Below are 72089 nucleotides of genomic sequence, written 5' to 3' on the forward strand. Positions count from 1 at the left end.
GGGTAGGGGTACTCGGGAGGACATAAAGAAAATGCCTCTCATGCAGCCGACTGCATTTGGTTGGGAATGTGAATGGGGGAAGTACGGGCGCTGCAGAAGTGGTGGGTTCCCAATTAGGATTGGCGAATGCAGCAGGAAGGGCATTATGGGCACGATGGGCCTGTGTTTGTCTTTTTGGTGGCAGCGGGACACTACTTGTGCTTGCCACCTCACCAGCTTGAACTGCACTTATGGGACTCGCCACGTCACCAAGTGTTACTGCAGTGCTGGTTTGACTACGACCGGGGTGTACTAGGCCGCTGGTGCTTGCCAGTTCACCAAAACGCTAAAAAAAAAACTGTTAGCGATCGCAGGGATCAGGCCTGACTCTGCGAACGCTGCAGTTATGCGTTTAGTGTTTTGTAAGTGTCAGTGATCGATCGATACTGCACTTGGGTGGGCTTGGCTGGGCCGGGCGGAGGGGCAAAACGCAGGTGCTAGCAGGTATCTGGGCTGATCCCGCTAACACTGCGTTTGTGGGAACCCTAAACTGCTGGGGACGCTAGTATAGATCTGATCAGATCAGATATTGATCCGTTCAGATACTATACCACTAAGGGAGGTGTACGGTGCGTGCGTGGGTGTTAGCGGTACTGGCACTAACCTGACGCTGCCTGGGGCTGGTGCTTGCCAGTTCACCAAAACGCTACCAAAAAAACTGTCAGCGATCACAGGGATCAGGCCTGACTCTGCGAACGCTGCAGTTATGCGTTTAGTGTTCTGTAAGTGTCAGTGATCGATTGATACTGCACTTGGGTGGGCCGCGCCGGGCGGAGGGGCAAAACGCAGGTGCTAGCAGGTATCTGGGCTGATCCCGCTAACACTGCGTTTGTGGGAACCCTAAACTGCTGGAGACACTAGTATAGATCTGATCGGATCAGATATTGATCCGTTCAGATACTATACCACTAAGGGAGGCGTATGCTGCGTGCGTGGGTGTTAGCGGTACTGGCGCTAATCTGACGCTGCCTGGGGCGACGCATATCACCGCCGGGCGATCAGGGGGCTAAACCTTTATTCGGTAATAAACGGCGGGTGGCCTGACACTATAAAAAATAAACGAACTAACCAGCGTCACCCGTAACGGTTATACGGTGATCAGTGGTGAAAGGGTTAACTAGGGGGCAAGCAAGGGGTTAAAACATTTATTAGATAGTATATGGGGGTCCCTGTCGCTATAAAACGCTGACGGCGAACCTAAATATTTACGTCCCTAACTAGCGTCACCAGCGACACTAATACAGCGATCAGAAAAATGATCGCTTAGTGACACTGGTGACAGGGGGTGATCAGGGGGTGATCAAGGGGTACAGGGACTGTAGGTTTGAATCTCTTTGTAATTTTGAACGGGTACATTTTTAACGTGTTTAGCTCCAGCCAAAAAATCTTTTTTAAGCTTTTTGGGAAACATAGGGAAGGGTTATCACCCCTGTGACATTTGTTTTGCTGTCTGTCCTCCTCTTCAGTTTTTGTCCCAATGACAAATGTTTTTTGAAAATTTGGGGTTTTTTGTGGAACAAGGATTGGAAAGCATCAGTGGAAAGGAGAAATGTTTTTCCCATATTAACTCTTACAGGAGAGAATTTCCCTTCCTAGGGGTAGATTTCACCTCACTTCCTGTTGTCTCCTTCCGTTTGCAAGTAGGAGTCGTTTGTAAGTTAGATGTTTGAAAGTAGGGGCCTGCCCTATATACTCAGCAGAAATTTGGGCCTTAGGTGTTTTGGCCACAACACTGTAAGCCCTCACAGGGCCCTGCTGTGAAATATTAGATCAAGAATTGTAATTACATGCCCCTGTTGAACAAGGGCAGAAAAATTGGGCCTTTGGTGGTGGTGGTGCTGGTGCCACAACACTGTAAGTCCTCACTCGCTCTTGGTGGGTGCAGAAATGGGCCCTGCTGTGAAATATCAGATCAAGAATTGTAATTACATGCCCCTGTTGAACAAGGTCAGAAAAATTGGGCCTTTGGTGGTGTTGGTGCTGGTGCCACAACACTGTAAGTCCTCACTCGCTCTTGGTGGGTGCAGAAATGGGCCCTGCTATGAAATATTAGATCAAGAATTGTAATTACATGCCCCTGTTGAACAAGTGCAGAAAAATTGGGCCTTTGGTGGTGGTGGTGGTGCCACAACACTGCAACCCCTCACAGATACTCTAGTTGGAATGCAGAAATGAGCCCTGCTGCAAAGTATTGCATCAAAAATTGTAATTACACGCCCCTGTTAAACAGGGGCTGAAAAATTGGGCCTTAGGCACTGGTGGTGGCGCCCAGAACCAAAAATGTTCTTACAAGCTATCAGCGTGATGATTGAGGAGGAAGAGGATAATTACTCAGGGATAGTCAATCAGCATCAGCATAGGCAGTCTTTGAAGGGATCTGAGATTTCAAAAAAAATTATTCGGTTACATCAGCATCAGGTGCTTGGTAGCTGGTGGTGATCCAAGACTGATTCATTTTTATGAAGGTCAGTCGATCGACCGAGTCGGTGGACAGACGCACCCTGTGATCGGTTACAAAGCCTCCAGCAGCACTGAATGTGCGTTCCGAAAGAACGCTGGATGCAGGACAGGCCAGTAGCTCAATTGCATACTGTGCAAGCTCTGGCCAGTGATCCATCCTCAAGACCCAGTAACCCAGAGGATTTTCGGTGGGAAAGGTGTCCAAGTCAGATCTTGCCCCTAGGTATTCCTGCACCATGTAAAACAGACGCTGGTGATCGTTGCTGGAACCGATCATACCTTGGGGCTGCGGACCAAAAAATTGTCTGAACACATCGGTCAGACAGCCACCTTCTCCACCGCTCCTTCTTTGACTGACCGAAGCCTCAGCAACGCGTTGTCCAGAAACAGGAGTTTGTAACCTCCCAGTCTCTGGGAACGCGTTGCACAGACCTTTCTGCAAGGCCTCCCGAAGATGTTTCATCCTCTGCACCCTCTGCGATGGCAAGATAAGGTTCGCAACCTTACCCTTGTAGAGTGGATCAAGGAGGTTTGCCAGCCAGTATTGGTCCTTCTCCTTGATACCACGAATACGAGGATCCTTACGCAGGCTTTGCAGGATCAGGGAGGCCATGCAGCGTAGGTTTGCTGAGGCATTCGGTCCGGAGTCCTCTGGGTCACTAAGGACGACATGGTCCGCAGCCACCTCCTCCCAGCCACGTACAAGTCCATGTGTTTCTTGGGACTGATCCCTTAAAGACTGCTGCTGATGCTGAGTGCCAGGCTCCACCTCCATACTGACACAATCTTCCTCCTCCTCCTCGTCCTCTTCCTGTGTGATCGGCGGGCACGCAGGAACACTGTCTGGATAAAGGGGGCCTTGAGAGCTAAGGAAGTCCTCCTCTTCCTGCCTCTGTTCTGCCTCAAGTGCCCTGTCCATTATTCCACGCAGCGTGTGCTCCAACAGGTGGACAAGGGGGACAGTGTCACTGATGCATGCACTGTCACTGCTCACCATCCTCGTGGCCTCCTCAAGTGGTGACAGGACAGTACATGCATCCCTGATCATGGCCCACTGGCGTGGGGAAAAAAAAACAAGCTCCCCTGACCCTGTCCTGGTGCCATAGTCGCACAGGTACTCATTGATGGCCCTCTGTTGCGTGTGCAGCCGCTGCAGCATGGCCAACATTGAGTTCCACCTGGTGGGCATGTCACAGATTAGGCGGTTCTTGGGCAGGTTAAACTCCTTTTGGAGGTCCGTCAGCCGAGCACTGGCATTATATGACCAGCGGAAATGCACACAGACTTTCCTGGCCTGCCTCAGGACATCCTGTAAGCCCGGGTACCTGCCCAAGAACCGCTGCACCACCAAGTTAAGGACGTGAGCCAAACAGGGCACATGGGTCATTTGTCCCTGTCGGAGGGCAGAGAGTAGGTTGGTGCCATTGTCGCAAACTACCATTCCTGCCTTAAGTTGGCGTGGCGTCAACCACCTCTGAACCTGCCCCTGCAGAGCTGACAGAACCTCTGCCCCAGTGTGGCTCCTGTCCCCCAAGCACACCAGCTCAAGCACCGCATGGCATCTTTTGGCCTGCGTACTTGCGTAGCCCCTTGAACGGCTACGGAGCACCGCTGGTTCCGAGGACAGAGCACAGGAAGAGGCCATGGAGGAAGAAGAAGAGGAGGGGGTGGAGGTGAGAGGTGTGTCACAATCATTAGCATTATGGAGGCGTGGTGGCGGAACAACCTAAAACACTACTGCACCTTGTCCTGCATCCTTCCCAGCTGCCAGCAGAGTCACCCAATGCGCCGTGAAACTTAGGTAATGTCCCTGTCCATGCCTGCTGGACCATGAGTCAGCGGTAATATGCACCTTACCGCTGACTGCCCTGTCCAGCGAGGCATGGACATTGCCTTCCACATGTAGAGAGCCGGAATCGACTTCCGTGAGAAAAAGTGGCGTTTGGGTACCTGCCACTGAGGAACCGCACATTCCACAAACTCACGGAAGGGGGCAGAGTCTACCAACTGAAAAGGCAGCAGTTGAAGTGCTAGCAATTTTGCCAAGCTAGCATTCAACCGCTGGGCATGTGGATGGCTGGGAGAAAACTTCTTTTGGCGGTGCAGCAGCTGGGGCAGGGAAATTTGCCTGGTACAATCTGACGTCGGTGTACCAAAAGCAGATTGCCCACAAGTACTTGGCTGTGACACACCTAATTCTACACCTTCATTCCTCTCAGTGCAGGTCTCAGAGAGGACTAAAGGTATAGTGGGGTTGGAGATCTCAGCTGATGAGGAGCAAGGAGAGGTCCTCTTTGTTCTTTGGTGTGGGTCTTTTAGATACACTTGCCAATGAACTGCATGGCAGGTCAACATATGTCTGGTCAAGCATGTGGTACCCAAGCGGGAGATGTTTTGGCCACGCGAGATACGCCTGAGACATATGTTGCAAATAGCAGCTGTGCGATCTGATGCACTCGTCTCAAAAATGGCCCGCACCAAAGAACTTTTTGAATAACGCGCAGAGACTGCAGCGCCCTGCATATGTAGAGCTTTGGGGTGTGATGCAGTCAATGTGCTGCCCTTAGGCTGGCCCCTGGAGGGCATCCTGCCTCGTTGGTGTTGTGCCATCTCCTCCTTCTCCTCTCTCCTATCAGGCACCCACGTTGAGTCGGTGACCTCATCATTCCCTCCCTCCTCATCACTGGAGCAAACCTGGAAGTATGCTGCAGCAGGGGGAGCATGACTGCCAGATTGCTGTCCTTCTTGGGCACCCCCTCTGTCCGTGCTCAAGTTACTGCCTTCATTGAGCTCAGTATCATCATCAGAGCCTTCCAAACGCTGGGCATCCTCCTGCAGCATGTACCCAACACTGTGGTCAAACAGTTCGAGGGACTCCTCAGGAGGACATGGTGGGGCTAGGGAAGGAGTCACTGATGACATTGAGCCAAGGGAAGAGGCCACTGCTTTGCCAGACAAAGTACCCTGGGCATGGGTGAGAGAGGATGAGGACGGCTTGGTCATCCACTTGACCAAGTCTTCCGCATGTTGCGGCTCAACACGGCCAGCTGCCGAAAAAAAGGCCAAGCGTGTCCCATGGCCACGTGCTGATGAGGATGCACCATCTCCACGAACAGCACTAGACACAGAGCCTGCTTGCCCTCTCTTATTGGCTTGTGACTGTCTGCCTCTCCTTCTTGGCCTTCCAGACATACTAATGGCCTGTAGCTGCACTAAGCTGGGATATATATATATATATATATATATATATATATATATATATATACTGATACTGCAGCTAGCAAAATCAACTGCCTGCCTGTAGTATGGGAACACCACCAACCTTCTACAGGTAGCTTTAGCTGAACACTGTGCAGAGCTCGCAAAAAACTAACTTGTAGCATTTTTAGCTGCCTGCGGTAGTGATAGGATCAGGAAAACACCACCAACCTTCTACAGGTAGCTTTAGCTGAACACTGTGCAGAGCACGCAAAAAAAAAACTTGTAGGTTTAGCTGGACACTGCGAGGAGGATGCACCACACTAACTTGTAGTTTTAGCTGAACACTGTGAGCAGGACGCACAGCACTAACTTGTAGTTTTAGCTGAACACTGTGAGCAGGACGCACCGCACTAACTTGTAGGTCTAGCTGAAGACTGTGAGGTGGACGCACCACACTAACTTGTAGTTTTAGCTGAACACTGTGAGCAGGACGCACCCCACTAACTTGTAGCTTTAGATGAACACTGTGCTGAGGTCTCACTACACTAACTTGTAGGTTTAGCTGAACACTGTGAGGTGGACGCACCACACTAACTTGTAGTTTTAGCTGAACACTGTGAGCAAGACGCACAGCACTAACTTGTAGTTTTAGCTGAACACTGTGAGCAGGACGCACCGCACTAACATGTAGGTTTATCTGAACACTGTGAGGTGGACGCACCGCACTAACTTGTAGTTTTAGCTGAACACTGTGAGCAGGACGCACAGCACTAACTTGTAGGTTTAGCTGAACACTGTGAGGTGGACGCACCGCACTAACTTGTAGGTTTAGCTGAACACTGTGAGCAGGACGCACCCCACTAATTTGTAGTTTTAGCTGAACACTGTGAGCAGGACGCACTGCACTAACTTGTAGCTTTAGATGAACACTGTGCAGAGGTCTCACTACACTAACTTGTAGGTTTAGCTGAACACTGTGAGGTGGATGCACCGCACTAACTTGTAGTTTTAGCTGAACACTGTGAGCAGGACGCACTGCACTAACTTGTAGCTTTGGATGAACACTGTGCAGAGGTCTCACTACACTAACTTGTAGGTTTAGCTGAACACTGTGAGGTGGACGCACCACACTAACTTGTAGTTTTAGCTGAACACTGTGAGCAGGACGCACTGCACTAACTTGTAGGTTTAGCTGAACACTGTGAGGTGGACGCACCGCACTAACTTGTAGTTTTAGCTGAACACTGTGAGCAGGACGCACCGCACTAACTTGTAGCTTTAGATGAACACTGTGCAGAGGTCTCACCACACTAACTTGTAGTTTTAGCTGAACACTGTGAGCAGGACGTACCGCACTAACTTGTAGGTTTAGCTGAACACTGTGAGGTGGACGCACCACACTAACTTGTAGTTTTAGCTGAATACTGTGAGCAGGACGCACAGCACTAACTTGTAGTTTTAGCTAAACACTGTGAGCAGGACGCACCGCACTAACTTGTAGGTTTAGCTGAACACTGTGAGGTGGACGCACCGCACTAAATTGTAGTTTTAGCTGAACACTGTGAGCAGGATGCACAGCACTAACTTTTAGTTTTAACTCTACACTAAGAGCAGGACGCAACGCACTAACGTGTAGGTTTAGCTGAACACTGTGAGGTGGATGCACCGCACTAACTTGTAGTTTTAGCTGAACACTGTGAGCAGGACGCACAGCACTAACTTGTAGTTTTAGCTGAACACTGTGAGCAGGACGCACAGCACTAACTTGTAGTTTTAGCTGAACACTGTGAGCAGGACGCACCGCACTAACTTGTAGGTTTAGCTGAACACTGTGAGGTGGATGCACCACACTAACTTGTAGGGTTAGCTGAACACTGTGAGCAGGACGCACCACACTAACTTGTAGTTTTAGCTGAACACTGTGAGCAGGATGCACTGCACTAACTTGTAGCTTTAGATGAACACTGTGCAGAGGTCTCACTACACTAACTTGTAGGTTTAGCTAAACACTGTGAGGTGGACGCACCACACTAACTTGTAGTTTTAGCTGAACACTGTGAGCAGGACGCACCCCACTAACTTGTAGGTTTAGCTGAACACTGTGAGCAGGACGCACCCCACTAACTTGTAGTTTTAGCTGAACACTGTGAGCAGGACGCACAGCAATAATTTGTAGTTTTAGCTGAACACTGTGAGCAGGACGCACCGCACTAACCTATAGGTTTAGCTGAACACTGTGAGGTGGACAAACCGCACTAACTTGTAGTTTTAGCTGAACACTGTGAGCAGGACGCACAACACTAACTTGTAGTTTTAGCTGAACACTGTGAGCAGGACGCACCGCACTAACTTGTAGGTTTAGCTGAACACTGTGAGCAGGACGCACCCCACTAACTTGTAGTTTTAGCTGAACACTGTGAGCAGACTGCACCCCACTAACTTGTAGTTTTAGCTGAACACTGTGAGCAGGACGCACCGCACTAACTTGTAGCTTTAGATGAACACTGTGCAGAGGTCACACTACACTAACTTGTAGTTTTAGCTGAACACTGTGAGCAGGACGCACCGCACTAACTTGTATGTTTAGCTGAACACTGTGAGGTGGACGCACCGCACTAACTTGTAGTTTTAGCTGAATACTGTGAGCAGGACGCACAGCACTAACTTGTAGTTTTAGCTGAACACTGTGAGCAGGACGCACCACACTAACTTGTAGGTTTAGCTGAACACTGTGAGGTGGATGCACCGCACTAACTTGTAGTTTTAGCTGAACACTGTGAGCAGGACGCACAGCACTAACTTTTAGTTTTAGCTCTACACTAAGAGCAGGACGCACCGCACTAACTTGTAGGTTTAGCTGAACACTGTGAGGTGGATGCACCGCACTAACTTGTAGTTTTAGCTGAACACTGTGAGCAGGACGCACAGCACTAACTTGTAGTTTTAGCTGAACAGTGTGAGCAGGACGCACAGCACTAACTTGTAGTTTTAGCTGAACACTGTGAGCAGGACGCACCGCACTAACTTGTAGGTTTAGCTGAACACTGTGAGGTGGATGCACCACACTAACTTGTAGGTTTAGCTGAACACTGTGAGTAGGACGCACCCCACTAACTTGTAGTTTTAGCTGAACACTGTGAGCAGGATGCACTGCACTAACTTGTAGCTTTAGATGAACACTGTGCAAAGGTCTCACTACACTAACTTGTAGTTTTAGCTGAACACTGTGAGCAGGACGCACCACACTAACTTGTAGGTTTAGCTGAACACTGTGAGGTGGATGCACCGCACTAACTTGTAGTTTTAGCTGAACACTGTGAGCAGGACGCACAGCACTAACTTTTAGTTTTAGCTCTACACTAAGAGCAGGACGCACCGCACTAACTTGTAGGTTTAGCTGAACACTGTGAGGTGGATGCACCGCACTAACTTGTAGTTTTAGCTGAACACTGTGAGCAGGACGCACAGCACTAACTTGTAGTTTTAGCTGAACAGTGTGAGCAGGACGCACAGCACTAACTTGTAGTTTTAGCTGAACACTGTGAGCAGGACGCACCGCACTAACTTGTAGGTTTAGCTGAACACTGTGAGGTGGATGCACCACACTAACTTGTAGGTTTAGCTGAACACTGTGAGTAGGACGCACCCCACTAACTTGTAGTTTTAGCTGAACACTGTGAGCAGGATGCACTGCACTAACTTGTAGCTTTAGATGAACACTGTGCAAAGGTCTCACTACACTAACTTGTAGGTTTAGCTAAACACTGTGAGGTGGACGCACCACACTAACTTGTAGTTTTAGCTGAACACTGTGAGCAGGACGCACCCCACTAACTTGTAGGTTTAGCTGAACACTGTGAGCAGGACGCACCCCACTAACTTGTAGTTTTAGCTGAACACTGTGAGCAGGACGCACAGCAATAACTTGTAGTTTTAGCTGAACACTGTGAGCAGGACGCACCGCACTAACCTATAGGTTTAGCTGAACACTGTGAAGTGGACAAACCGCACTAACTTGTAGTTTTAGCTGAACACTGTGAGCAGGACGCACAGCACTAACTTGTAGTTTTAGCTGAACACTGTGAGCAGGACGCACCGCACTAACTTGTAGGTTTAGCTGAACACTGTGAGCAGGACGCACCACACTAACTTGTAGGTTTAGCTGAACGCTGTGAGCAGGACGCACCGCACTAACTTGTAGCTTTAGATGAACACTGTTAGCAGGATGCACTGCACTAACTTGTAGCTTTAGATGAACACTGTGCAGAGGTCTTACTACACTAACTTGAAGGTTTAGCTGAACACTGTGAGGTGGACGCACCACACTAACTTGTAGTTTTAACTGAACACTGTGAGCAGGACGCACCCCACTAACTTGTAGGTTTAGCTGAACACTGTGAGCAGGACGCACCCCACTAACTTGTAGTTTTAGCTGAACACTGTGAGCAGAACGCACCCCACTAACTTGTAGTTTTAGCTGAACACTGTGAGCAGGACGCACCGCACTAACTTGTAGCTTTAGATGAACACTGTGCAGAGGTCTCACTACACTAACTTGTAGTTTTAGCTGAACACTGTGAGCAGGACGCACCGCACTAACTTGTAGGTTTAGCTGAACACTGTGAGGTGGACGCACCGCACTAACTTGTAGTTTTAGCTGAATACTGTGAGCAGGACGCACAGCACTAACTTGTAGTTTTAGCTGAACACTGTGAGCAGGACGCACCGCACTAACTTGTAGGTTTAGCTGAACACTGTGAGGTGGACGCACCGCACTAACTTGTAGGTTTAGCTGAACACTGTGAGCAGGACGCACCGCACTAACTTTTAGTTTTAGCTCTACACTAAGAGCAGGACGCACCGCACTAACTTGTAGGTTTAGCTGAACACTGTGAGGTGGATGCACCACACTAACTTGTAGTTTTAGCTGAACACTGTGAGCAGGACGCACCGCACTAACCTATTGGTTTAGCTGAACACTGTGAGGTGGACAAACCGCACTAACTTGTAGTTTTAGCTGAACACTGTGAGCAGGACACACAGCACTAACTTGTAGTTTTAGCTGAACACTGTGAGCAGGACGCACTGCACTAACTTGTAGGTTTAGTTGAACACTGTGAGCAGGACGCACCACACTAACTTGTAGGTTTAGCTGAACACTGTGAGCAGGACGCACCCCACTAACTTGTAGTTTTAGCTGAACACTGTGAGCAGGATGCACTGCACTAACTTGTAGCTTTAGATGAACACTGTGCAGAGGTCTCACTACACTAACTTGAAGGTTTAGCTGAACACTGTGAGGTGGACGCACCACACTAACTTGTAGTTTTAACTGAACACTGTGAGCAGGACGCACCCCACTAACGTGTAGGTTTAGCTGAACACTGTGAGCAGGACGCACCCCACTAACTTGTAGTTTTAGCTGAACACTGTGAGCAGAACGCACCCCACTAACTTGTAGTTTTAGCAGAACACTGTGAGCAGGACGCACTGCACTAACTGTAAATAGTCTAGCTGCCTGACTGTGGTACTAATAGGATCAAAAGAACACAAGCAATTTTCTTCAGGTAGCTGTAAATACTGTAACAAGACAAGCCTGGCTGTCAGTAAGAAGATAACAGGAACGGATCTAGCTAAACTGGATACAGTGTATATACATATATATATGCACCACCTGGGATGCATATATATACACAATACACTGTAAGTGCAGCTAACTGACTGAGTGTTCTGCCTAATCTATCTAACTCAAATCAAATGACACTGTCTGTCTCTCTCTCTCTCTATCTATGAACGCCGGAACACACACTACACAGGGCCCCCGTGCAGGCGGCCTTATATAGTGTGGGGCGTGTACTAAATCCCCTGAGCCATAATTGGCCAAAGCCTCCTTGGCTTTGGCCAATTACGGCTCTCTGTTCAGACGGCGCTGTGATTGGCCAAGCATGCGGGTCATAGTGCATGCTTGGCCAATCATCAGCCAGCAATGCACTGCGATGCCGCAGTGAATTATGGGCCGTTACACGCCACACGAATTTGGCGCGAATGGCCCATATCGTTCGCAATTCGGCGAACGGCGAACAGACGATGTTCGAGTCGAACATGGGTTCGACTCGAACACGAAGCTCATCCCTAGTTAACACTCGTTTTGGTGTTCGATATCCTTAGACCAACTTTATAGGGGCTTGATCATACACATAAGTATCCGTGTCCAATCATAAGAGGAAAAACAGAAACAGCGTGCTGGAGTGTAGTGTTAATCGTTGCTGAAACACAACCTTATGCCGCGTACACACGGGCGGACTTTTCGACCGGACTGGTCCGACGGCCTTTCCGACTGACTTTTGATGGACTTCCGACGCACTTCCTTCGAATCAGACTTGCCTACACACGATCACACCAAAGTCCGATGGATTCGTAAGTGATGACGAACAACCGGACTAAAATAAGGAAGTTGATAGCCAGTAGCCAATAGCTGCCCTAGTGTCGGCTTTAGTCCGTCGGACCAGCATACAGACGAGCGTATTTTTCGACCGGCTCGAGTCTGTCGGAAAGATTTGAAACATGTTTCATATCTAAAGTCTGTCAGATTTTCGACAGAAAAAGTTTGCTGAAGGTCCGGCGAAACCCACACACGGTCGGATTGTCTGACGGACTCGGTCCGTCGGACCAGTCCGGTCGAAAGGTCCGCCCGTGTGTATGCAGCATTAGGGTGTGTTTCAGCAACGATCAACACTACACTCCAGCACGCTGTTCGGAGACACGGGTCTCACCATTACCGCAGAGAGAGCTGATTGCGGTAGGAGATACCCTGATATTTTTGTTTCATGCCTGGCTGGTCTTAGCGTTTTTACTGCTTCACATGATTCGATGCTTATTGGCTTTTTGCTTGTTGTAAGTGCAATTCTTTTAAAGAGGGGCTTATTTTATGAGGAAATAAACACACTTTTTATACAGAATCACACTATGGAATTGTTTCTGTTTTTCCTCTTATGATTGGACACGGATACTTATGTGTATGATCAAGCCCCCATAAAGTTGGTCTACGGATATCGAACACCAAAACGAGTGTTAACCAGGGTCATGTACCTACTAACTACCTTACTAATTCTGGTAAGAGTTTTATCCAGAGGGGTATGTGAGTACTCCCCTTATCTCACATGTGTGGTGGTGTCGGTGAAAATTTAGCCATCTTTCTCTTAAAGAAACTTCACTTTGGATATCATATGGACTGCTTATAATCCTATTATGGACTTTGTTTTATTTGCATTCTTATGACATGCATTTTTTATGACATGTATTTACTCTTTGTATCACATGATTATTTATGTTTGATATAAAGAAGTATTTAGTTTTACACCATTTTTGGTGTTTTTGATAGCGCTGCCTACATTTCATGTGTGTGTTTTTTACTATCTGTCTGAGCCTTGGTAGGCCATAAGGTAGCAGTTGTTTGCCTTAATTGGCTATTTTATTTCTGTGTTTTTCATCTCACCCATGAGCGCTTGTTTATATAGGAACTAGGCGTTGACTTCTATATATTTTTAGTATAAAGATACAACTATGTTGTGTCCCTTGTCAATTTTACATTGTATTTTTTTAAATGTAACTGCCTATTTCCAAACTGTCATTTGAAGTATAACACACAGCCAAGTATTATTCTCCACAATTTTTTTTTATTGTGCATTAAAAAAGAAAACAAATAAAATTAGACATGCTATCTGCCAATAGAACTTAACCAAAAAGTGCATTCTATGCATCCAAAAATATAGAAAATATACCAAATCAAATCATTATTCAACCAAAAAAATAATGTCAAAGCAATAATTCCACGGCCAATAATAAATAACACGTTATCTCATACGATTCCGAAACATGGCTGGTTGACGAACGGCCATTCAGAAACTAAATGAAAAGCGCGAAATGAAAAACGCGAAAAGAAAAACATGAAAAGAATCAACACTCACCAAACTTCTACTAACATGAAATTAGCAGAAGGAGCCCAAAGGGTGATGCTAAAGAGCTGAAAAACCACGTAGTACATCACTACGTTTGTAATTGTTGGCCAACAATTGTGTGACTGTGTGTATGCAAGTTTGGGCCAACGCCCTTTGGACAAAATTCCACGGTTTTGTTGGCCAACAAACGAGGCTTTAGGCTTCATGTACACGGGACGTTTTTTTCAACCTCCCCTGAACGATTTAACTTGCCGTGTTTACATGCCGTTCATAGCGGCATTTTGCCGCGTTTGCGTTTAGAAGCGCTTAAAAAAATTAGCCAAAAATTTAAAACGCCTGTAAACTAAATGTGGCTAAACGCGAGTTACCGTGTTTAGAAGTGTTTGGCGCTTGAAATGCCTGTAAACTCAGCTTCTGAACGCATTTTTTTTTTGCGTTACAAAAAATGCCTCTAAACTCAACTTCCTAGAAACGACTATAAATGACCCTGTGTACATGGACAGATAAGATAACATAGAGGAGAGTTCAGGGGCAGTTGACAAAAACTGCCAACTGCTCCTAAACATCCGTCTACCAGCAGCAGTGTACATGAGGCCTTAACTTGACAGCTAGAAACCGGCGTCTAAAAACAGCGGTTTGGCTGCGTTTGCATCTAGAACCGTTTGAATTTTTAATTTTTTTTCAAAATAGGCAAAAATGAAAAACGCCTGTAAACGAAACGCTGCTAAACACGAGTTGCCGCGTTTAGCGCTTGAAATGCCTCTAAACTCAGCTTCTGAACGCTTTTTTTGGGTTCCAAAAAATCCTCTAAACACAACTGCCTATAAACGACTATAAACGACTCTGTGTACATGTACTGATAAAATAACATAGAGGAGGGTTCAGAAGCAGTTGAAAAAAATGCCCAACTGTTCCTAAACTTCCGTTTACCAGCAGCAGTGTACATGAGGCCGAAAGTAGTTGTAAACCCTAAAAAAAAAAAAAAACTTGCAAGACAAAGGCATAATGAACTGCAGTAGGTGACCATGATATTGTGTCAATCTCGCCGCTGTTATCGGCAAGATTTGACATCTGCGAGCCCCGTCGCGGGAGCCAGCGCCGAGCTGGTTTGCTCATCGGGAAAGGAAAAATGTGTTTTTTCCTTTCCCGATGAGCGACAAGCAATACTGACAGGTGATTGGTATGAAAAATGAGGGGGAACTCCACGCCAAATTTTAAATAAAAAACCGGCATGGGTTCCCCTCCAAGGGCATACCAAGCCCTTAGGTCTGGTATGGATTTTAAGGGGAACCCCCTACGCTGAAAAAATGGCGTGGGGGTCCCCGCCAAAATCCATACCAGACCCTTATCCGTGCAGCCGGTCAGGAAAGAGGGTGGGGACGAGCGAGTGCCCCCGCCTCCTTAACCATACCAGGCCGCATGCCCTCAACATGGTGGGGTGGGTGCTTTGGGGAAGGGGGCGCCCTGCGGCCCCCCCACCCCAAAGCACCCATGTTGATGAGGACAAGGGCCTCTTCCTGACAACCCTGGCTATTGGTTGTTGGGGTCTGCGGGTGGAGGGCTTATCAGAATCCGGGAACCCCCTTTAATAAGGGGGCCCCCAGATCCCGGCCCCCCACCCTATGTGTATGAGTATGGGGTACATCGTACCCCTACCCATTCACCTGGGGAAAAAGTGTCAATCAAAAAAACACACAAGACAGGTTTTGAAAGTAATTTATTAGGCAGCTCCGGGGGGTCTTCTTACGACTTTGGGGGTCTCTTACGACTTCTCCGCTCTCTCCGGCCTCTTCTCCCGGTGTCTGGTTCTTCTCCTGCTCTCCGTCCTCTTCTCTCAGTGTCCGGTTGTTCTCCCGCTCTCTGGCCTCTTCTCCCGGTCTCCGGCCTCTTCTCCAGGTCTCCAGTTCTTCTCCCGCTTTCCGGTTCTGCTGCTGGGCTCCTCCGCTATCTTCTGCTCTTTTTCCGCTCTTTTGCTAGCGGTGCCCTAAACTTCTCCATCGTCTTGTTCCCTCTTCTCTTCTTCCGATGTTGACACAACGCTCTCTCCCGCTGTAATGCCATGTGTGAGGTGCGCAATGACTTATATAGGCATGGGATGTGGTCACCGGGTTATGGCATCCGGTGGTCCCGCTCCTTATGACGCAACAATCCCATCATGCCCCGGGACGGTGGCGTTATAAGGGGCAGGCTCACCTGATGACATCACCCGGTGACCACGCCCCATGCCTATATAAGTCGTTGCACTCCTCGCACATGGCTTTACAGCGGGTGGGAGCGTCGTGTCAACATCAGAAGAGGAGAAGCACGAGGAGATCGCGCTGGAAACACAATTTTGTGGGAAGGTACTGTAATATGCATAGATACATACCTGAGATTGAAGCCCCCCGCAGCTGTACCTCGTTCACTGCTCCGGCGGCCGACATTGCTCCCGGGGGTTACTTCCGGCTACGGTGCTGAGATTGGCTGAAGCCGCGATGACATCACTCCCGCGCATCCGCACTGGAGCAGCCGGTAACAGCACAGTCTAACTGAAGCAATCGCATGTACGTGCTGTTGCTTCAATTTGCTTAAGTGCGCATGTGCCGATGACGTCAGCATATGCAAATACAGGGATATCTCCTAAACCGTGCAGGTTTAGGAGATATCCAGTGTAGCTACAGGTAAGCCTTATTATAGGCTTGCCTGTAGTAAAAAGTAGTTGTAAAGGGTTTACAACCACTTTAATAATACTGATCTGGATCAGCCTCACCCTGTGTAGGAGGATGTGACCCTCCCAACTGCATTCTTCCCCGGTGTCAGAGACTTTCATTTCTCTCTTCTTCTGTCAGCGATGGCGTCTGCTAACCTGAGAGCTGAGCTGGAATGTTCCGTCTGTTTGAACATTTATACAGATCCTGTAAACCTGAGATGTGGACACAACTTCTGCCGGGTCTGTATTGATCGTGTGCTGGATACACAAGAGGGGTCTGGAGGATATTCCTGTCCTGAATGTAGACAGATGTTCCAGGATCGGCCTGCACTGCAGAGGAACATAACACTACGTAACATAGTGGAAAATTTGATGTCTGCTCAGCCAGATCAAGAGGAGTCCAGGGTCTTCTGTACTTACTGTGTGGATTCTCCTGTACCTGCTGTTAGATCCTGTCTGCTCTGTGAGGTTTCTCTTTGTGATAAACACCTGAGAGTCCACAAAAAGTCACCAGAACACGTCTTATGTGACCCCACCTTGTCCATGGAGAGCAAGAAATGCTCCGTCCATAAGAAGATCCTGGAGTATTACTGCACTGAGGATGAGACCTGTATCTGTGTGTCTTGTAGTTTGGCTGGAGAACATCGAGGACACCAGGTGGAGATGCTGGGTGAGGCTTCTGGGAAGAAGAAGGAGACACTGAGGAATGTTCTGCAGAACCTTCTGATAAAGAGAGAGGAGACGGAGGAAAGAGTCCAGAGTCTGCAGGAACGCAGGAGGAAAGTAGAAGAAAAAGCATCTGGTGACACCAAGAGAGTCACTGCCTTGTTTAGAGATCTCAGGAGACGTCTGGAAGACCTGGAGAAGAGAGTCCTGAGGGAAATCTCCGGGAGGGCAGAGCGGATCTCCATCTCCATCCGGGATCTGGAAATAAAGAAGGAGGAGCTGTCCAGGAAGATACGTCACATTGAGGAGCTGTGTAACATGATGGATCCACTGACTGTCTTACAGGAATCAGACACAGGTGACTTGTGTGATACTGAGGATGGAGATAATGAGGACAGAGAGAGACATGAGAAGCTCCTCCATGATGGAGGGGGTCTGGATGTGGATGGGATATCACACACATTACACACATTATCTGATATAATAACAGAGGTAAATGTATCCTTCTATATACAGGGAGCTGCAGACATATTACTGGATGTAAACTCAGCTTATAATAAACTCCATATATCAGATGACAGGAAAACTGTATCCAGGTCAGATAGAAATCAGAATCGTCCAGAAACACCAGAGAGATTTCAGTATTGTCCTCAGGTGTTGAGCAGTCGGAGTTTCTCCTCAGGGAGACATTACTGGGATGTGGATGTCGGGGGATCAGATTACTGGATAGTCGGGATGTGTTACCCCAGTATAGAGAGGAGAGGAGGGCAGTCAGTGATTGGATACAATAAGAAGTCCTGGGGTTTGTACAGGAAAGAAAATAAGTATTGGGTGAGACATGACAGTAAAGTGATCCTCTCACCCTTCAATATCCCCAGTAACAGAGTCAGGATATATCTGGATTATGAGGTCGGACGGATCTCCTTTTATGATCTGTGTGACCGGATCCGACATCTCCACACCTTCACCACCACCTTCACTGAGCCCCTTCATGCTGGGATATGTGTAGGGAGAGGTTGTATAAAGATCTGTGGGGGGAATAGGGAATAATAGTAATAGTGAGAACTCCGCCCAGAGACTGGTGATGTCACAGGGATGGGTAGTGGGATTGGTAGAATATTCAGCCAATAGGATAAAGCAGTGGGAGGGACTTCAGTTAGTGCCCAGCAGGTTTTTGTTAAATGTGAGATTTCTCCCTCTGTCACTCCCTGTGATTGGGTAGGAGATCTCTCCAGTTACTGGAGTAACAGTGAATGACATGTTCCTATTTGTCAGTAAAGAGGGGTGTGGCCTATCTATATAATCTATCTATCTATCTATCTATCTATCTATCTATCTATCTATCTAAAGACAATTAATTTCATTGTAATCATTAAACAGAAAGTTATCACAGTGTGTGACATCAGCAATCTCCTCCTGTGGCCCCTCCACCTACTCTCTGCCCCTCCCCCACATGCAGTCACTCTGATTGGATAGGATGGGGTCACCTCTCCTCTCTTTCCTCCTCCTATTCCATACAATCTATACTAAATAGAGATGAAAAGAAATGTAACAATCTCAGAGGAAATATATGAAGAGGGGATCTAGAGATTTACTGCTAAGACAATAAAATGTGATGTATCATTAAAGTGTATGTCCACCCATAATGTTTTCTTTTCTTAGTTTTGGATGCAGTGGGGGAGAATTAGAACCCCTGTCAGGTTTTTACTAGACTATCCAGATCATCCATTAGATTTCTCCTCACTTCCTGTCCTGGTGACAAGATTTTACCAAGCAGGAAATGAGGGGAGCTCTCCACAATTATAATAAAATCTGACTGGGGCTCTAGCCTTCCCCTATTCTACTAAATATGTATGTCTGGGTCCCCTTTGCTGATTTCCTCTCACTTCCTGTCCGGTACAATGTTGTCAGCTGGACAGGAAGTGAGGGGAATCCCCAGATAGCAGTAAAAACCCAACAGGGGTTCTAATCCTCCCTCACTCCATCCAAAACTATAAAGAAAAGTTCATAGCTTGGCATAGACTTTAATAGAATGTATCAGTAATATAATTGTGTTGGTGTCACTGTTATCAGCACTGAGATGTATATTGCTGTGCAGCATGTTCTCCGGTCTCACCCTCATCTTCCCCACCAGAGAGGACAATACCTTACAGAGACACGGCATACATTAGGCTGGTAATATGTAGAATATACGGGAAGCCAAAGAGGGTGAGACCCAATCAGGGATGCTGTTAGAAATCATGGGGCCCCGTACATTACCTGACAGGGACCCCCCAGCCTGGATGGGTGTGTGGGGTCAGGTGTATGGCCCTGAACACGGCTTCAGCTGCAGGAACAAATTACTCATTTATGCGGCCAGAGTACCTGTGGGAAAGAACCCTTAATTACTTTTTTTACAATTACATTTTTTTATTTTTTATTTTTTAACAGCCCTGTAAGGGGGGGGGGGGGGTTGGTGAAATATCAGGGGTCTAAACAAACTCCTGATGATTCACTCTTGTGACAGAGGAGGAGATTGAGGACAGAGATCCCCAATCCTTTCTCTGCAGAGAATGAATGAACAGGAGGTGCTCTGTACAGAGGCTTTCTGTTCATTCACAAACTGAAGCATAGTAAACACACTTCAATTATGGATGAACACAGAAGTGATCTGTATCAATCACTCACTGTGTTCATTCAGGAAAGGAAGGGGCTGATAAATTTGACACATTTACTGGTCCTCCTCTGTGCTCGCAGCAGCTGACAGCCAGCGGGAGGGAGAAGAAAAGAAGCTGGAAGAGCTAAGGGGCACAGGGGGATCAGAGCTGAATGGAATGGGGATTGTGGACAGGAGAAGGGTGATCAGAGGAGTGGTTGGACAGTCACTGAAACCGATCCCCCTGGAGCAACCACCAGGAAGGAGAAGTCATCTGTACTGTGGGGGAGATGGTAGGGGCTCTGAGCTGTGATCAGCAGATTTTCGAACTGCCTGCACCATAAAGCTGCCCAGACCCCATACAGGAGGGCCGGTTCTACCCCCTCTGTGGCCCTGAACACACTGAACACCAATATACATCACAGTGCTGCTCACAGTCACACCATCTGATTGGTTGCTCTGGGTCTCATGCTCTAGGGTTCCCCAAATATGCCCCAGTCCCTGGGGGCCCAAATATGTCCCATTTTGTGGAAGCCTAAAAAATCGAATATTGTCTGGGGGCCCCAAACATTCTGGTCTGGTGGCAGGGCCGAGCCAAAGAGTTACAGAAGAGACGACGAACTTGGGTACTTCAGTGGGAGCACAAAAATGTCAGAACCTGCAACCTATACTGCTATAGCTCACAGCTCATGGGGGGAGGACACTTTGACTTTTTGCCTTGGTTGCGAAAGGAGTCTGTCTGGGGCCCCAAGTGTGTCTTAATACCTAGGAATCCTATATGAGGCTTTATCTTTTTTTTTGAGACCCAAGTATATAACATTGTTTTGGGACCCCAAATGGTGTTACTTGTCCACTCAGGGCCCATCCCAATCCCTTTATATTCCCCAATATTGCTCTCTTCTGCTGCTCCATCCCCCCATGTAGGTTCCATGTTGGAATATGTCAGAGCTTACACAGGATTGATGATGTCACCCCTCCCCCTCCCTCATGTGACAGTATTCAAGCCTGGTGATTGGCTTCTTAGCCCTGAGCATGCTGGGAGAAAATCACATGATCCCTCATACCCGGGAAATTGGGAACCTAGCAAGGGCTTTGATGGAGCAACAACATATTGGGGAACAGCAAAGGAGAATATATAGGGGGGTTGGACGGTTTTCAAGAGAACCTCCCACTTTACCCGGAAAGGACAAAGTGGGTGGAGTCTCTTTATCCCGCCTCTGGGCCAGCCAAACGTTCCTTAGTCAGTATGACTATGTTCAGTGGTAAGAGGTGATGGGGTGCACTGATCTGGGGGTGCAGTGTTTACCTGGAGAGATGTACTTACTGTTATTTATAGACTGCAATATAACAGTGTACACTTCTCCGGCTCTGAGTGTGGATGTACATGGAGACTCTATAGGGGTGTACGGCTGCTGCATTACTTACAGAAGTAGGCGGGGCATTATTTCCTATGGCTCCTCCCAGTACATGATCATTATGTATAGTGAGATGGGACATTGTATAGAGTGCTGGACCTGAGACAGAGCGCAGAGTGTAACATGACTTATGGGAGGCACAGATGGAGGTGTACTGGCCCTTTAAGACCAAATCAATCTATCCTATCTATCTATCCTTCTATCTATCCTTCTATCTATCTATCAAGATTACAATATGTAGTAAAATTAGAATATAATAAGTTTGAAGATTGTGTCATTCTTTTCATCATATATCGCTGTCATCATGTATGATTGATAAGTGTATCTACATTATTATATCATATATTCTATCACTTTTATAATGGATCCTAATATAATGTGTCCCCATAGAATGGATCACCAATAGAATTCTATGGGATCACTTTTATAACTAATGATTTAATATTGTATCACTTATACTGATTTTTAGGTTTTTGATTTATTCGATTTTTAGAATTAAGTCGCATAATTGTGCAAATGTTTATCAAAATAATATTTTTGCTGATAATACAGGAAAATCATTATTAGCTCATTCAAATACAACATAACTTACAAAATTCCTTCTAATTCTAGAACATGAACCCGTATTGAGCTAATAAATAACAAATATTTGTAAATTTTAAATTGTGTTTTTTTTTGTAAACCAGTGAGAATTGAAGGAACACAGAACTGTAAATAGGCGACTTACACTGACCAATGGCGGAAGCCAGTTGGGATTGAGAAAAATTTTACAACACACCCCACTAAGGACTTTCATGGTATCATTGAACTCACAACACTAAATACAGTGTAAAATCATTATGTTTATTACAAAAGTTATACAAAATCATTAATAAATACATCACACACCAGCGACAAAATGTAATAATAATAAAAAAAAGTAAAGGGAACCAAACCCCTTCAAAGACTGGATGTCTTCATATAGTCCCCCACAAATGTAAGAAAGCTATAATATACCGTATGTCCAGCCTTCCTGCCGACATGTTTCGCGGGGTAACCGCTTCCTCAGGAGTTTTAGAAGGAGTAATAATCTGCAGAGCACAAGACATAAATCATAGCACACCAACAAAACATGTATAGACAAACAATATGTGCCAATGTATACATCTATGATAAAACACACATACACATGTCCACACAAGATACACACACATAATAAATTCACTATATGTAATGCATCACCACATGCACTGTGAAAGAAACTCATATTACCAATGAAAACAGGAGAAGGGGGGGCAACACTCACCCAAAAATTCAAACGGACCCATCCAGGAAGGGAACGCCACACATGTTGGTCTCCCCGGTCAGTGTGGAAGCCAGGTAAGGTGAGGGCTGATAAACTCTATTTGATATAAGTATTTCTTAATATTATAGCATTGTAAGGGTAGCCAACCAGACGTTGTACATAGTGTACAGAGTACTCTATATACACACCAAGGAAATGTAAGGATCCTAAAATGTAAAATGTGTGATCAAAGAAATAGGAATTCTTCAAAAGTACTAGCTGGTCAAAACCAAACCTATATAGATAAGTAGAGAGAAATCATTAGAGATGGGCCAAACACCCCTGGGTTCAGTTCACAGCAGAACTCCTGAACAGGGGAAAAGTCTATTGAAGTCTATGGGAGCCGAACAGGAAAAAATCAGGTCCCTATTTTAAAGGCTTATATGCTAGTAATTGGCCATAAAAGGGATATGGGGGCCGGGTACTGCCCTGGGGGATATGTATCTGTAGCACCCTCTACCTAAAGGTAGTTGCTAGAGTAGTATTTTCTTTAGCTCAGGGCCCAAGTGCAGGTAAATTTAGCCAGGCCTGTGCTTTAAGCTGGGCCTGGTTGTTGTGATTTGGGACTGGGAGTGTTCAGTGCAGTGGTGGGTGTGGCCACCTGTGCTCTGACTCAGTGGTGCCTCCCCTGCTTTCAGAAGTATTGTTCTGGAAGAGGGGTTGGAGCTGATGTTTGAGTGGCACGCAGCTCATGTGAGGAGCCCTTACCAATTATCTCTGGGTATTGGCAGGGGGCAGGCCTCCCATATAAGCTGGGGTCACATGCCGCTAGGGGGAGTTCGAGAAAGGGAGAACAGAAAGAATGGAGTTTAAAGTTGCTGTTCTGGGCGTCCCCACGCGGGGATGCGACAAGCGCGGAGGAAGGATGGAGGAACCGCTAGGAGGGAGTCCTAGATAAAGATCTTCATCCTTAAAGAAGTACCAAGCTGCTGTGAATGAGGAACGCAGGTCTTGCATGCTGGAGGAGATCTGGAAGGAAGAATTAGCAGTCAAGTGGAGGAGAGTAGAGCAGAGTTCTGTGACCGGGGACACAGAACTATTATCCTCCTAGAGAAAGTTCAGTGCAGAATGCTGTGGCTGGGGAACGCAGCATTGATAGTCCTGGACTGGCTGAAAGCAGTGGTCCACCCATGGCCATGTGTCAGGCCGTCGCGTGGAGATACATTGGCCTGGTTAGCACAATGGTAGTGCCTTCCAAAAGACTGTGTGGCTGTCTGATTCTTTGGGCCATCGGGGGGGGGAGCTGTGTGTGTGCTTCTGGCTCTTTGAATCGCATGGACAATCCCATCATGGTCTGTAAGGAGGAATTATTCACAGTGATTCTTTCTTGTCCCAACGGAAGTGAAGAAATAGAATATCAGTATGTTTTGCAGTAAGGATTTGTACAAGGAAAGGAGAAGTAAGATTCTTCAGAAGAGTTATTCAAATGAAGGAGACTGGGGTGCAAGGAGTGTATCCAGTTTTTGCAAGGCCACGGCCACTGCATAACTTCATACAACGTGTTAAATGTTAATGCTATGGGCATCTCATGTCATCCTTTCCCCAACTCAAGTGCATCCTATAATAAACGTAACAGAATTGTGCAAATGACTGTCCATTGTCTTCATTGATAGATGGGGGTCTGGCAGCAGGGTGATTGGCGGATTGCTAAGTAACCAATAGTGGTGAACATACCGCTACATATCAATGCAAAAACATTTTTTAAAGTGCAACAATAAAAATGAAAAATTCCTTTAATATATATTCCTGGGGAGGGTCCTCTTAGTCTGCCTCTAAAGTGGCGCATCTGTAGCATGTATAGAACCTGCTGCAGCAAAAATGACATTTCTAAAGAAAACAAAAAGAGTCAAATCCCAGTTAAGTTGACTCACGGTTGCAATTGCCAGGTCCCGGCTTTTGGGAAAAAAAAGAAAAAAGAGGGCCTTGTATGGTGTCCCCCCCACTCCATACAAGGCCCTTTGGGTTTTTTTTTTTACCGGCAATTTTTTTTTATTCGGCTGTCAGCGGGGAAGCTCATTGACAGCTGATGACTCATCAGTTGTTAAGGATGCCGCGGCCGGCTTCCCAGCCCTGCTCCTTAACAACCAGTTTTTACTGCACCCTGATTGGGCAAAGCTTTGCCCAATCAGGGCGCAGAATGCACTGTGCAAACACCCACCGAACACCCTGCAAATTCAGGTGTTCCCTGAATGGGGTAAAAAGCCAATGTTTTGCCCGAACTCATTTTCGGCCTGAAAGGTTCACCCAACACTAGTAATCATTAACCTTTATCGAAAATTGTGGGCATCTCGGGCTCTATGGATGGACTTTATAGCTCACCTCAAAAATCAGCCTGAATCAGCACATCATGACAGCAGCCCAGAGGTTACATGTATATACCACTTGTAATGTCATAATCCTAAGCATATAACTTTCCAGCCATCCATGGAGCGAATAAATGTAATTCCATTAAAACATGTAAGGGTATAATTTATGTGCTGATAGTTTCATACACTGAGAGATAAGGGTAAGTTGAGGGAAACATATAATTGAAAAACAGGACAACCATGGTAAGCCACATATAAGTGAATTCAGCTGATCGACCGATTCAGGTAAGTCTTTTAAAACAAAATTACAAAGTTTCTATCTTACCAACAGGTCCAAAAGATCACATATCACTGCCAGAAGATCTGAGACAATTAAAGGGGAGTCCATCCCCCTATATATAGCCCTGGCTCTTGCCCGGCCGCCGCTGACATCACCGTGCCTGATCCAGTACTGCACATGCGGCGAAAACAGCACATGCGTAGTGTCTCACGAGGGTTGCCATGGAGCGCGAACAATGTCCAATCCATTGGCCACCCTGGGCAATACAGGTTATTTATGTCAACTCTGTGACATGTAGTAGACGGCAGATAGACTGCAAGGTGTCCGCAGTGTCCTGCATAAAGGACCACACACTCGCTGGAGTAAAAACCAGTCCAGGCACCACCCCCACATGGACAGGAAAAGAGAACCAGTTGGGCCAGTCAGCTTCTCATTGGCCAAGAGTTAAAACAACAACACAGTGCACGGGGCCCACATATCCTAGTTACAATACAACAGATAACAATCTCAGTCATTCGAAGACAAACAAATATAATAACTGCAAAAACAACTACCATGGGGACGTGGCCAAGAGTGGATGTCTGTGCTGGATCTCTGCTGTTAAACAGGGCCAATCTCCTGCCATCTGGCTCCAATATCGCCTGCTGATAGCTTGCTGGCCCCATTTTCCCCCTATACCAGAGGAATCGTTCCTGGCCTGTGGGAGCGGTGTGGAGGCATCTGCAGGCTCCTTTGCCAACATGGCGTCCCAGACTGAGCAGGGGAGACAAACCTCTTCTACACAGCCGGGCCTGGCTGAAGTCCTGGCGGCCATAGCCACCTGTCAGGCTTCTACCACTTTTCTAATATCCAAAGTGTATGCTGTGCAGCTGGATGTGGGACTATTCAGGCAGGACATGGACAAAGTGAGATCCAGGCTGTCCTCTGCTGAGCAAAGGCTGGGGCATGTGCAGGACACTGTTGCAGACCATTCCAATGATCTCCGCTCCCTGCAAACCAAGATCCGTGCCCTGGAATACAAGGCTGAAGATGCAGAAAATCGCAATCGGAGGAACAATCTCCACATAGTGGGCCTTGCAGAAGGAGTTGAGTGCCCCCACCCGATGGAGTTCGTGGCGAAGCTGCTGTGTACCCTCCTGCCTGCGGTCCAGTTCTCACCCTTCTATGCTGTGGAGAGAGCCCACCATATTTCCCCCAAACCTGGGCCCCTGGGGACACGGCCACGCACCCTAATCCTGAAACTCCTCAACTTTAGAGACAGGGATGAGGTGCTCCGAGCTGCCAGGGTACAAAGGGATCTCGACTATCAGAACACTAAACTTTTAATCTTCCCAGATTATTCGGTGGAGACACAGAAGCTGAGGCGATCCTTTGACCAGGTTAAAGCTGCCATGTGTACCCGGGGTATTCGCTACAGTGTCCTCTTTCCGGCCCGGCTGCGGGTCCAAGATGGCGAAACTACCAGTTTCTTTACATCACCCAGAGATGCATCCTCCTGGCTGGAATCTTGGCCACCGCACCATTGAGAGGTGAGCTCTACATCCTTTTCCCAATGCCCTGCAGGAGTCTGTAGGCTTTGAGTCCTTTTTGGGTCGGGTGACTGCTCTGGACTGTTGATTTCCCATGCAGGGTCGTTAAGAGCTTAAAACGTTGCCTATGTGCACCGCCAAGTTGTTATTTTGCACCTGTTGTTCCTACTGTGTTCCTCTCAAGTAACACACTGAAGAATTGTGCCCCTGGTAAACCCAGGTGTTTTTCTGGTTAACCTTTTATCTAACCCTGAACTGTGGAAGATCCTGTTGTATTCCATATGCTGTGTTGCCACCTGTTGCCATTGGCAACCTCCTATGGGAAAATATGCTGATGTCTCCTTTTACAATGGAAAAGGGATGAGGAATTTTCTCTACCTTCAAAACCTATGGTTGCAGCTTGAGAGCTCTGTTACACCTCTTAATATGGCTGCTGGCGGACTCTAGTGGCCTTTTAAGGGAATTACAGGGTCCTTTTGTTTACAAGATCCCAGGGTACTGTTTTCTCACAATCACTGTTCTGCTGGGACACTTACCTTGGCTGCACATCAATACTTCCTGTTCCTCAGCAGTTACCTTAAAGGGGTTGTAAAGGTAAAAATTTTTTCACCTTAATGCATTCTATGCATTAAGGTGAAAAAACTTTTGACAGTACCGCCGCCCCCAGCCCCCCCGTTTTACTTACCTGACGCCTCGAATCTTCGCTCCTCGTCCTCGTCAGCTTCATTGCAGCTCAGCCTGGTCGCTGATTGGCTGCAGTGGATGGATTGAAAGCAGCGCAGCCATTGGCTCGCGCTGCTGTCAATCACATCCGATGACGCGGCGCGCCGGGGGGCGGGGCCGAGTGATACAGCGAGCGGCTATAGCCGCCGGCTGTATCACGGGAGCGCGCCCGCAAGCACTCACCACCGTGCGAGGGAGCTCGCATGAAGGTGGTAAATGCTTGCGGGGAGGAGCTGAAACAGCCGCCGAGGGACCCCAGAAGACCAGGTTCGGGGCCACTCTGTGCAGAACGAGCTGCACAGTGAAGGTAAGTATAACATGTTTGTTATTTAAAAAAAAAAAAAAAACATCTTTACAACCCCTTTAATGTCCTGGATGATCCTTTCCCATCAACGCATTACATATTTTTTTTTCTTTTTTTTTCTTGCCCATTTTCTTTTCTTTTTTCTTTTCCTTCTCATGCAGGAGAAGCCCTCCATTTTATTCTATTACTGTTGTAATCCTTCTACAGTGGAGATTCCATTTCCTCCAAGCTGACAGACTAACTCCACTACGAGACACTACGAGACGACACCCACTGGTCCACGCCTCCTATCATTGGGTGTAACACGTTTAAGGATGGATGCGGGGATGGCGCTCTCACGCGCCCGCGGGGGGGGGGGGGTAGTGCAGAGCCGCGATCATGGCTGTTCTCTGTAAAGAACCGTGTCCACGGCTCTTCAACCATGTGATCGTCTGTGTCCGGTAATTGGCGCTCCTCTCCTCACACTGGTGGAGTGTGAGGAGAGGAGAGCCGATCAGCGGCATCTCCATGCAGGGGGACACCTACACATGTAATCAGGGCACTGATCATCAATGCCCTGATTACAATATAGTGCCGTGTCACCAATCAGTGCCCACCAGTGCCAGCAATCAGTGCCCATCAGTGGCAGCAATCAGTGCCCATTAGCGATGCCAGTCAGTACTGGCTATCAGTGCTGCCCATCAATGCCCATCACTGCTGTCGATCAATGCCCATCAGTGTCGCCCATCAGTGCCCATCAGTACTGCATATCTGTGCCACCTATCAGTGCCCATCAATGCTGCCTATCAGTGCCCACCAGTGCCACCTATTAGTGCCCATCAGTGCCTCCTAACAGTGCCCATCAGTGCCACCTATCAGCGCCCATAAGTGCGGCATTTTAGTGCCTCCTCATCAGTGCCCATAAGTGCCACCTCATCAATGCCCACCAGTTCAGCCTATCAGTGCCCATCAGTGCCACCTCAGCAGCGCACATCAGTGAAGGAGAAAAATGACTTAGTTACAAAATTTACTGACAGAAACTAAGTAAAATTTTTTAAAAATCGAAATTTTTGGTCTTTTTAAAAAAAAAAAAGAGCAGTGATTAAGTACCACCAAAAGAAAGCTCTATTTGTGTGAAGAAAATGATAAAAAATATGTTTGGGTACAGTGTAGCACGACCGCGCAATTGTCATTCAAAGTGTGACAGCGCTGAAAGCTGGAAAATGTCCTGGGCAGGAAGGAGGTGTAAGTGCCCAGTAGGGAAGTGGTTAAACGGTCCTTGGTGTTCCGCTTCCTCCAGAAGCATAACCCACATATTTGTGTACTCCAGGAGACACATCTCCAGGGATCCAAAACTACCTGCCTTAAAAAATCGTGGGTGGGTCTCCACTACCATGCCACATATTCCACCTATGCTCGTGGGGTCAGCATCCTAGTTAGAAAAACATTGCCGTTTAGGCTTATTGAAAACAAGACAGACACCCGGCTGGTAGATATGTGATTCTGCATGCTCATATATATGACAAGTCTGTGGTGTTGGTGGGGATCTATGTTCCACCCCCAGCCTCAGTCCAGGTTCTACAGCTTAATATGCAAGTTGTGATACAGATTGATACTAATGCGGTCTATCCTATGGGGGATTTCAGTATGGTCCCTTCCTCTGCTATGGATAGATTGTATACTTCGGCTCGTGTCTCTCCTGACCTCCGGCAGTGGGCTGACACCTTTACCCTCACGGATGTTTGGAGACACATGCATCCAAATTTGAGAGAATTCACTTGTCACTCTGCCACCTACAAGACCCCGTCTAGAATAGATCTGTTTTTTGCATCTTAGGGTACTTTGCGGTATGTCCAGGGCATGTCTGTGCTTCCCAGGGGTATCTCTGATCATGCCCTCTATGTCTCTCCCTTGCTCTGTCCACCCCCCCTGAATTCCACATTTGGAGGCTATCCAGAATTTGGGCGAATGATGAATGCCTACAGGAGCCACTAACTGCTTCTATTTGCAACTACTGGACAGACAACCAGGACTCTGCCTCTCCACCTGTGCTATGGGATTCCTTTAAATCCTGGGCTGGGGGGGAATACATTTCCAAAATCTCACGTATCAAGAAGGAGGCTGCCCATTCCCTGGAGGAACTGGAGGAGAAAGCAACTAGACTGGAGGCTGAATACGTTTCTACCCCGGATAGTGATCACTATAGGACATGGCAACAGGCATTACAGGAGTTGTCTACCAATAGAGTAGCCCAGATTGATAAAGCCGTATTATATTCAGCCCAAAAATTTTTTGAATTTGGGCAGGAAGAATGGTAGACTGCTGGCATGGTTAGGGAAGGGTAGCATCCCATCCACACCCATCGATTGTATTAAATATGCGACCAAACCATAACAGCATCCGACTGCATTCATCTCAGATTCAGTGAATTTTTTCAGGACCTATACTCCTCACAGGCTGGTTTCTCGCATTCTGACCCATCTCTTTTCCACAACTAGCTGTAGCAGATAGGGAGAGGTTGGATGCGGACATCACCCTGGGGGAGATTCCACTGGCAATGGGACGGTTGCAGGGAAGGAATGCCCCCAGGGCAGATGGACTGTTGTCCAAATTTTATAGCAATTTCATGGAGATTCTTGCTCCTAAATGGCCTCCCTCCTTTCTGATTATGAGGACCTGGAATCGTTGCCCAACTCTATGAATGAGGCCATTTTGTGCTGGTTCCCAAGCCCGGCAAGGACCCTCAGGATAGTGCGTCTTACAAACCCATCTCTCTCCTGAACGTTGAAGTCAAGATTTTTGCCAAGGTCCTGGCCAACCATCTGTCCCAGGTGATTGAGGACCTGGTTGATGTGGACCAGACTAAATTCATGCCGGGCAAGGGAACTGACATAAATATTAGACGCCTCTATTTGAACCTAACTATATCAAATAGGAATACAGCGCTGTCTAAAATAGGCCTTCAAGAAGATGCAATAATTGTCCTGCTTCTTCTAGAGAATATAACAATTAGGTCCTGCTGCAGTAATGTGAGATACACACAATAAGTAAATGTCCCATTCTCATACATAAGCAAGGCTCAACTGACGACTTCACATGCAAAGGAGCTCTGGAGAGTGTCATTGGGAACAGTACTACTATAACGGAACCCATGAAAGGTGCTGCTCATTTTTCCAAGTTAGAAGAAGATATTTTATGTTCCATTTGTCTCCATGAGCTGTCAGATCCGATCTTCATTACATGTGAATCTCCATCACATGTGGTCATGCCTTCTGCAGAAGCTGTAAAACCGAATATTGGGACGCCCCGGGGATCCAAGATTACTGCTGCCCAGAGTACAGGAAAATCTGCCACAAAGACCAGCTCATACCGGCCTACAGGCTGAAGAACATGGTGACCAATGTCCAACAGGCTGTGATTAAACTGCAGAGCAGACAGTTTTCTCCTTTATATTGGGTTAACTGCTGACCGGGAGATATTCAGGGAAGACCAGAGAGGAGGAGACTTGCCATCTGATGGTCAAACATAGAGACTGTGGCGGGGATATAAGCCAAAAGCAAAGCTGATCTCCTTAAAAAAGAGATCAGAGCAGCTGGTAAGAGGCAGTCATTTTCCAGGTGGAAGGACTTTCCTATCTCAAATCACTTTTCTCTACGGTGTTTTCCAATTTGAAGTCACTATTATCTATGAAGGAGAGACATCCCTTTAATGTGAAAATTCAGTGACCAGCAACATTATCAGTTTTGACTATCTGTGTGAACATTAATATCTTCATTGACTTTATCATGACTCCATCATGTGAATTATTGCACAATACATTTCAGATTTAATATTGTGATGCAAAAGATTTTCTGCGGTTATTGGAATTTTCCTATTGCTAGGGAGCAAACATGTCCCTTAATAGATAGGGATATTCCATTACTTGCAGCAAATTATTAGTACTTGTATGGTCTCATATAGCGCAGTTTTTTTCTTTGACATGAACCTAACTATCACTCATGATAACCAAGGCTCTAGTCATATCTCTGGGAGGTCCTCCATCGCTTTGGGTTTGGCCCTAAGTTTATCCATGGGATTCAATTGCTTTATAATGCCCCTAGGGTGAGGGTCCACACGAATAACTGGCTCTCTGACCCCTTTCATCTTTTTTCGTGGTACACGGCAGGGCTTCCCTCTCTTCCCTAGTCGGTTTGCTCTAGAGCCCCTGGCCATTTTGATCCAGAACGCTCCGGATGTCCTGGGCTTTTGGCTGGTAAAGCTGGAAGAGAGGCTGTCCCTATATGCGGATGACGCATTACTGTACCTAAATGATGCTTGGCCCTCATTGTTGGCTGCTCTGTGGATTTTTGATAATTTTGGTAATTTCTCTGGTATTAAAATAAACTGGTCCAGGGCGCATGCGCGGCATGGAACGGAGCGGCCGCTTCTGATCAGAGCTCCGGTTCTCAGAGGGCTAAAAGCCACCTAAACGGGGACACAAGCATATAAAAACGGCTCAAAAGTAAGACATCCTGACTAACTGACTAAACTCATCCGAATAATGGAACCACACTGACATCTAGTGTCGTAACTTGGCACAACAAGCCTTAATTATTTTTCTGTCCACAGATCCTTAAAGCGGAGTTCCCACTGTTAGTTTTTTTTTTTTTATTAATATCCATATATTTTGTTTATAATGCTTATTTAAAGCACTCACGTGTGTGTTATTAATAGGTGCTCGATTGCCAATTTTAGAGAGGAATATATCTTATATTCATGTTTTGTGATGGTTTCCATTTTCCAGGTTCTGGTGAAACTGAGCGTCCAGCATGCACCGGTCATTTTTGCGCATGCGCCATATGTATGGCGCAGTGCCGCACACTTCTGATGTTGCCATCACAATGGGCGGCAGCGTCGGAAGTGCCCGCCCCTGTTGTGATGGCAGCAAATCCCTTGGCGCTGCCCAGTGACTCCTGGGAAATTATGGCAGACATCTCCCAAGAGTACTAGCGAGCGCGGGCGACGAGGGAAATGACGTCAGGCGCCTTGGAGAGGAAGAGGCAGATTACGAGGGACCCCCCCTAGCAACAGACCTGAAAAGGTGAGTAAAAAAAAAATAAAAATTTACAAAGGTTGTAATTTAGATTTAATGCTGCTGATTAATGTAAAAAAAAAAAATATGACTGGAACTCGGCTTTAATAGACTCAGAACAGTATTTTATATATTCTATTCTATCACAACACTGCCATCTTGTGTCCTATAATGGTAAGGCGTATCTCAGGGAAAAGACTCAACACTGCCATCTTGTGTCCTATAATGGTAAGGCGTATCTCAGGGAAAAGACTAAACACTGCCATCTTGTGTCCTATAATGGTAAGGCGTATCTCAGGGAAAAGACTCAAGCTATGGACACTTGTTGCTTTCTTTTACGGATGCTTCTCACAACTCTCATTAGACATGTACTTATACAGCAACACGGTTTACTTCAGTAGACACATTCCTCTCTTTTTTTTTAAATTATTCTAGAAACATCTAGATCTAACTCCTAGACATAAAAAATGTCAAAGTTTTTCTTTGTTGACCCGCTCATATATGCTGGTTATTAACATGGCCTGGACGTCAGTGGAACAATATACCTGTTGGACATAATAGACGATATCACAATAATACACTTCAATCTCTGGTATAGTGGTAGTAATATAGATTATTCACCACGTATTAGAAAACAATCATATCATTGATGTAAATTTGCTCTGAACCTGGTTGTTCTTCATCTCCACTTGATGTCTCGGCCACTTTTAGTTTTACCGGCTTTCTTTTCACAGTTGTAAATAACAGACACACCGACAGCGTCTTTACACTGGAGTATACTGGATAGAAGTCGCACAGTTATACATGTTCATGACATTGGAGGTGACGTCCCCCCTATGCCGACATGATTGGCCCCCCTCTCACTCACTACAAATTCTCTCACTAGAGACATTATTCCTGTTTTTCCTAAAAGATTATTTGTATATTTCTTCATGTGCCTCTTACTGTTATTTCTTGTTAGATTCAAAAACTTTTGATTCTTCTACTCAAAGACGGAGTTTAAGATCTATCGGTCGTATTAAGTTTCTCGGTCGGTTGGAAAATGATTTCTTTTCCATCCCCATACAGTTTGTTCACCACAAATATTGGTTACTTTTTATTAATGTTATATCACTTTTAGATATTATAGAGAAAATAAATGATGGTACAAATCTTTTTACTAGGCCTCAAGTTGGACATGTTTGTAAAGAATATAATCTGGACTTTGTACATCTATTTAACCACTTAAGGACCGAGCCTCTTTTTAGATTTGTTGTTTACAAGGTAAAAACTGTTCTTTTTTTGCTAGAAAATTACTTAGAACCCCCAAACATTATACATTTTTTTTCTAACGTCCTAGTGAATAAAATGGCGGTCGTTGCAATCCTTTATGTCACACCGTATTTGCGCAGCGGTCTTACAAGCGCACTTTTTTTTGGAAAAAATACACTTTTTTGAATTAAAAAATAAGACAACAGTAAAGTTAGCCCAATTTTTTTTATATTGTGAAAGATAATGTTACACCGAGTAAATTGATTGTCAACATGTCACGCTTCAAAATTGCACCCGCTTGTGGAATGGCGACAAACTTTTACCCTTAAAAATCTCCATAGGCGACATTTAAAAAATTCTACATGTTTTGAGTTACAGAGGAGGTCTAGGGCTAAAATTATTGCTCTCACTCTACCGATCGCGGCGATACCTCACATGTGTGGTTTGAACACCGTTTTCATATGCCGGCGCTACTCACGTATGCGTTCGCTTCTGCACGCGAGCACGGCGAGACGGGGGACATTTCAATTTTTTTTTTCTTATTTATTTTACGTTTTTTTTTTTTTTTTTTTACATTGTTTTAAAAAAAATTGTGTCACTTTTATTCCTATTACAAAGAATGTAAACATCCCTTGTAATAGAAAAAAGCATGACAGGTCCTCTCTAAATATGAGATCTGGGGGGTAAAAAAGACCTCAAATCTCATATTTACACTAAAATGCAATAAAAAAATAACAACAATTTTGTCATTTAAAAAAAATTTTAAAAAAATGGCCCTTTAAGAGCTGTGGGCGGAGGTGATGTTTTGATGTCGCTTCCGCCCTGCATTGTTATGGAGACGGATGGGGGCCATCTTCCCCTCACTCATCTCCATGCCCAGCAAGAAGAACACCTCTGCCGGCTCTGGTAAGTGGCAGAGGGCACCAGATCACGGCAGGAGGGGGGCCCTCTCCCGCCGCTGATAAAAGTGCCATAACCCTGGTAACCCATAAAAAACAAACATTTTAAACGCACCCCATCCCAACGAACTCGCGTGCAGAAGGAAACCCATACGTGAGTAGCGCCCGCATATGAAAACGGTGTTCAAACCACACATGTGAGGTATCGCCGCGATCGTTAGAGCGAGATCAATAATTCTTACCCTAGACCTCCTCTGTAACTTAAAACATGCAACCTGTAAAATGTTTTAAACGTCGCCTATGAAGATTTTTAAGGGTAAAAGTTTGTCGCCATTCCACGAGCGGGCACAATTTTGAAGTGTGACATGTTGGGTATCAATTTACTTGGCGTAACATTATCTTTCACAATATAAAAAAAAAATTGGGATAACTTTACTGTTGTCTTATTTTTTTTTTTAATTTAAAAAAAGTGTATTTTTTCCAAAAAAAGTACACTTGTAAGACCGCTGCGCAAATACGGTGCGACAGAAAGTATTGCAACGACCGCCATTTTATTCTCTAAGGTGTTAGAAAATAAAAAGAAAAAAAGAAAAAGTGTTTCCGCGCAAAGGACTAAGTACCAGCTTAAGGGTTGGAACTGATTGCTGGAACTGCTGCCTCTACCGATTACTCCCACTTGGTGGAGTAAATGAAAAGGTGAAAAGAAAACAAAGTAGATATGGCGCTGTTCTTGATAGCAGATACTTTTTTTGAAGGATTACAAAGAGATGCTAGTAAGCCCACTTCCACTACCAGTTAGTGGGAAAGATCAGTGGGAAGAAAGGAAGGTGGATACAGTTGAAGCTGTTAGTAAAAACCCCAATTAAACGTGAAATGGAATACCTGCTGAAACAGATCCCCCAATTTGTCCTATAAACGTGGTTGTGAAAAATAAATCAGACCAATATATGATGATTCTGGTATATTAGATAAAATATGTGTATGTGCTGCTAAACAGAAAATAGAAAGTGGTGTTGGGGTGTGATTAATGAATTTACATGCTGAAAACCCTTAATCCATTGTACCATAAATACAATCTGAAACGGTTAATAAGTGAAAAGATTATATAAAGCTCCATAGATTCCCCTGATTAAGGAATTTTCCGTCAATGCCTATTATGTCACAATAGTGCAAAATATGTAAACCAATAAACATGCTATAAATGAACCACCTGTTAGTTTTATATTCTATTAGTTAAATCAATGATCCAAAACTCATTCCAGATAAATAAGGTGCTCTTGTGCCAATAAATAAAAACAATAGTCCAAAAAACATTTAAGGTGAAAAAAGTGCTCTTGTGCCAGTGAAGCAATCCGTTTATCTAATCGAATTATCTTCTCTGTGATCACACCGTGTATGCCTTATTTGTGCTCCTATTACGGCTGCACTCACCAGATCCTTCTCCCCCTCCTGGGGTCTAAGGCGTCCACAGTATGTGCCACTGTGTAGCAATATGGGATTTAGAATCGTCTTTATTGTTGGTAATGAGAAAATGACATCATATGTTGAACATCATGAAAAGAGAGAGGGAGCCCAATAGCGTGATACTGTACCGATTGTTTACTATACAAACACGTGGAAAGGTACTCACATTCAGTAGAAATAACAAAAGCATATGTTGCTGACACCAGCGCTTGTAGCCGGAAATGATGCTCCAGATGACGCCAGAGTGACGAAACGCGTAGGGTGGAGTCAGCATATGTTCTTGCATCATTTCCGGCTACAAGCGCTACAAGCACGTGTCCTGTCCACAAATACACTGGCCCCAATTCCACCGCTATAGTCCTTGCTACAGCATCCCTGACAGCAGGCGGCGGAGTGATATTCAGCTGTCAGGGAGGCTGTACTCCCAGGGAACCACTTAATAGAGGTAGTATTGGGAAATGCAGCCATCTGCCTGCTTACTCCGCGACCAGGGACTGCACTCACAGGACTAACACAGCCAAATGAGAAATAGTCCCACTCGCAGCGCTGCCATTGTCCATTAGAAAAGGTGCTGAAAAGGAGACCCTGCCTATGATCAGGAGCCGGGGAGGGAAGAAGAGACCCTCAGACCCTGGTAAGTGCCTTACTGCCCAGCCACTCACCAGCGCCCCTTTCATATGGTGCCCATGGCACTTGCCATGGCTGCCATACCCTAGATACGCCACTGAAATAGGCATTCACGGAAAATTCCTTAAGCAGGGGAATCTATGGAGCTTTATATAATCTTTTCACTTATTAACCGTTTCAGATTGTATTTATGGTACAATGGATTAAGGTTTTTCAGCATGTAAATTCATTAATCACACCCCAACACCACTTTCTATTTTCTGTTTAGCAGCACATACACATATTTAATCTAATATACCAGAATCATCATATCTTGCTCTGATTTATTTTTCACAACCACGTTTATAGGACAAATTGGGGGATCTGTTTCAGCAGGTATTCCATTTCACGTTTAATTGGGGTTTTTACTAACAGCTTCAACTGTATCCATCTTCCTTTCTTCCCACTGATCTTTCCCACTAACTGGTAGTAGAAGTGGGCTTACTAGCATCTCTTTGTAATCCTTCAAAAAAAGTATCTGCTATCAGGAAATTATTAGTAAAAAGAACAGCGCCATATCTACTTTGTTTTCTTTTCACCTGTTAGAAAAAAAATTTATAATGTTTGGGGGTTCTAAGTAATTTTCTAGCAAAAAAACAAACAAACTGTTTTTAACTTGTAAACAACAAATCTCAGAAAGAGGCTCGGTCCTTAAGTGGTTAATTTTCCCAAAACATAACAAGTTAGACTCATTACTCACATATAAAGCAGAAAAGGCTCTTCGATGGTCAAAAGCAAAATGATTTCCTGTCTAGTAATGTATATTCTACAATATTTGCTCGCAAGCTTAATCAATCAATAAAACCCACCCATGTTTATAAACTAAAAAAATAAATCAATTGGTCACCCATCCCCACCCATTCTCCTCATTCTATTATAAACAATATCAACAATTGTTAACACCAAATTTAACAAAATGATATAACAACATCCTTAAAGGAGAACAGTTCCCAGACGAAATGCTTCTCACTAACACGTCTCTCATTCCAAAACCAAACAAAGACCACACATTGCCACACAATTACACACCAATTTCCGTAATAAACAACGACCTTAAGATATTCTGTAGACTGTTAGCCAATAGACTGGCATTAATAATTCCCTCACTAATCTCCCCTCACCAATCAGGTTCCATACCCGGCAGACAAATTACAGACAACATTAGATTAGTTACAAACATAATACAAGACGCAAATATCAACTCCACATCTGTGTTATTACTTAGCCTTCATATTAATAAAGCATTTGATAGTAGACATGTGCACTGACCAAAAATTAGTTTTTTTTTTCATTTTAATTTCATTCGTTTTTTTGCTGTTTTTCGTAAATTCCGAATTTCAAATTTTCGGATTTCTGAATTTCGAACTTTCGGATTTCCGAATTTCAAATTTTTGGATTTCCGAATTCCACATTTTCGGATTTCCAAATTTTCAAATTTTTGGATTTCCAAATTTCCGAGTTTTCAGATTTCTGAATTTCCGAATTCTTGGATTTATGAATTTCCAAATGTCACATTTTCTAATTTCCAAATTTCGAATTTTCTAATTTCCGAATTTCAGATTTTCTAATTTCCAAATTTTGAATTTTCTAATTTTCTAATTTCCAAATTTTGAATTTTCTAATTTTCTAATTTCCAAATTTCGAATTTTCTAATTTAGAAAATTTGAAATTCAGAAATTAGAAAATTCGAAATTCAGAAATTATAAAATTCGAAATTCAGAAATTATAAAATTCGAAATTCAGAAATTAGAAAATTTGAAATTCAGAATTTCTGAATTTTCCGGATTTTCGAATTTTCGAATTTTCTGATTTTCCGAAATTCAAAAATCTGAAAAAAAGAAAGAAAATCAATCAGTAAAATTAAAAATACTGTATTTATTGGTGTATAACACTCACTTTTTCACCATGAAAATCGGGTGCAAATAGCGTGTGCGTGTTATACACCAATACTTCAATTTCAGCTGCCTCGGAGGCACTGGTCAGATTTCATACATTGAGAATCTCCTGCTTACTTGGCGGCCTCTGTAATAGGAAGTCAATAGATGGCAATGGCGAGGCTGCTGCATTGATGGCAATGGCGAGGCTACATTGATGTGGACTAATAAGGCTGCATTGATGGCACTTGTGAGGCTGCAGGTGGGCATTGATCAGGCTGCATTGATGGCAATGGTGAGGCTGCAGATGGGCACTGACCCATATTTTGCTTTAAAGTTCCTTATTTAAAATTTAAGTTTTTTTCCTGAAACTTCCCTCTTAAAATGTGCGTGTTATACGCCTGTGCGTGTTATATGCCGATAAATACAGTAATAACTAACTATTAAATATTAAATTATAGGTATTGGAATTTCCTTTTAAATTTGGCTGTTTGGCATTTGTTATTTCATTTCATTCGTAACTTCGGATAAATTTGTATTCGGTACGTTCACTAACAGCCAGATTTGAAAGGAAATTCCAATACCTATAATTAAATATTTATTATTAGTTATTATTTCAGATTTTTCGGGTTTTCGAATTTTCAGATTTTCATTCCTATTCTTGGATTTTCAAATGTCCAAAATTTAGAATTTTTAAATTCATGAAATTTTGATTATTCAAATTTCCGAAATTTTGAATTTCTGAAATTCTGAATTTTACGAAATTTGAAAATTCGGAAATTCGAAATTGCGAAATTAGGAAATTCGGAAATTTTGGAATTTGTCAAAATTTGTTAAAAAACTAAACGGATTGCACATGTCTATTTCATGGTGTATCCTGGAATTTACTCGATTTAGTGCTGCAGAGATATGGCTTCATAGGTGAATTTCTCCAGGCCTTTCATGCTCTCTATCATAACCCATCTACTAGGATTAGATTGGCTGTAATTCAGACTTCTTCATGTTGGTCAGGGGCACACGCCAGGGATGTCCCCTCTCTCCCTTACTGTTCACATTAGCACTTGAACCCTTAGCTACAGCAATACGGCAACACCCAGATATCAAAGGTTAGAATTCTAATAATAACACCTATAAATTGAATATGTATGCGGACGATATGATTTTATTCCTCACACAATCCAATATAGCTTTACCAAATTTATTACATACTCTTAAATCATTCTCATCACTATCGGGCCTGACGGTGAATGTCTCCAAATCTATCGGTATGCCCAGGGCCGCTGATAGGCCAGTACAACCAGGCCGGGCCAGCAGGGGGGCAACCTGAACACAGAACAAATTAATGTAAAAAAAAATCCTCCAGCCACCACGACCAAACATTGTCCGTCCGAGTCATCCCTCCCCCCTCCTACAGGTGGCGACAGGGGGAGGGACTATTTTTTCTATTTTGGGCGCACAAGAATGTCTCTTCCACTCCCCGCTCCTCATACTGGATCAAGTCCCGGCCAGCACGTCCTTCCCTGGCACTGCGGAGTGATTCCTCTCCCTCTGCTCTGTTCTTCACTCGGCCCGAGAGAAGAAGCAGTGAGGCGAGCGGCGGCGCCGGCAGCAGAAGAAAAAGAAAAGAAGCAGCTGGCATCTGACTGGAATAGTTTGTGGACACTCGCACTCCAGTCCAGGCAGCAGCAGGATCAGGGAGGAAGTGACTCCTGGGGCCCGGCTAACACAGGTGTGTGCTTGCTTGGGGGGGATTTGAGATCTACTACTACTGCAGCAGCATCTATACATTACGGCATTGGCAGCATGGGTGGCACTGACTGCAGCACAATATGGCATTGGCGGCATGAGTGACACTGTTTGCAGGTAGCACATGTGTTATGGCCCATAACGGATGTGCTGTCTGCATATGCTACCCATGCCGCCAATTCCGTAATGTGCGGCAGAGACAAAATATCTGGCATTTTTGAGCGTTTTTGAGCCTCAAAATTTCGTGGAAGTATAAAAAAACGCTCAAAAGCGCAAATGTTAAAAAAAAAACGCTGCTGCAAAATGCGGAAAAATTCACGTTTTCAAAGCGGCGTTCTACAAATAAAGCTATTGGCGTTTTTATCACATCCAGTGTACATGAGGCCTCAAAGTCCATCCTTACATCCTCCGATTTAATCGTTCCGGTGAAAGTGTCATTCTTCAATAATAAATCATTCCCAGCTAATAGTCATGGGAAGGTAATCCACAGCGACCACCGGGGACACAGGAAGTGAAGCAGATGGAAACCAAGCCTCCATCCCAAACAGGAAATGACACAATCCTGAGGTTTCCGAGACTTGCTGTTCTGTCAAAAGAGCCAACTTGTCAAAATCTCCAATTACGTCACTTCCGGTTTCTCTCCAGCAGTAGTAAATACAGATTTCAATGACTTGCCCCTTTTCAATGAACACCGGCAGCGCATACACTACAGTATATGAGGACTTGGCTGTTTTGATGAACAATGAACAATGCCTAAGCAGTAAAAAAGTTGTCCCCACCTTGGAGGCGGCCATGTTGTTGGTTAGTAGCGGGCGAAGTAACAATGCCCACTCATTATATTGTCTACTGTAGTGTATACACTGCCGGTGTTCATTGAAAAGAGGCAAGTTGTCAAAATCTGTGTTTACTACTGCGGGAGAGAAACCAGAAGTGGCGTAACTGGAGATTTTGACGAGTTGCCTCTTTTGATAGAACGCCCAGAACTGCCAAATAATCAACCATTTCCGGTCGGGGACGGGCAAACATGAACCCCAGCAGCACCCCTCCCCAAAATATCTCTTTTTAATTTTAAAAGGTGTTTATTTTGATTTTGTAACATAAAAACAATAAAAGAAGGACTGTAATTACAGATGTGTAAAGTGCACATAACAGAACCACTTACATAGTAAGGAGAGTGGATCAATTTTAAAAGTCCATAAGAAACATTATACCACAGTAACACAAACTCACACATTCATACTTGCACTCACTCAAACTTTCAACACATCAGACCCCGTAAAGACAGCAGAGGTCTAGGATCCCCCCATGCATTGGATGTTTCATATAAAACAATCTGTGATTATCAATTTTGACATCTTGCCGAAAAGTAATATTAGAGTACATTAGTAGTTGGCCTACTGAGAAAGCTGTGAAGAAAGGACATCCCCCCAGAAATCCCCCGAGACATCAAGCCATTGTTGCCAGACTTTGGTGAATTTCTTAGGGCATGCCCTACTCTTGTATATCAATTTGAATTTGGGAAGGACCCCATGAACAATGCGGAAGAAGACGTGGGCTAAAAGGGGGCTCACATCCTTCCAGTGCAATAGGATGGTTTTACGTGCATAAAATAATAATATACGTAGCAAAGTCCTGGCGTGGGTGCGGTGAACATGGTCGTTGAGGATTCCCAAAAGTCCCACCTCCGGGGTGTGAGGTATCGGTAGATGTAGTTTGTGGTCGAAGAAAGCAAATAATTCCTTCCAGAAGGTTGAAAGTCCGGGACAGGTCCAAAACATATGAAAAAAGTCAGCAGCAATCATATCACATCTAGCACATGCAATATCCTGTCCCAGACCCATCCGGACCAGCCTAGCTGGGGTGTAATGCAGGTGGTGTATAAACTTAACATGTACCAGAAGGTCAGCAGTGCTAATTATGTCCTGAAAACATATCTCAGTTGCTTCTTCCCAGTCTTCTTCAGAAAGCTCAGGGAAAGACAATAGTCATTTGTGATGAGAGTTCTGAAAAGGATCAGCTCCCATCAGCTGGAGGCAACCATAAAAGGTTGTCACCAGTTTGGCAATTTCGGGGAAACGACAGGAGGTCTTCAGTAGACGATTCCGTGAGCTCAATGGTCAGTGACCCAAACTGTGCCCGAATGGCGTGTCTGAGTAAGAGATATTTGAAAAAGAATTTATTATCCAGGTCATATTTAAGTACATCAAAGGGTAGTAAGGTGTTCTCTTCAACTAAGTGGGTTAGGTGTGTAATACCAAATTGACTCCACCATGTTGAGTCTGGGTGACCGAAGAGCTCAGGGAGGTTGGGGTTCCGCCACAGAGAAGTGTGTGGCGAGGTATTCAGCGAAGACTGTGTCAGAGTCCCCCCCCCCCCCTCCAGGCCATAAAGCTAACCTCAACAGGGGAGAATCTGGAACCACCCAATCTTTTTGATCTATGGAGCTCATCCCGCAGAGAGGTAGGAGGTTCAAAGAGGGTCAATAAAAGTGGCATAGCAGGAGTCAGTGGGTCAGAGTGTAACCAAGCATAGACATAGGTAAGTTGGGAAGCAAGGAAATCATTTCTTAAGCTTGGGCAAGCCAGGCCACTCGCAGTCTTTGCCGCCTGGCTATACAAGGTTGGCGGCCATTCCAGACAAAGGAGGAAAGATTGGAGTCTATTTTCCCAAAAAACTTTTTAGTGAAATAGACTGGGGCATCTTGAAAACAATAGAGAAAATTTGGTAGAAAAATCATTTTAAATATGTTTATGTGACCAAGATTAAGGGGCAATAACGACCTATCTACCATTTAATCTATCATTTGTTTTACTATAGGAGTAACGTTAAGTTCTTCGTATTTAGAGATATCAGCATGTATTTGAATACCTAGATATGTAAAGCAGGATGTAAATTGAATATGCGACCCTTGTAGATAATCAGTGGGGAAGGGGGGCCTATAAGAAAGGCCTGAGATTTTTCCCAACCCACCTGTAGTCCCGAAAACCACACCGAACTCCTCCACGACACACAGCAATTTATAACAAGCTCTCTCTACCGTCCAAATATATAAGGGCATTGTCCGTGTAGAGAGAGATCTTCTCCTCTCTAGGAGAGCCCGCCCCTTGTGGCGTCTCATGTCAGAAGGGGCGGGCTCTCTGGGCGATGTCATTGGATGGCCACACCCCATGCCTATATAAGAGGCGCCGGACAGCGGGGAACATAACAACAGAGAAACACACAGACAAGACCAGTTTTTTTTTGTTTTTTAGCGGGTAACCGGTGACTGGCGAGGAAGAAGAAGAAGAAGACGGCGGCAACGCGGGGAGGAGGAAGAAGACGACGACACCGGGAGATGACAGTACGGGGAGATAATAATGGCAGAAAAAGGCGAGGGCATCGGGAGAGACGGCGACTCAGAGCTATTTTACTAATAAAGAAATTGTCAAAAACGGGCTCTTGTTTTTTTTACTTTTCACTGCTTTTTTGGTGAATGGGTAGGGGTACAATGTACCCGATACCCATTCACATAGGGTGGGGGGTGGGATTTGGGGGTCCCCTTGTTAAAGGGGGATTCCAGATTCTGATAAGCCCTCCGCCCACAGACCCCAACAACCACCAGGCAAGGGTTGTTGGGAAGAGGCCCTTGTCCTCATCAACATGGGGGCAAGGTGCATAGCCCCCTGCCCCAAAACACCCATCCCCCCATGTGGAGGGCATGTGGCCTGGTATGGTTCAGGGGGGGCGCTCGCTCATCCCCTCCCTTTACGGTGCTGCCGGGCGGCATGCGCGGATAAGGGTCTGGTATGGACTTGAGGGGGGACCCCACACCATTTTTTTGGTTTTTTATCTTGGCGTGGGGATCCCCTCTGAATCCATACCAGACCCAAAGGGCCTGATATGGATCGGGGGGGAACTCCACGCCTTTTTTTTGCCAGCAAATTTTTTTCAATTCAGCTTTCAGCAGGGGATCAGGAGTTCAAAAGCCTTTGTGGTGGACACACTGGTGGCCCTATGTGATCAGTTTCAGCTAATATACATTTAAGTGGAGGCTGGTGGTCAAATATTTTTTGGGGGGGACGGCTCCTCACTCGCACCAACCCCTCCCCAAGGCAGGCTCTTGCACTACATAGTAGTTGGCAGATCTATAGGAGATTGCACAGACTGTATTGTTAGGGTTGCCACCTGTCCGGGATTCACCCGGACAGTTTGGGTTTGGAATCATGCGTCCGGGTTTCAGACTCCCTGAAACCCAGACACATGATTCAGACTGGACTATGGCCTCCCAGCAGGGTTGCTGACTGCAGTTGTCTAAGCTGAGAGTGTCTCTTACACTCTCTATCACACTGTCCAAAGCCAGCACTAACAATCCCCCCACATACAGACAGAAGAGGAGAGAGGGCTCGATCTGCTCCTCTTCCTCCCGCCCCTCCCCCTCTGTGTCTGCCCACACTCCAATCTCCAGTGCTGTGCCTCAGAAAAGGGAAGTGGGGGGCTGGAAATTTGAGGTCCAGCAGCCTCAGATGCAGCTGGATATCAGGTGCTGACTGCCAAGGGGTGAGTGAGCTCACCATCCATCCCTGTCTGTGACTGAAGTCTCCCCCTTCTCTCTCCTGCCTCTGAGTGAGTGCACTAAGGTAAATCAGGGTTCTCAGAGCACCTCTTATATCACAGTTCCCCTTTACACCGGAGGCCACAGTGTTCCCCCTTACATCAGAGTCCTCACTGTGCATCAGAGTACTCAGTGTTCCCTATTAAATCAGGGTTCCCAGAGCATCCCTTATGTTAGAGTCCCCAGAGTTCTCCCTTACATCAGAGTCTGCAGAGTCCCCCCTTACAGTGCAAGGGAACTCTGCGGATTTAGATGTAAAAGGGGAATCTTGTGATTAACTTCATATGATTAGAAATGTTATTTAATTGCAAAATAAATGTATAGTTTATACTATAAAAAAAAATTGCTGTGCGCCGCTAAAGTGTTCGGGTTTGACTTGAAGAATAAGTGTGATGTGCACTGATAATGAATCAAGTGCAATCAATGCTATCAAAGGTCGGGTAGCACCATGTGATCAGGTGACACCTTACAATATATATATATAAGGTGTCACCTGATCACATGGTGCTCCCCGACCTTTGATAGCATTGATTGCACTTGATTCATTATCAGCGCACATCTCACTTGTGTTTTCACAAACACTCCTAACACTTCCACTATTGTTCTAAGCATTTCAAGACAATTCTTATTGTGCAGGTCCCCCTTTTTCCCCGAGGTTCATACCTGGGGTACATTTGTATCTCTAGCGCTGCACTTTTTCCATTACACATTTACACGCAATTAGTCTTATTGTTGGTGCTGGCAGCTCATCTTTTCTTTATTAGTAGCGCAACAATTTTCTATATTATTGTATTGTGTATGGTCTGCTGAAAAAAAGACAATTGGAGTATGGTCAGCTTTAGGACAATACCAAGAAATAAACAGTTTTCATATAGGAACAGTGGCGGCCCATCCATAGGGGGCGTTCGGGCGCCGCCCCCCCCACCTCCCTCAAGCTGAATAAAGAAAAAAAATGTCATTTTAAGAGTGACCAGGCGCCCGACATGCAGCGGTCTATGGGAAGCTTCCCGGCCTTCAATCAGCTGATTGCAGGCTGGGAAGCTGATTTGCCTGTGTTTAGGGCGTAGCCAGTTACCTCCAGCCCCCACCGGCAGCACCAGCACCCCCCGCCCCCACCCTGGAACCGCGTCCCGCCAGCAGTGCACACTCTCCGATCGGCAACACCTGTGACCTTCCCACACCCCCGATGGCTCCCGTGGCTTCAGTGGTGGTGACTGCTGCTGGACACACAAAGGACAGTCAGTCACCTTGAGACAGGTGAGAGCCTAGGGGGCATGAGGGGTGTAGGTGTCCAGGGGGCATGAGGGGTTGTAGGTGTCCAGGGGGCATGAGGGGTGTAGGTGTCCAGGGGGCATGAGGGGTGGTAGGTGCCCAGGCGTCCGATGGTAGGTGCCCAGGGGGCATGGGAGGTAGTATGTTCCCAGGGCTGGAAGATAGCAGAGTATAGGGAGCCAGGGCCAGCAAGTGCAATGTTCTGTAGGCTTGCCAGTATAAAGGGCAATGTTCTGCAGATATCCATTATACATTATATCCATTATCTGCAGATATGCCACTACAGAGAACAATTTTCTGCAGATATGCCATTATACAGAGCGATGACCTGCAAAAATGCCATTATACAGAGCAATGTTCTGCAGATATGCCATTATACAGAGCAATGTTCTGCAGACATGCCCTTAAACAGAGCAATGTTCTGCAGACATGCCTCTGACCTCCTGTTCACCCCCCCACAGCCTCTGACCTCCTGTCCCCCCCGCAGCCTCTGACTTCCTGTCCCCCCCGCAGCCTGTGACCTCCTGTCCCCCCCGCAGCCTCTGACTTCCTGTCCCCCCCACAGCCTCTGACCTCCTGTCCCCCCCGCAGCCTCTGGCTTCCTGTCCCCCCCGCAGCCTCTGACCTCCTGTCCCCCCCGCAGCCTCTGGCTTCCTGTCCCCCCCGCAGCCTCTGACCTCCTGTCCCCCCCGCAGCCTTTGGCTTCCTGTCCCCCCCGCAGCCTCTGACCTCCTGTCCCCCCGCAGCCTCTGACCTCCTGTCCCCCCGCAGCGTCTGACCTCCTGTCTGCCCCCCCGCAGCCTGTGATCCCCTCCGCTCTGCAGCGTCTGACCTCCTGTGCCCCCCGCAGCCTCTAATCCCCTCTCCCCCGCAGCCCCTGACCTCCTGTCTGCCCCCCCGCAGCCTCTGACCTCCTGTCCCCCCCAGCACCCTCTGACCTCCTGTCATCCCCTCTGCAGCCTCTGACCTCCTGTCGTCCCCTTCTGCAGCCTGTGACCTCCTGTTGTCCCCCCCGCAGCCTGTGACCTCCTGATGTCCCCTTCTGCAGCCTGTGACCTCCTGTTGTCCCCCCCGCAGCCTCTGACCTCCTGTTGTCCCTCCCCGCAGCCTCTGGCCTCCTGTCATCCCCCACATCGGACAATTTTGACACATTTTTGGGACCATTGGCATTAATACAGCGATCAATGCTAAAAAATTGCATTGAATACTCTAAAAATGTCACTGGCAGTGAAGGGGTTAAACTGTAGGTGGCGCTGTAGGGGATAAGTGTGTCCTAGGGAGTGATTCTAACTGTTGGGGGAGGGGCTGTTTAGCATTACCCCGTTCTTCCTCACCGTGAGATGATCGCGGGTATCCCCGCAGACATTGGGTCCGCGGGACCCACGATCACGGTCATGGTGCGGCGCATGCTCGCAAACCGCCTCTTAAAGGGAAACATACAGGTACGTTATCTGCCTGTATGTGCCCTTCTGCCGCAGTATATCTGCGTGAGGCGGTCGGGAAGGGGACTTTGTTTAAGGGGTGGCTCACATTGCTTCCACTTTCATTCACCTGTCACAACGGGATCTCAATTTGGTCATGTTGGCTCTACAGAAGCCTCTCCTTGAGATCATTCAGGATATTCCCTTGGCTGACCTTACTTGTAAGGTGGGTTTTATCAGTGTATCATGTCAATGAGACAGATTTCAGAATTAGCAATCTTATCCAATAAGGAACCCTTCCTTGTTCTTCACAAAGAAATGGTGGTCTTTAGTCCCTGGGCCTCCTTTCTCCCTAAGGCAGTAGAGTGTTCAGCCCAGTCCAGCTGCAGTGCATGTCAGTCTTTCAAAGACTGCGACAGGCTGCAGGAAGCAGGCCTAGATGCTGCACCTGTGGCTCCTGGGAACACTAATATCCCAGAATTGGACACACTTGGACTAAACGTCTAGTGTACAAGGGGCCTTAGGCTTCATGTACACGGGACGCTTTTACAACCTCTCCTGAATGATTTAACTTGACAGATAGTAACCCACGTTTAAAACGTTCGTTTTGCCACGTTTACATGCCGTGTATAGCGGTGTTTTGCCGCGTTTGCATTCAGAATCGCTTAAAGAAAAATAGCCAAAAATAAAAAAAACGCCTGTAAACTAAATGTGGCTAAACACGAGATACCGCGTTTAGAAGTGTGTGGCGCTTGTAATGCCTGTAAACTCAGCTTCTGAATGCATTTTTTTTGCGTTCCAAAAAATGCCTCTAAACTCAACTTCCTAGAAACGTCTATAAACGACCCTGTGTACATGGACAGATAAGATAACATAGAGGAGAGTTCAGGGGCTGTAGAAAAAAACTGCCAACTGCTCCTAAAGGTCTGTCTACCAGCAGCAGTGTACATGAGGCCTTAGTGTGTTCTTCTTTACACCCATCTTTTCCTCTTTCTCTCAAAGTTGGGAGGTTTGATTATCTTTACTACTGTGGAAAAAAAAACCTCCTTTTCAGTACTTTAACCACTTCCCGGCCACCGCACGACGATATACGTCCTTACTTTGAAGGGGGATATCATTGTTATGGCAGCAGATAGCTGCCATAACCCCGGTATCCTCTTCTTCAGCCGGTGATCCGGTTTCCGATTAGAGTGGTCTCTGCAGCGGAATCGCCGCAAGATCACTTTAATCGCTCCGGTGAGCCGTTGCCAGCGGCGGAAGCAATCGGATCTTTACCCTTGCTGGGCATGGAGATGAGTGAGGAGAAGATGGCCCCCACCCGTCTCCATAACAATGCAGGGTGGAAGCGACATCAAAACGTCACTTCTGCCCATAGCTCTTAAAGGGTTATTTATTTTTATTTATTTTTTTAAATGACAATTTTTTTTTATTGCATTTAAGTGTAAATATGAGATGTGAGGTCTTTTTGACCCCAGATCTCATATTTAAGAGGTCCTGTCATGCTTTTTTTCTATTACAAGGGATGTTTAAATTCCTTGTAATAGGAATAAATGTGACACACTTTTTTTTTAAAGAACAGTGTAAAAATAGAAAAATAAAAGGTAAAATAAATAAGAAAAAAAAAAATTTAAACGCGCCCCGTCCCGCCGCTCGTGTGCAGTAGCGCTCGCATATGAAAACGGTGTTCAAAGCACACATGAGGTATCACCGCGATCGGTAGAGTGAGAACAATAATTCTAGCTCTAGACCTCCTCTGTAACTAAAACATGCAACCTGTAGAATTTTTTTAACGTTGCCTATGGAGATTTTTAAGGGTAAAAGTTTGTCGCCATTCCACGAGCAGTCGCAATTTTGAAGCGTGACATGTTGGGTATCAATTTATTCGGCGTAACATTATATTTCACATTATAAAAAAAAATTGGGCTAACTTTACTGTTGAGTAAATGTCAAAACCTTATGTTTAGGGTTTATTAGGTTGCAGCACCTTTAGTCACGTTATTTTTTATTTCAAAGTTATTTAGCAACAATTTTTTGGCACTTTATTTGTTTGGGGGTAGCGCCGATTGTTCATGTTACACACTAACTTTACTGTTGTCTTATTCTTTTATTCAAAAAAGTGTATTTTTTCCTAAAAATGTGCGCTTGTAAGACCACTGTGCAAATACGGTGTGGCAGAAAGTATTGCAACAACCGCCATTTTATTCTCTAGGGTGTTAGAAAAAAATGTATAATGTTTTGGTTTTTGTTTAAGGCCCCTTTCACACTGGGGCTGTTTGCAGGCGCTATTGTGCTAAAAATAGCGCCTGCAAACCGACCCGAAACAGCCGCTGCTGTCTCTCTAGTGTGAAAGCCCCGAGGGCTATCACACTGGAGCGGTGCGCTAGCAGGACGGGAAAAAAGTCCTGCTAGCAGCATCTTCGGAGCGGTGTGTATACCGCTCCTGCCCACTGAAGTCAATGGGCAGAGGCGCTTTGCGGTGATTTTTAACCCTTTCTCGCCCACTAGCGGGGGGGTAAAACTGTCCCGCTAGTGGCCGAATACCGATGGTAAAGCACTGCTAACAATAGCGGAGCTTTACCGCTAATGCCGCCCCCAGTGTAAAAGGGGTTTAAGTAATTTTCTAGCAAAAAAAAACTGTTTTTAACTTGTAAACAACAAATCTCAAAAAGAGGCTCGGTCCTTAAGTGGTTAAAAAATACTGATCTGGATCAGCCTCCCCCTGTGTAGGAGGAAGTGACCCTCCCAACTACATTCTTCTCCGGTGTCAGATTTTCACTTTCATTCCTCTCTTCTACTGTCAGCGATGGCGTCTGCTAACCTGAGAGCTGAGCTGGAATGTTCCGTCTGTCTGAACATTTATACAGATCCTGTAAACCTGAGATGTGGACACAACTTCTGCCGGGTCTGTATTGATCGTGTGCTGGATACACAGGAGGGGTCTGGAGGATATTCCTGTCCTGAATGCAGAGAGAAGTTTCAGGATCGGCCTGCACTGCACAGGAACATAACACTACGTAATATAGTGGAGAATTTCCTGTCTGCTCAGCCAGATCGGGAGGAGTCCGGGGTCTTCTGTACTCACTGTGTGGACTATCCTGTACCTGCTGTTAGATCCTGTCTGCACTGTGAGGTTTCTCTGTGTGATAAACACCTGAGAGTCCACAAAAAGTCCCAAGAACACGTCTTATGTGACCCCACCTTGTCCATGGAGAGCAGGAAATGCTCCGTCCATAAGAAGATCCTGGAGTATTACTGCACTGAGGATGAGACCTGTGTCTGTGTGTCCTGTAGTTTGGCTGGAGAACATCGAGGACACCAGGTGGAGATGCTGGATGAGGCTTCTGAGAAGAAGAAGGAGACACTGAGGAATGTTCTGCAGAACCTTCTGATAAAGAGAGAGGAGACGGAGGAAAGAGTCCAGAGTCTGCAGGAACACAGGAGGAAAGTAGAAGAAGAAGCATCTGGTGACACCGAGAGAGTCACTGCCCTGTTTAGAGATCTCAGGAGACGTCTGGAAGACCTGGAGAAGAGAGTCCTGAGGGAAATCTCCGGGAGGGCAGAGCGGATCTCCATCTCCATCCGGGATCTGGAAATAAAGAAGGAGGAGCTGTCCAGGAAGATGCGTCACATTGAGGAGCTGTGTAACATGACGGATCCACTGACTGCCTTACAGGAATCAGACACAGGTGACTTGTGTGATACTGAGGATGGAGATAATGAGGACAGAGGGAGACATGGGGAACTCCTCCATGATGGAGGGGGTCTGGATGTGGATGGGATATCACACACATTACACACATTATCTGATATAATAACAGAGGTAGATGTATACTTCTATATACAGGGAGCTGCAGACATATTACTGGATGTAAACACAGCTCATAATATTCTCCATATATCAGATGACAGGAAAACTGTATCCAGGTCAGATAGAAAACAGAATCGTCCAGAAACACCAGAGAGATTTCAGAATTGGTATCAGGTGTTGAGCAGTCGGAGTTTCTCCTCAGGGAGACATTACTGGGAAGTGGATGTCGGGGCATCAAATGAATGGATGGTTGGGATGTGTTACCCCAGTATAGACAGGATAGGAGGGCAGTCAGGGATTGGATATAATAAAAAGTCCTGGAGTTTGATCAGATGTAATAATCAGTATGGGGTAAGACATGACAGTAAAAAGATCCCCTTTCCCTCCAAAATCTCCAGTAACAGAGTCAGGATATATCTGGATTATGAGGCCGGGTGGATCTCCTTTTATGATCTGTGTGACCCGATCCGACATCTCCACACCTTCACCACCACCTTCACTGAGCCCCTCCATGCTGGGATATGGGTATATAAAGGTTATATAAAGATGTGTGGGGGGGAATAGGGAATAATAGTCACTCTGTGCGGGGTGCAGTGCGGTCGCTGTGATTGGATAGGATGGGGTCACCTCTCCTCTCTTTCCTCCTCCTATTCCATACAATCTATACTAAATAGAGATGAAAAGAAATGTAACAATCTCAGAGGAAATATATGAAGAAGGGATCTAGAGATTTACTGCTAAGACAATAAAATGTGATGTATCATTAAAGTGTATGTCCACCCATAATGTTTTCTTTTCTTAGTTTTGGATGGAGTGGGGGAGAATTAGAACCCCTGTCAGGTTTTTACTGCTATCCAAATATCCGTTAAAGAGATTTCTCCTCACTTCCTGTCCCGGTGACAAGATTTTACCAAGCAGGAAGTGAGGGGAGCTCTCCACAATTGTAATAAAATCTGATTGGGGCTCTAGTCTTCCCCTATTCTACTAAAAATGTATGTCTGGGTCCCTGTTGCTGATTTCCTCTCACTTCCTGCTCGGTACATTGTTGTCAGCAGGACAGGAAGTGAGGGGAATCCCCAGATATCAGTAAAAACCCAACAGGGATTCTAATCCTCCCTCACTCCATCCAAAACTATAAAGAAAAGTTCTTAGCTTGGCATAGACTTTAATAGAATGTATCAGTAATATAATTGTGTTGGTTCACAGCACTGAGATGTATATTGCTGTGCAGCATGTTCTCCGGTCTCACCCTCATCTTCCCCACCAGAGAGGACAATACCTTACAGAGACACGGCATACATTAGGCTGGTAATATGTAGAATATACGGGAAGCCAAAGAGGGTGAGACCGGAGAACACAATCAGGGCTGCTGTTAGAAATCATGGGGCCCCGTACATTACCTGACAGGGACCCCCCCAGCCTGGATGGGTGTGTGGGGTCAGGTGTATGGCCCTGAATACGGCTTACTTATTCATGTGACCAAAGTACTTGTGTGAATGAACCCTTAATTATGTTTTTTTTTTTATTTTATTTATAAAAAAAATTAACATTCCTGTAGGCAGTGGGGGGCTTTGGTGAAATTTTAGGGTTCTAAACAGTCTGCTGATGTCTCACTTTTAAGACAGATGAAGAGATTGAGGACAGAGATCTCCAATCCTTTCACTACATCTGAAGCTGCAGAGAATGAATGAACAGGAGGTGCTCTGTACAGAGGCTTTCTGTTCATTCACAAACTGAAGCATAGTAAACACACTTCAATTATGAATGAATACAGAAGTGATCGTTATCAATCACTCACTGTGTTCACTCAGAAAAAGAAGGGGCTGATAAATATGACATATTTACTGGTCCTCCTGTGTGCCCACAGCAGCTGACAGCCATCGGGAGAGAGGAGGAAAAGCTGGCAGAGCTGTGGGGAGAAGAGGGCCACCATGGGATCAGAGCTGTGGGGAATGGGGATTGTGGACAGGAGAGGGGTGATCAGAGCAGTGGGGGACCAGTCTCTGAAACTGATCCCCCTGTGGCCCCCTGTAGCAACCGCTGCGAGGGAGAGAAGGAGAAGTCATCTGTACTGCGGGGGAGATGGTGGGGCTGTGAGCTGTGATCAGCAGCTTTTTAAACTGCCTGCACCATAAAGCTGCCCAGACCCCATACAGGAGGGCCGGTTCTACCCCCTCTGTGGCCCTGAACACACTGAACAGCAATATACATCACAGTGCTGCTAACAGTCACACCATCTGATTGGTTGCTCCGGGTCTCACACTCTGCACTACTGTGCTGAATAAGAAGAGATGTATTATGGGAAAAGGAGAACACGGGGTTAATCTGTTACTTTATCTTTCTGAAAGCCTACGAGGGAAGCCGGGGGCCCAAATACTGTATATGACATTGTCTGGAGGCCACACAAATATCACATTGCCTAGGGGCCCCAAATATATCATATGGCTTGGGAACACAAGTATGTGACATTCTCTAGGGTTCCCCAAATATGTCCCAGTCCCTGGGGGCCCAAATATGTCACATTCTCTGGAAGCCTGAAAAATCTAACATTACAGTACCTGGGGCCCCCAAACATTGCCAAGGGTCTGGTGGCAGGGCCGAGCCAAAGAGTTGCAGAAGAGGCGGCCAACTTGGGTACTTCAGTGAGATGGGAGCACAAAAATGTCAGAACCTGCAACCTATACCGCTATAGTTCACAGCTCATTGTTTTTTTTGCCTTGGGTGCTAAAGGAGTCTGTCTGGGGCCCCAAATGTGTCTCAATACCTAGGGATCCTATATGAGGCTTTATTTTTTTCTTTTGAGACCCAGGTATGTCACATTGCTTTGGAACCCCAAATGGTCTAAAAGAGACTCTGTCACCTGCACACTCAAGGCCCATCCCTACCCCTTTATATTCCCCAATATTGCTCTCCTCTGATGCTCCATTCCACCCCCCCTGTGTAGGTTCCATGTTGGAATATGTCAGAGCTTACACAGAATTGATGCCACCCCTCCCCCTCCCTCATGTGACAGTATTCAAGCCTGGTGATTGGTTGCTTAGTCCTGAAGATTGTATGCTGAGAGAAAATCACATGATCCTTCATACCCGGGAAATTGGGAACCTAGCAAGGGCTTTGATGGAGCAACAACATATTGGGGAACAGCAAAGGAGAATATATAGGGGGGTTTGGAGGGTTTTCAAGAGAACCTCCCACTTTACCCTGAAAGAACAAAGTGGGTGGAGTCTCTTTATCCCGCCTCTGGGCTGGCCAAAGGTTGATCAATCAGTATGACTATGTTCAGTGGTAAGAGGTGATGGGGTGCACTCATCTGGGGGTGCAGTGTTTACCTGGAGAGATGTACTTACTGTTATTTATAGACTACAATATAACAGTGTACACTTCTCCGGCTCTGAGTGTGGATGTACATGAAGACTCTATAGGGGGTGTACGGCAGCTACATTACTTACAGAAGGGGGCGGGGTATTATTTCCTATGGCTCCTCCCAGTACATGATCAGTATGTATAGTGAGATGGGACATTGTATAGAGTGCTGGACCTGAGACAGAGCGCAGAGTGTAACATGACTTATGGGAGGCACATATGGAGGTGGCCCTTTAAGACTCTATCTATCTATCTATCTATCTATCTATCTATCTATCTATCTATCTATCTATCTATCTATCTATCTATCTATCTATCTATCTATCTAATTACAATATGTAGTAGAAATAAGAATATAATAAGTTTGAAGATTGTGTCATTCTTTTTCATCATATATCTCTGTCATCATGTATGATTGATAAGTGTATCTACATTATTTTATCATATATTATATCACTTTTATAATGGATCCTAATATAATGTGTCCTCGTAGAATGATCACCAATGGAATTCTATGGGATCACTTTTATAACTACTGACTTAATATTGTATCACTTATACTGATTTTTAGGTTTTTGATTTATTCGATTTTTAGATTTAGGTCACATGATAATTGCACAAATCAAAATAATATTTTTGCTGAAAATACGGGAAAATCATTATTAGTGGATACAAATACAACATAACTTACAAAATTCCTTCTAATTTTAGAACATGAACCTGTATTGAGCTAATAAATAACTAATATTTGTAAATTGTAATTTGTGGGTTTTTTTTGCAAACCAGTGAGAATTGAAGGAACACAGAACTGTAAATATGCGACTTACACTGACCAATGGCAGCAGCCAGTTGGGGTGAAGAAAAATTTCACAACATGCCCCTTCTATAGAATTTGTTCTAATGATTGACTTCTGCTGAGCAGGGACGGCCGCACACTGAATGACATTGAGCCGATCCCCGCCAAACCGGCTGAATTTCCATCCATGTATGGCCAGCTTTAGGGATCATTCACACTAGGGGCAGGGACTGACACTCCTTCGAAAAGTGTTCCATACTCAGATCAAATGCAGCGCCACCACCCTGCAACCATGTGCATTGCACATGGATATGGGGTGGTTGCAGAGTGTCCCTATCTACTGCAGAGTCCAGGGGAAGGGTTGCTCTGGGCATGACCGACCTTGAAGCTGCAATCGGAATCATTTGATGGAAACTGGATCGTATGAAATCTATGAATGGGTCATGTTAGGTTAGTGGTGGTATCTGCCGAATGCATTAAGAAGTGCCAGCTTTGCTTCATGGCTGTGGCATGCCTGCATCTCTGATTGGTGCCTCTGCAGTTAACAGGGAGAAGTTCAGGGCCAGTAAAACCATGGCTCAACTGATGGGTTTTACCACCCCGAAATGCTAGCCTGAATGAGCCTCAGTGCTGGTGCACTGCAGACAGCCAATCATAAGCAGCGTAGACCTTCCTCATCCCACAGCTGCATATATATATACCCCTTGAAGCACATGGAGGAAGAGGAATTGGTGGACATGGGGGGTTCGGAGGACAGAGGGGGATAAAAGCCCACAGAAGATCAGAAGAGGTAGCAGAGAGCCACTGAGGGGAGAGGACACTACAACCCAGGAAGAAGGAATGGCACTAACTGCAGGGATCGAGGGGTGCCCACTTTTTGAATAAATAGTTGTAATCAACTACTATTCTACTCACCAAAGTGTGGGGATCACTTCTGGTATAAGTTGAAAAGTTGAAGGTTGCTGAAGCGACCATGAGCTTATTGCAAAAGCAAGAATGCAGCCAACATAAGTGATGCTGGGCTGGCCAGCTGTATTCCTTACATCGATGACAGTGAAGCGGTTAAGAATTGACTATGGGTTATATGCTGCCACCTTCAGGTGAGGTCACTGGCAAACAATGTTGTTAGGACTGCTTATATAACTGCTCCCAGCAATCCTCAATTTTTTTGCTAATGTCCTCAGGTGATGGACATCCTTGCCCTCTGCTAAGAGATCAGATCAGACCCTGCCACAGGGGAGATGTAGGGTGAGCCTATAAAAGCTGACTCTAGAACTGGACTCAGAGTGTTCTACAGGTCCAGAGCAGTGGTGATCCGAGTCCCAGTAGTTCAAGTCCCACAGAGGAGAGGCCACCTTTTCCTTACCTCCTCGTGTACTTCCCATTCCTCCTTTTAAACTACAGTAGAGAGGAATTTACTGCCTGTATGGCTGATGGCTGATATGGAAAGTTTCTGCACTCAGAGACCACAGGACACACAAGGCGTAAGCAGGAGATGGCAGAGTTCTTTTCCATTCAGTGTTCCAGAAAATCTTTTACAATCCTAATTTCACAATCTTTACTAAACCAAAAAAAGTTGCGCAACAATTGTCACCAAATAGTAAAAAAAAGAATTATTTTGTGAGAACCTGAGGGCTTGCCACATACTTTGAGCCCAGTTGTCTAACCATCATACAGTACATGCGGTCAGATTTTCCAACGGGAAATGTTCGATGGGAGCTTGTTGTCGGAAACTCCGACCTTGTGTAGGCTCCATTGGACATTTTCCGTCGGAATTTCCAACAAACAAAATTTGAGATCTGGATCTCAAATTTTCCGACAACAAAATCTGTTGTTGGAAATTCCGATCGTGTGTACACAATTCCGAACCACAAAATTCAACGCATGTTCGGAATCAAGCAGAAGAGCCGCACTGGCTATTGAACTTAATTTTTCTTGGCTCGTCGTACGTGCTGTACATCACCACGTTCTTGATGTTCAGAATTTCCGACAAGATTTGTGTGACCGTATGTACGCAAGACAAGTTTGAGCCAACATCTGTCGGAAAAAAAAGCATGGATTTTGTTGACGGAATGTGTGATCGTGTGTACGCGGCATAAAGCTGGTCATATACTGTAAAATTTCTCTCATTCAGCCACAACAACTGAATAGGACAAATCTATCAATTTCTTCAACACCTATTCGGAGCGGATGGACAAATCTAAAGTGTCAGCTATTGTAGTGTGACATCTGTGGTTGTCAGAATACTCATACAGTGGCTGTATCTGCATTTTTCCATGTATAGATAGAAGGATGTTGGGTAGGAGAGTGTTGATAGGGCCATCCACTGAGCAAACTACAACTGGTTCATCAGGAACTGGCAAAATTAGTTCTGTGTATGGGCCAGCTTTAGAGATGTTACCAGTGTTGCTGTTGATACCATGTTTATACAATGTGTGGAGAAAATGGCTGTAGCTGTAATTTTGGCGGTTTGCGTGAAGCTTCCCGGCTCATCACATGGGTGTCATGTCATTACACATACATAAAACAACTTGGCTAAAGACTGCAGAACTTGCTTCTAAGAGGAAGAATCTGGTTAGCATGGCCTTTGAAGGACAACATCTTCACATCTACTTTTGATTCCATTATCAGGGATGCCTACTGGTGGCAAGAGCAGCTAACTTCTTCAGCAGAAGAAGCCTAAGAAACAGACTACAAAGTCTTCAAAATGTTCCTTTCATTTCTCCACCCCTGCATCTTACCCATCAAGACCCACCAAGCTTGGCTTCCAGTCTACTCACAAGTTCTTGGGCTCAAATTTTGATAAATTCTCAGACAAGCCTTCCATGAAAGATGGTCATGGGACCACAATGAGGAGGGTCAAGCAAAGGTTTAAACTTCTGCAGAATCCTCCTACACCCACCCCACTGTCTCCAGCAGCATTCATCCCAGGGCATATGAGTCTATAATATTAGGGACTGTGCTACACCACCATTAAAGGTAACTATTTGCTACTGATTTGTCCAGAAGGAGATCCCTGCCCTCGACCAGCATGTGGAATGTAATGTGTGTGTTGCTGGACTGACATTGTACACATGTACACATGACAATGGAGATGTGGTTCAATTAGTATGGGCAGGGATGCTTCATATCATTCATAGCATACTGGGTCAAACATATGGTGGCTGGGAAGAATGCAGGACTGAGCAGAACACCGGAGTAGGTGGTGGTGCCACACATTTTGTCCGATGGTGACAGTACAAGCATCTCTATCCCATCCTCCTCACTTACTTCATCCTCTGACTCCTTGGAACCAGCAGCCTTCCCCTAAGAACCCCAGAGCATATGCAATATTCCAGGCTAAATGCTGCCATGCTGGGGACAGGAGCAATTCTGATTTAGAGCTGCTGGCAGCTCTCTAGGCTGAAAGGTGGCTGACCCCACACACCATCTATATCCAGGCAAAGTCATGTGTGACAACAGCACTAAACTTATGGATGCCCCTTGCCTGGAAAAAAAGCACATGTACCTTGCCTGGCACATGTCCTAGTGGTTCATTGGATCATCATGAAGTGCCCTAGCTTTCAGTGAGTCTTTCGTCAGGCCAGAAGGGTTTGTGGTGCTTTGGGTGGTTATAGCTTGCCTAGCAGAACTACAGCTCCAATATTAGCTGCCTCAACTGTGACACCTCCAGGCGTCAGAGCCGGCCAGAGTGGGAATGTAAGGTATGTACTACAACCTGTTCTTTGATCCCTAGATATAACAAGCATTTAATACTTGCAAAGCAAGCACATTGCAAGGGTGTATTTTTAAAAATTCTCAGAATTGGGCTTTAAGAACTTCTTTGCTGCATTTCCTGATGGTGGCAGGATCCCTTCTGATAACTAACATGCCTCTGATCCTTTGATCCCTGAAAAAACAAGCAACAATGGCAGCAGCTGCTTCAGCATTGCTTTGTATGGTTTTTCAAACTACAGCAGACAGGCCTGGTTTCGGGCAGTGCCTTAATCACATGATTGCTGACTACATCGGGTCCAGGGCTGATGTAGGCACTTTCAGATACGTAGACCCTATATACTATTGGGTGTCCAGGCTGAATCATGGGCTGGAGCTTGCACAGTATGTGCTGCAGCTTGTGGATTGCCCTGGAACAAGAAGGCCTTCAGCACAGCAGTAGTTTTTTTTTACAAAGAGGAGAATCCACCTATCCCCTGACAGTCGACCACTTTTATTAAAATGAACCAGTCTTGGATTACCAATGACTACAAAACCTCTGCCGCTGATACTATAGACTAGAATTAGACCTGCCACCATTACCAGCTTGTCACGCACCTGATGAAGATCGAGCTAAATAATGGGGGGCTTCTCCTGCACCTCTTGTCAAACACCCCTGGTAGTGGGGACAGGACACAGAGTATCACAAAGGCCAATGTAGCAGGCAGTGGCAACTGTTGGTTGAAAGATCTGGATGACCATGAATCACCGGACAGGGACCAGAGACCAGTACACAGTGACACTTGATCAGTGGACAGGAGCAAAGCCAGGACACAAGCCAAAAGGTCATGAACAGCCAGGCAGCAAGGTACAGGAACATTAGGCAAAGGAAGCATCAGGATATAAGTTAGGGTCAGTTCACAGCTCAGGCAGCGAAATGCAGAAACGTAAGGAAGAAGCGGAGTCAGAGTACAAGCCTATACAGGTAGGCAGGAATCCAAAGATCTGTCAGAGGCAAGCTGGGTCAAGCACGGGAAGGCAAATATAGTAGGTCAGGGCACAGGTACATCAGGAACTAGTTGAAGACCACTCAGCAATCTGTTCATGTTACAATCCAGCCTTAATAGGCTGTTTGACGCCAATGCCAGGCATATACGTGTGCACGCACCACTTGTTTGCACGTGCATGCTTATACCCATCTTGCAGTGACCCCTTGCCCAGAATTTTGTCTTGCTCCAATACCTACTGTAAAGTAGATATGGCGCCGTTTAATCCCCGTGTTGAAAAACTTTCAGCTGAATAAATAAATTACTGAATGTGTAAGTGTTGGTGCAATTAACCAAAAAAATGCACATATAATACATTATCAAACTGTTGTAAACAAAGTAATTTCCTGTGCTGGTATACTAAAATCAATAAATTCCCACTAAAAGTTACTATAAAACATTACATGGTTCCATTCTGATTAAAGTGCTTTAGTGCAAACTTTTATGGGTTATATTGCAAATCTAAATATAAAACTGTAAATAGAGATTATAATATTGCCAATATAAAGTTCTTATGGTATCCAAAAAATAATAAGGTGCTATTGTGCTGGTGAAAAACAATATAGTCCGTTTTATAAAAGTGATCACAGCATGCGTGCTCTTTCTGTGCTCTTATTGTGGCCGCACTCACCAGAATTACCCCCCCCCTCTTGGGGTGTGGAGCATTCACAGTATCTGCCACTGTGCAGCAATCTGAGGGCTGGATGTTCCTGGTGTATTAGTAGTTGCCAATCTTGTCCCAAATGTCATATAATGTATAGGAGAAAAAAGGTGCCAATAGTGTGATATTGCTTCAACCAATTTATTGTTTAAAACATGAAAAGGGTACTCACATTCAGTAAGATACAAAAAGCATTTGTTGCTGACACAAAGACCGGTGTACTGACCCCGCCCTACGCGTTTCGTCACTCTGGCGTCATCTGGAGCACTCCAGATGACGTCAGAGCGACGAAATGCACTTTTTTTGTTTTGCCATGCCAATCAGCATTGTTAAAGCTGCAGCTGGGAAATTGTTACATGAAAATTAACAAAACACATAAAACAAAAATATGCTACAAATTTTATTGGTCAACAAAACAGGACTTGGAAAAAAGGAAGGAAAGCAAAAAACACATGTTAATTTGAGACACTAACAGAATATGGTTTTGAGATCTGACCATTTTGCAGAGGAAATTAACAGGAGTTAAAAGGACTGCGCCCACAAACAGACATCTATTAAGGATTTAAACATTAGTCACAACATCTTGAGGAAGATTTAGCAAAATAATGCAGCACAGAATTAAATCAAAGTTAAACAACCTAAAGTTGTCACTAAATGATATATTGCTCACACAGGCCATGGGCATATGTGGAATTGCACCCCAAAATACATTTAGCTACTTCTCCTGAGTACGGGGATACCACATGTGTGGGACTTTTTGGGAGCCTAGCCGTGCACGGGACCCCAAAAACCAATCACCGCCTTCAGGATTTCTAAGGGTGAAAATTTTTGATTTCACTCTTCACTGCCTATCACAGTTTCGGAGGCCATGGAATGCCCAGGTGGCACAAAACCACCCCAAATGACCCCATTTTGGAAAGTAGACACCCCAAGCTATTTGCTGAGAGGCATGGTGAGTATTTTGCAGCTCTCATTTGTTTTTGAAAATGAAGAAAGACAAGAAAAAAACTTTTTTTTTTTCTTTTTTCAATTTTCAAAACTTTGTGACAAAAAGTGAGGTCTGCAAAAGACTCACTATACCTCTCAGCAAATAGCTTTGGGTGTCTACTTTCCAAAATGGGGTCATTTGGGGGGTTTTGTGCCACCTGGGCTTTCCATGGCCTCCGAAACTGTGATAGGCAGTCAAGAGAGAAATCAAAAATTTCCGCCCTTAGAAAGCCTGAAGGCGGTGCTTGGTTTTCGGGGTCCCGTACGCGGCTAGGCTCCCAAAAAGTCTCACACATGTGGTATCCCCGTACTCAGGAGAAGCAGCAGAATGTATTTTGGGGTGTAATTTCACATATTCCCATGGCATGTTTGAGCAATATATCATTTAGTGACAATTTTGTGCAAAAAAAAAAAATTTGTCTCTTTCCCGTAACTTGTGTCGCAACATAAAATATTCCATGGACTCGACATGCCTCTCAGCAAATAGCTGGGGGTGTCTACTTTCCAAAATGGGGTCATTTGGGGGGGTTTTGAACTCTCCTGGCATTTTATGCACAACATTTAGAAGCTTATGTCACACATCACCCACTCTTCTAACCACTTGAAGACAAAGCCCTTTCTGACACTTATTGTTTACATGAAAAAGTTTTTTTTTTTTGCAAGAAAATTACTTTGAACCCCCAAACATTATATATTTTTTTAAAGCAAATGCCCTACAGATTAAAATGGTGGGTGTTTCATTTTTTTTTTTTCACACAGTATTTGCGCAGCGATTTTTCAAACGCATTTTTTGGGGAAAAAACACACTTTTTTAAATTTTAATTTACTAAAACACACTATATTGCCCAAATGTTTGATGAAATAAAAAAGATGATCTTAGGCCGAGTACATGGATACCAAACATGACATGCTTTACAATTGCGCGCAAACGTGCAGTGGCAATAAAATAAATACATTTTTAAAAGCCTTTAAAAGCCTTTACAGGTTACCACTTTAGATTTACAGAGGAGGTCTACTGCAAAAATTACTGCCCTCGATCTGACCTTCGCGGTGATACCTCACATGCATGGTGCAATAGCTGTTTACATTTGACGACAGACCGCCGCTTGCGTTCGCCTTAGCGCGAGAGCAGGGGGCGACACGGGTGCTTTTTTTTTTTTTTTTTTTTTTCTTTATTATTTTTTTGCTTTTTTATCTTATTTTTAAACTGTTCCTTTCATTTTTTTTTTTTTAATCATTTTTATTGTTATCTCGGGGAATGTAAATATCCCCTATGATAGCAATAGGTAGTGACAGGTACTCTTTTTTTGAAAAAATTGGGGTCTATTAGACCCTAGATCTCTCCTCTGCCCTCAAAGCATCTGACCAAACCAAGATCGGTGATAAAATGCTTCCCCAATTTCCCAATGGCGCTATTTACATCCGGCAAAATCTAAGTCATAAAATGCTCGTAGCTTCCGGTTTCTTAGGCCATAGAGATGTTTGGAGCCACTCTGGTCTCTGATCAGCTCTATGGTCAGCTGGCTGAATCACCGGCTGCATTTTCAGGTTCCCTGTTGAGACAGGAGAGCAAGAGAAAAACACGGAAGACGGTGGGGGGGGGCATTCCCTCCCACGGCTTGTAAAAGCAGTCTAGAGGCTAATTAGCCACTAGGATTGCTTTTACATGAAAGCCGACCGCTGGCTGAAAAGAATGATACCAAGATGATACCTAAACCTGCAGGCATCATTCTGGTATAACCACTCAAAGTTGTGAATGGCGTACCTGAAGACAAAAAAATGGTTAACAATAAAGCACAGTAAACGGTAAAGTATAAATAATTACATACCTGAAAAGCAAACATGATAAAACATAATAACAATAAAACATTGCAGAATAGAATACAGTAAAAAAGAGCAGAACAATAGAGAGAATAGAGAGAGAGAGAACAATAAAACGACAACTATTTTTTTTAATTTTATATATATATATATATATATATATATATATATATATATTTTTTTTTTTTTTTACACTTTTTTTGTAACTAACTTTTATAACTGTAACCGGTTCCAGGTTCGGGTCTCTCAAAATGCGATGGCATCTTGGGAGACCCTGTGAAAGTGCGCCTAGTCTGTGCAATGCTGTACCCTACGTTAATACTCAACTAGTGAATGGTAGCATTCAAAACATTCACCAATGCAAAGACCAGGATTGTCAGGACAGGAGGGACAATAATAGCGGGTGTCACGCCTATATCCGCGTTTGCTGCAGACACAACATTTTTTTTGGGGGGGTTCATTGGGTAGGGGTACTCGGGAGCACATATAAATGCCTCTCATGCAGCCGACTGCATTTGGTTGGGGATGTGAATGGGGGAAGTACGGGCGCTGCAGAAGCGGTGGGTTCCCAATTAGGATTGGCGAATGCAGCAGGAAGGGCACTATGGGCACGACGGGCCTGTGTTTGTCTTTTTGGTGGCAGCGGGACACTACTTGTGCTTGCCACCTCACCAGCTTGAACTGCACTTATGGGACTCGCCACGTCACCAAGTGTTACTGCAGTGCTGGTTTGACTATGACCGGGGTGTACTAGGCCACTGGTGCTTGCCAGTTCACCAAAACGCTACCAAAAAAACTGTTAGCGATCGCAGGGATCAGGCCTGACTCTGCGAACGCTGCAGTTATGCGTTTAGTGTTTTGTAAGTGACAGTGATCGATCGATACTGCACTTGGGTGGGCTGGGCTGGGCCGGGCGGAGGGGCAAAACGCAGGTGCTAGGCGGTATCTGGGCTGATCCCACTAACACTGCGTTTTTGGGAACCCTAAACTGCTGGGGACGCTAGTATAGATCTGATCGGATCAGATATTGATCCGTTCAGATACTATACCACTAAGGGAGGTGTACGGTGCGTGCGTGGGTGTTAGCACTACTGACGCTAACCTGACGCTGCCTGGGGCTGGTGCTTGCCAGTTCACCAAAATACTACCAAAAAAACTGTTCGCGATCGCAGGGATCAGGCCTGACTCTGCAAACGCTGCAGTTATGCGTTTAGTGTTTTGTAAGTGACAGTGATTGATCAATACTGCACTTGGGTGGGCTGGGCGGAGGGGCAAAACGCAGGTGCTAGCAGGTATCTGGGCTGATTCCGCTAACACTGCGTTTTTGGGAACCCTAAACTGCTGGGGACGCTAGTATAGATCTGATCAGATCAGATATTGATCCGTTAAGATACTATACCACTAAGGGAAGCGTATGCTGTGTGCGTGGGTGTTAGCAGTACTGGCTCTAATCTGACGCTGCCTGGGGCGACGCATATCACCGCCGGGCGATCAGGGGGCTAAACCTTTATTCGGTAATAAACGGCGGGTGCCCTGACACTATAAAAAATAAACGAACTAACCAGCGTCACCCGCAACGGTTATACGGTGATCAGTGGTGAAAGGGTTAACTAGGGGGCAATCAAGGGGTTAAAACATTTATTAGGTAGTATATGGGGGTCCCTGTCGCTATAAAACGCTGACGGCGAACCTAAATATTTACCTCACTAACTAGCGTCACCAGCGACACTAATACAGCGATCAGAAAAATGATCGCTTAGCGACACTGGTGACAGGGGGTGATCAAGGGGTTAAAACTTTATTAGGGGGGGTTAGGGGGGTACCCTAGACCTAAAGGGGGCTAACACTAACTGTCCCAACACTGTAACTGTCACAAACTGACACCATGCAGTAATCAGAAAAAAAAAAAAAAAACCTGCTTGGTGTCAGTTTGTGACAGGGGGGGGGGTGATCGGGGGGGGGGTGATCGGGGGCGGGGATCGGGGTGTTTTGTGTGCCTGGCATGTTCTACTGTGTGTGTTGTGCACTCACTCACATGTCTTCTCTCCTCGGGCCGGAACGGAAATTACCGAGCCGAGGAGAGATGACATCATTTCCTTTGCTGCTGTTTAGCATACAGCAGCAAAGGAATGATATAATTGGCTGGCGGCGATCGCGAGGGGGGGGCACGAACGGATGGTCTCCCCCTCACCTCTGATCGCCGCTGGACAAAAGACGACCGCCTCAGACACCGGGGGGGTCCAATCGGACCCCCCACCCGCGGAAGGCAAATCACGTACATGTACGTGATTTTGCCTGTCCGTGCCACCTTGCCGACGTACATCGGCGTGAGGCGGTCGTCAAGTGGCTAGACAGCTGCTAGCACTGATCACGTCCCATATGACCGTGCAGACCAAACTAAGATACAAAGGAGAGCCGCGCTATCTTAATCTAAAAGTGTGATAGCAATAAATATTATACTTCCATATGTGCTTTCACCAAATCACCATAAATCATATGATTAAAATCAAAAGATAGGGGACAGGATGGTGCAGGAGACAACAGAGTGTTCTCAGCGCGGAACCAGCTCAGCGACCACAACGGCTTCTGATATCTGTATAGAGCGGTGCACTGCAGCACCCACTAAATGTGAGTACCTCAGTAAAGGGACTATTGTATATGAATAAATATTTTAAACGATATCACACTATCTAGTTTCCTCTGTTATACTTTTATGTGGATAATGTACCAGCAATCAGCCCAGGATCCCAGTACAAACACTGAACCCAGAGGAGGTTCATATGCGTGTTTTGGCCAAGAATAACGACAAGGTCACTCGCTCTAAGGTGAGCGCACACACTGAAGGGATTATAGAGGGAATGTCCGCTTGGCTTCATGATATGGGGAAGGCAATATTCCAAGTATTCTAGAGGTGTTACAATGTTTTACAAGTTGCCAGGGCTGGATGAGGCTGAGGGTAAATGATGCCAGTTGGTCCGGGTAGCTTGGATCATAGGATATTGTGACGTGATCTGTAGGTTAACCATTGAAGTCTACATTTTACATACTTTGTGAATAATTTGGGATATGGGGATGGGGTGGTTTTTCTGATCTCTTTTTTTTATATTGTAATTAGGGATGAGCTTCGTGTTTGAGTCGAACCCATGTTCGACTCGGACATCATCTGTTCACCCGTTTGCCGAATTGCGAACGATATGGGCCGTTCGCGCCAAATTCGTGTGGCGTGTCACGGCCCATAATTAACTGCAGCATCGCAGTGCATTGCTGGCTGATGATTGGCCAAGCATGCACTATGACCCGCATGCTTGGCCAATCACAGCGCCGTCTGAACAGAAACCTGTGATTGGCCAAAGCCAAGGAGGCTTTGGCCAATTATGGCTCAGGGGATTTAGTACACACCCCACACTATATAAGGCCGCCTGCACGGTGGCCCTGTGTAGTGTGTGTTCCCGCGTTCATTGAGAGAGAGAGAGAGACAGACAGTGACATTTGATTTGAGTTAGATAGATTAGGCAGAACAGTCAGTCAGTTTAGCTGCACTTACAGTGTATTGTGTATATATATATATATGCATCCCAGGTGTTGCATATATATATATATATATATATATACACTGTATTCAGTTTAGCTAGATCCGTTCCTGTTATCTTCTAGACAATTTACAGTTAGTGCAGTGCGTCCTGCTCACAGTGTTCAGCTAGATCTGTTCCTGTTATCTTCCTACTGACAGGCAGGCTTGTCTTGTTACAGTATTTACAGCTACCTGAAGAAAATTACTGGTGTTCTTTTGATCCTATTAGTACCACAGTCAGGCAACTAGTTGGTGTAGTGAGACCTCTGCACAGTGTTCATCTAAAGCTACAAGTTAGTGCAGTGCATCCTGCTCAGTGTTCAGCTAAAACTACAAGTTAGTGCTGTGCGTCCTGCTCACAGTGTTCAGCTAAAAGTAAAAGTTAGTGCTGTGCATCCTGCTCACAGTGTTCAGCTAAACCTACAAGTTGGTGTAGTGAGACCTCTGCACAGTGTTCATCTAAAGCTACAAGTTAGTGCAGTGCGTCCACCTCACAGTGTTCAGCTAAACCTACAAGTTAGTTTTTTGCGAGCTCTGCAGTGTTCAGCTAAAGCTACCTGTAGAAGGTTGGTGGTGTTCTCATACTACAGGCAGGCAGTTGATATTGCTAGCTGCAGTATCAGTATCAGTATATATATATATATATCTATATATAGATATATATATAGATATATATCTATATATAGATATATATATCTATATATATATATCGATACATATATATCGATATATATATATCTATATATAGATATATATATAGATATAAATATCTATATATATATCTATATATAGATATATATATAGATATATATATATATATATATCCCAGCTTAGTGCAGCTACAGGCCATTAGTATGTCTGGAAGGCCAAGAAGGAGAGGCAGACAGTCACAAGCCAATAAGAGAGGGCAAGCAGGCTCTGTGTCTAGTGCTGGTCGTGGAGACGGTGCATCCTCATCAGCACGTGGCCGTGGGACACGCTTGGCCTTTTTTTCGGCAGCTGGCCGTGTTGAGCCGCAGCATGCGGAAGACTTGGTCGAGTGGATGACCAAGCCGTCCTCATCCTCCTCATCCTCTCTCACCCATGCTCAGGGTACTTTGGCAAAGCAGCGGCCTCTTCCCTTGGCTCAATGTCATCAGTGACTCCTTCCCTAGCCCCACCATGTCCTCCTGAGGAGTCCCTCGAACTGTTTGACCACAGTGTTGGGTACATGCTCCAGGAGGATGCCCAGAGTTTGGAAGGCTCTGATGATGATACTGAGCTCGATGAAGGCAGTAACATGAGCACGGACAGGGGGGGTGCCCAAGAAGGACAGCAATCTGGCAGTCATGCTCCCCCTGCTGCAGCATACTGCCAGGTTTGCTCCAGTGATGAGGAGGGAGGGGATGATGAGGTCACTGACTCAACGTGGGTGCCTGATAGGAGAGAGGAAGAGGAGGAGGAGGCGGCACATCACCAACGAGGCAGGATGGCCAGGGGCCAGCCTAAGGGCAGCACATTGACTGCATCACACCCCAAAGCTCCACATGTGCAGGGCGCTGCACTCTCTGCGCGTTATTCAAAAAGTTCTTTGGTGTGGGCCTATTTTGAGACGAGTGCATCAGATCGCACCGCTGCTATTTACAACATATGTCTCAAGCATATCTCGCGTGGCCAAAACATCTCCCGTTTGGGTACCGCATGCTTGACCAGACATATGTTGACCTGCCATGCAGTTCGTTGGCAAGCATATCTAAAAGACCCACACCAAAGAACAAAGAGGACCTCTCCTTGCTCCTCATCAGCTGAGATCTCCAACCCCACTATACCTTCAGTCCTCTCTGAGACCTGCACTGAGAGGAATGAAGGTGTAGAATTAGGTGTGTCACAGCCAAGTACTTGTGGGCAATCTGCTTTTGGTACACCGACGTCAGATTGTACCAGGCAAATTTCCCTGCCCCAGCTGCTGCACCGCCGAAAGAAGTTTGCTCCTAGCCATCCACATGCGCAGCGGTTGAATGCTAGCTTGGCAAAATTGCTAGCACTTCAACTGCTGCCTTTTAGTTGGTAGAATCTGCCCCCTTCCGTGAGTTTGTGGAATGTGCGGTTCCTCAGTGGCAGGTACCCAAACGCCACTTTTTCTCACGGAAGGCGATTCCGTCTCTCTACCGGCATGTGGAAGGCAATGTCCATGCCTCGCTGGACAGGGCGGTCAGCGGTAAGGTGCATATTACCGCTGACTCATGGTCCAGCAGGCATGGACAGGGACGTTACCTAAGTTTCACGGCGCATTGGGTGACTCTGCTGGCAGCTGGGAAGGATGCAGGACAAGGTGCAGTAGTGTTGGAGGTTGTTCCACCACCACGCCTCCAAAATGCTAATGATTATGACACACCTCTCTCCTCCACCCCCTCCTCTTCCTCCATGGCCTCTTCCTGTGCTTTGTCCTCGGAACCAGCGGTGCTTCGTAGCCGTTCAAGGGGCTACGCAAGTACGCAGGCCAAAAGATGCCATGCGGTGCTTGAGCTGGTGTGCTTGGGGGACAGGAGCCACACTGGGGCAGAGGTTCTGTCAGCTCTGCAGGGGCAGGTTCAGAGGTGGTTGATGCCACGCCAACTTAAGGCAGGAATGGTGGTTTGCGACAATGGCACCAACCTCCTCTCTGCCTTCCGACAGGGACAAATGACCTATGTACCCTGTTTGGCTCACGTCCTTAACTTGGTGGTGCAGCGGTTCTTGGGCAGGTACCCGGGCTTACAGGATGTCCTGAGGCAGGCCAGGAAAGTCTGTGTGCATTTCCACCGGTCATATAATGCCAGTGCTCGGCTGACGGACCTCCAAAAGGAGTTTAACCTGCCCAAGAACCGCCTAATCTGTGACATGCCCATCAAGTGGAACTCAACGTTGGCCATGCTGCAGCGGCTGCACACGCAGCAGAGGGCCATCAATGAGTACCTGTGCGACTATGGCACCAGGACAGGGTCAGGGGAGCTTGTTTTTTTTTCCCCACGCCAGTGGGCCATGATCAGGGATGCATGCACTGTCCTGTCACCATTTGAGGAGGCCACAAGGATGGTGAGCAGTGACAGTGCATGCATCAGTGACACTGTCCCCCTTGTCCACCTGTTGGAGCACACGCTGCGTGGAATAATGGACAGGGCACTTGAGGCAGAACAGAGGCAGGAAGAGGAGGACTTCCTTAGCTCTCAAGGCCCCCTTTATCCAGAGAGTGTTCCTGCGTGCCCGCCGATCACACAGGAAGAGGACGAGGAGGAGGAGGAAGATTGTGTCAGTATGGAGGTGGAGCCTGGCACTCAGCATCAGCAGCAGTCTTTAAGGGATCAGTCCCAAGAAACACATGGACTTGTACGTGGCTGGGAGGAGGTGGCTGCGGACCATGTCGTCCTTTGTGACCCAGAGGTCTTCGGACCGGATGCCTCAGCAAACCTACGCTGCATGGCCTCCCTGATCCTGCAAAGCCTGCATAAGGATCCTCGTATACGTGGTATCAAGGAGAAGAACCAATACTGGCTGGCAACCCTCCTTGATCCACGTTACAAGGGTAAGGTTGCGGACCTTATCTTGCCATCGCAGAGGGAGCAGAGGATGAAACATCTTCGGGAGGCCTTGCAGAAAGGTCTGTGCAACGCGTTCCCAGAGACTGGGAGGTTACAAACTCCTGTTTCTGGACAACGTGTTGCTGAGGCTTCGGTCAGTCAAAGAAGGAGCGGTGGAGAAGGTGGCCGTCTGACCGATGCGTTCAGACATTTTTTTGGTCCGCAGCCCCAAGGTATGATCGGTTCCAGCAACCATCGCCAGCGTCTGTTTTACATGGTGCAGGAATACCTAGGGGCAAGATCAGACTTGGACACCTTTCCCACCGAAAATCCTCTGGGTTACTGGGTCTTGAGGATGGATCACTGGCCAGAGCTTGCACAGTATGCAATTGAGCTACTGGCCTGTCCTGCATCCAGCGTTCTTTCGGAACGCACATTCAGTGCTGCTGGAGGCATGGTAACCGATTACAGGGTGCGTCTGTCCACCGACTCGGTCGATCGACTGACCTTCATAAAAATGAATCAGTCTTGGATCACCACCAGCTACCAAGCACCTGATGCTGATGTAACTGAATAATTTTTTTTGAAATCTCAGATCCTTTCAAAGACTGCCTATGCTGATGCTGAGTGACTATCCCTGAGTAATTATCCTCTTCCTCCTCAATCATCACGCTGATAGCTTGTAAGAACATTTTTGGTTCTGGGCGCCACCACCAGTGCCTAAGGCCCAATATTTCTGCCCCTGTTTAACAGGGGCGTGTAATTACAATTTTTGATGCAATACTTTGCAGCAGGGCTTGTTCCTGCGTCCCAACTAGAGTGTCTGTGAGGGGTTGCAGTGTTGTGGCACCAGCACCACCACCACCAAAGGCCCAATTTTTCTGCCCCTGTTCAACAGGGGCATGTAATTACAATTCTTAATCTAATATTTCACAGCAGGGCCCATTTCTGCACCCACCAAGAGCGAGTGAGGACTTACAGTGTTGTGGCACCAGCACCACCACCAAAGGCCCAATTTTTCTGCCCCTGTTCAACAGGGGCATG

At 45.7% G+C, this 72089-nt stretch overlaps 1 protein-coding gene across 1 annotated transcript; it reads left to right on the forward strand.

The window, feature by feature from the left end:
* The first annotated feature begins 16477 nt into the window (after nucleotides 1–16477).
* Nucleotides 16478–52689, forward strand: LOC141134358 (uncharacterized). The gene is made up of 3 exons (XM_073623926.1): nucleotides 16478–18056; nucleotides 25272–26377; nucleotides 50532–52689. Exons 1-3 carry the CDS (start codon nucleotides 16489–16491, stop codon nucleotides 52133–52135), a joined length of 4278 nt encoding a protein of 1425 aa, XP_073480027.1. The 5' UTR covers nucleotides 16478–16488; the 3' UTR covers nucleotides 52136–52689.
* The last annotated feature ends 19400 nt before the right edge of the window (nucleotides 52690–72089 follow it).

Source organism: Aquarana catesbeiana, linkage group LG03 (genome assembly GCF_042186555.1).
Source record: "Aquarana catesbeiana isolate 2022-GZ linkage group LG03, ASM4218655v1, whole genome shotgun sequence".
In the NCBI taxonomy this organism is placed as follows: domain Eukaryota; kingdom Metazoa; phylum Chordata; class Amphibia; order Anura; family Ranidae; genus Aquarana; species Aquarana catesbeiana.

Bases quoted from the DNA above. Each gene is read 5' to 3' on its own strand.
- LOC141134358 (XM_073623926.1), top strand. From the start codon at position 16,489: ATGGCGTCTGCTAACCTGAGAGCTGAGCTGGAATGTTCCGTCTGTTTG. The intron at 18,057-25,271 runs GGAATAATAGTA...TGTGACATGTAG, and splicing joins AAGATCTGTGGGGGGAATAG to TAGACGGCAGATAGACTGCA. The intron at 26,378-50,531 runs GTATTCGCTACA...CTCCGGTGTCAG, and splicing joins AGCTGCCATGTGTACCCGGG to ATTTTCACTTTCATTCCTCT.